The sequence below is a fragment of the Crinia signifera genome, chromosome 7 (assembly GCF_055691185.1).
Source record: "Crinia signifera chromosome 7, ASM5569118v1, whole genome shotgun sequence".
NCBI lineage: Eukaryota > Metazoa > Chordata > Amphibia > Anura > Myobatrachidae > Crinia > Crinia signifera.
Window position 1 is genome coordinate 88,316,293 of NC_139223.1, and position 72,089 is coordinate 88,388,381.

The window sequence follows — 72,089 nt, forward strand, 5'->3', positions numbered from 1 at the left end:
TGTGTGCTGCAAAATATGTATCAATACTGTTAAAGACTGTGACTTTTTGATCTTACACCTACTGCTACATGAGTGGGTATTGCTCTGCTCCCACCAGGCTCTTACACTGCCACCTGAAAACAATAATAAACAGAAAAGTCCTCACTAGTGAGTATTCTGGAACAAAAGATGGAAATGTTGGCGCAGAACTTGTTTGCCTCCGAATCCCAAATGTTGACAAGGGACGAATCAGATACATTTTCTCGTGATATTCAAGATATAAATGTGAAAAAGGAAAAAAATTGTGAGTGACACAATACAGAAAATTAATTTAAGGTGAATAAAAAAGGGGACCCAGGAGCTCGTACCAAATTCACAATAAGGTAAGAGTGAACGTGTGTATAAAGGTTTCTTTGGTATTTCTTTTATGGGGTCACAATTTGCTGCGCTATATTAGAAACTGAAATGAAATAAAATAATGTATAACAAGGGGCACGGAAATTAGGGAAGACGATGTCATTTAGCCACTCTACGAGGCACTGGTTAGCCCTCACCTGGAATTTGAAGTCTGGGCCACACATTACAAAAAGGACATTTTGGAACTGGAAAAAGTCCAGAGAAGGGCACCCAAGTTAATAAAAGGGTTGGATTCCTTAAGCTACAAAGACAGACTGGCAAAATTAGGAAAGTTTATCAAGCAACCTCTTTACTCTGAGGCCGGAAACTAGGACAAGTGGGCATGCGTTCAGACTAGAGGAGTGAAGATTCTGTACCCTTAGAAGGAAAGATTTTTTGTTTTTATGGTCAGGGCAATAAAGGTATGGAACACTCTTCTAGAAAAAAAAAGTGATGGGGTACGACTAATTACTATTCAGACCAACTTAGATAGTGACACCTTTTCTGTACATTAAGCATCCAGAGAACAACTTTGTTACATGCAGACATTAAAAATATTGTACAAAATTACATTCAGGTTATGTATATAAGGTGTATATGAAACACATACATGACCTGCCTAGATTTGGGTTCCAAAATCCGTAAAAAGGAAACAATCTATATTCCTATTCTTATTACAGTATAATTAATGAATGTTGTGTTTATTTTTCATACGCATATGACTCTGTATCAGTAACTTAAGTGGAAAACCAATATTTAATAATTCTACATTTTTATTTATTTCAGGTATCTATGGTCTTGCATATTTTTCATAAATAATGCAATTGACTGACAAGAACATTGTAGATTTTAATTTGTATCAATTTGCTCACATGATTAATAAACAATAGGTTTCAACTGTAGAATGAAATACACTGCACTTTACATAAATGGTTTTCATTGATGGATGGACCAGTAAAGATTCACAGCACAATTCTCAGTGTGGAGCTTCTGAGGTCTGTTTGTCTTTCTAGTACATAGCCCTCTTATTACATGATCCGCAGGCCTTGGATGTAAGACTCAAGGGTCTGGAAGTACAAAAAGGTGCAAACATGAGGTTCAACATCACAGTATTAACAATTTGCTACAAATTCCTTCGACTAGACCAGGGGTCCTCAAACTATTTTGCTCTGGGACCCCATTAGACAATAAAAATTATTACAGGACCCCAGCAACTGCAAGTTACTGCAGAATGGTCGCGAAACACGTGGTCTTAAACCACACATGCATTGGAGGCACACAATGCTGCGAGCATCTGAGGTAACAGCCAACTGAACAGATTTTTCAGACTCCTTGAATCACTGAGAGATCAGAGTAGTCATTAGCCTGATGGTCAGCAACATAAAGTCACAACCCCATGCCAAGATGGTTGGGACCCACAGTTTGAGAACCGCTGGACTAGACTAATATACTATGTAAACTTACTACCCCACTTTTAGAACATTCTTAAAGTACCATGGAATATAAATTGGTTTACATAAAAACTAATAGCAATCACAATTATATATGTACACATTGCAAGAGCCTGATCCTGAGGAAAGGTGTTTGCCAGCAAACTTCCAGTCATGAATCCAAATGCATTCAGCCTATATTTCTTTGTAAGGATATCAATATGCCTGTCCCAAGCATGTATATAAATACACACAAATAGACAGCGCAGACTGGACACTCAATAACCCAAGAAATTAAAATTTTAAATTTGTTTATTTGTGCAAATCTCTTAGAAATATAGACAAATTTTAAAAAAAGAGGTCACCGGCCTAAGAGATTTGCACAAATAAACAAATTTAAAATTTTAATTTCTTGGGTTATTGAGTGTCCAGTCTGCGCTGTCTATTTGTGTGTATTTTTGCTTTTTGAGTTTAAGAAGGGCTGAGTATCCCTTCTAGGACAGCAGCAAGGACAACCACTAGCCCTATTTGTTTTTCTGCGCTTGGTTTACTGTATAAGCACTTAATTTCGCGAGCTGTAATTTTCGCGATAATGCCGATATCACTGATTTCGCGGGCTGAAAATTTCGCGAATAACTACTGTGCCTAATGTAAATAACTCTGTTGCATACAGTAAGGCATTTTACTGTAAGAAACTTCCTTTTGTACGAAAAATATTCCCCCCTTCTCCCCATCGCTCTAAAAACAACCCGCGGTGCTTACATTACTACTGTACTGTATCAACTTTGACCTTGGCTCAATGCGCGCATTCCACCCCAAACAAGTGAGAGAGAACGTGCCATCAGTGCCTTAAAAATGTGGAAATACCTGTACAAGATGACGGATAAGGGAGAGAAAATTCCTATAGGAGCTCCGCCACCGGTAGGACTACCGGATGCAAGAAACGCTAAGTCCTTAGTTGAAGCAAAAGAAATAATATCCTCTAATACGGAGGTTTCTACTGCTTTGAAAGAAAAACGTGGAGCAAAACGTGGGCAGTATGCAGTTTATGACGAAGTGCTGAGGTCCAAAATAGGCCGATATGCTACTATGAACGGAAATTCTGCAGCAGTGAAACACTTCACCTCTGAACTGGGAAGGCCGGTGAGTGAATCAACCGTTCGCAGCATAAAGAAACAGTACATTCAAGCATCGGAAGAAGGTAAAGCCGATGTAACAACTTTACCACACGGTAATCGTGGTCGCCCCTTAAAACTTGGTGATCTCGACGCAAGTGTTCAGACATATATACGTAAATTGCGGATTGCTGGTGGAATAGTGAACCGCACTATTGTTATAGCAGCTGCAAAAGGAATTGTGAAATCACATGATCCCTCTCTTATAAACTCTTTTGATTTGAGCCCGAGTTGGGCCAGATGCCTGCTGATAAGAATGAACTTTGTCCGTAGAAAGGGAACCAAAGCTGCGCGAAAACTGCCCCCAGACTTCCCAGCTATTCGCGACGAATTTGTTAATCGTGTTCGTACAGTGATTGACAAAAATGTTGTTCCCCCTGAGATGTTCCTTAACTTCGATCAGACAAATGCAAAGTTTGTGCCTACATCTGAATACACATTGGAAGAACGTGGTTCAAAACAAGTGTCCATAATCGGCAAGGAAGATAAAAGAGAGATGACTGTTTTGCTAGCATGTTCCCTTTCTGGAAACCTACTTCCACCACAATTGTTGTATGCTGGAAAAACAACAAATTGTCATCCAAAGTTTACATTTCCCGTGGACTGGGATGTGTGGCACACCGATTCACACTGGAGCAATACTGACACAATGATTCGATACATCGAGAATATTCTTGTACCTTATTATGACAAGCAGAGAGAGCTTCTCGGGCTAGTTCCAGAACAACCTGGTGTAGCATTGTTTGACGTTTTTAAGGCACATCAAGATCCTCTTTTTCTGGCTGAACTAGAGAAGAGGAATATTATTCCACTTTTTGTGCCCGCTTCCTGCACAGGAGAGCTCCAGCCTTTGGACTTAACTGTAAACGGCGAGTTCAAGCGTTTGCTCAAGAATGAGTTTATTGAGTGGTATTCTAATGAGCTTAACTTTCTAGAGGAAAAGGAATGTGTGGACCTGCGAATATCACGACTAAAACCGATTCATGCTTCTTGGCTTGTGCGCACATTTAACGGTGTTGAAGCCAAACATGAGTTAATTTTGAATGGCTTCAAAAAAGCTGGTATAAATGTTGTCAGTGAATGAGCAGCATTCTACAATACTGTACAGTAGTACTGGTATTACAGTACAGTAGTTCTATTGTTTTTCTTCAAGTAATACTGTAGTTATATTCAAGAAATAGTTGTAAGTACTGTATTTAAGAAATGCTTGTTCTTATTTCTTACAGTACTGTATTTAAGTACAGTAACTCTAACCATTAAAATTTGGTTACTGTAAGTGAAAAGTGTCGGATTTTTTATTACCGCATTTATTGAGGAGGGGGAATATTTCGCGTGGCTTAAATTTTCGCGATCGCGGGAGGCTCGCGAAAATCGCGAAAATTAAAGCCTCGCGAAAATAAGTGCTTATACAGTATAGCTTTTTCTGTTTTTTTTTTTTTTTTTTTTTTTTTTTTTTTTATGTATATAAATAGACTGATTTATCAACGTTTACAAAAATGCTTGAACAAAATACTTGCATTGTAGGCTTAAGGCCCATACACATCTATTGATTTTGCGATCTGTACAGGTCGCTTAAGATGCACATACACTTTTCCGATTTGGGATGATTGGGCCGAGAAATCAGCCCAAATGGGGGGGGGGGGGGGGTGTGTGTGTGTGTGTGTGTGTGTGTGTGTGTGTGTGTGTGTGTGTGTGTGTGTGTGTGTGTGTGTATGTGTGTGTGTATATATATATATATATGTGTGTGTGTGTGTGTGTGTGTGTGTGTGTGTGTGTGTGTGTGTGTGTGTGTGTGTGTGTGTGTGTGTGTGTGTGTGTGTGTGTGTGTGTGTGTGTGTGTGTGTGTGTGTGTGTGTGTGTGTATGTGTGTGTGTATATATATATATATATATATATATATATATATATATATATATATATATATATATATATATATATATATATATATATATATATATATATATATATATATATATATATATATATATATATATATATATATAGGCGCCTATACAGACACAGAAGTCTGCTATGGCAACTACTCTGTAAATTGGTGCCAGTAACTGTATGTCCTGTGTGTGCGCTTATTTATTACTGTAGGTTTTGGTTTATCCCATAAAATACTATGAGAAGTCAATTAAGCAAAATGTTGTACTGGAATAAGTGTGCTAAAACGCTAGCGCTGATGCCCACCACAGGAGACCACCTTCTCATCATGCAGATTGTTTGTAGGAGGACATTGCCCAAGCCTGCTACATTTCCAATCTCATTATTGTAAAGTAATTGCAATAACAAATAGCTATAATATAGTGATGGATGCCAAAATAAATAAAACATAAGATTACCATTCAGCAGCCTCTGAAACAAGAATGTATTTAGCATGCTTTTTAAAGATTCATACATCCATTTAGCCAATCAGAGAAACTAACCTTAAAGTCCCAAATAGTCATTGCACCATCAATGCCTGTAGTACAGAACTTGCGGCAGTCAGCTTTATCCCCATCATATATAGACACTTGCCTGTTAGGTAGAAATGGAACAGGAATTACAAGGTAAGCACATGCTGAAAGATGCGCCTATTCTAAATAAATTCAAACTACAATGAACTACAATAATTTGTTTACTTTTAATAGAAGCTTTGTATTGTTCTTATTGTCAATTATGTGTCTTTTCTTTTTAAACAGCATTCTTGAGATTTGGTTTTCATTTATTGATTACCTTTATTTTACAGCAGTCTACAAAATTATTCCAGCTGCTAAAATTGCAAGTAAACTTGGCATTTTTTTTTAAACTACTCTGCTCCATAGAAAATGTTATATATTATGCAAGAAGCATTATGCAAGTGTGAAATTGTAGCTCCAACCCTCTTCAGTCATACCACCACTTCCTGAAGATTTACAGTCCTAGCTTTATTACAGGTAACAACACACTTAAGGAGGCTACTCTGTCAGAGTCATAATTGAGGTCTCGTTACCCATACAAACTGGTTTAAACCTACGTAATGCTGTTCTGGTGCAGAGTCTCCAATGCAGTGTTGCGGTCCTCTGTAGTTGCTCTCTTGTCCATGTTTCTAAAGCGCTCCATGGCAGAAATATTGCGCTGGGTGCTTTGCTTTGGAATGTCCAGTTTCGAAACAAACGTTAATGAACCATGGTCATCATAGGTAAAAAGCATAGGACAGCAATCATGCCCCTAAGGTAAGAAACGTTAAATTATATATTTTTTAAAAATACATAAAATTATATATATTCTTTTAGTTCACACCTCAGGAATAGTTGTAGGGAAAATTCCTTATTTTATATTTTGCAAATATAGGTTTCTTGGTTTTATAGGTTTATACAACAAGCAAAAACATAACAAAACAAAAAACTTGCAATGATCATGCAAATAATCAGATACTGTAAATAAATATAAAGAAAAATAAATATAAAGAAACAGACATGGTAAAAATGAGCATACCATACAAATAAGCAGTTAATATCTTGAGGAAGAAAATTCCTGATTTTATTGTGAAATGACACAAATTAATTCAGAATATGGGACACTTGTGACAATGAACAATAATGCATTTAACGTTTTTAAACAGGAAAATATAATTCAACTGCGCCCAACTCTGTGCTTATGGGTACTAGCAGACATCTGTACTGTTCTGCAATTCTATTTGTCACTATTTGGAGATCCACGTGCTCAGGTGCCAACAAAGACAAAAGAAACAAAACAGAACATGAAAATGCACATTGACCTTTTCATGTGTTGAGCTTTTGTCGCTATCGTGCCTTGTGCATGTCGATCTTTTTGTGTCGACCTAGACATTGCTGACCTAATATAACACACTCATAACATAGAAACATAGAATTTGACAGCAGATAAGAACCACTAGGCTCATCTGGTCTATAAGACTGCATGCACTTACACAAGCCCTAAACTAGGCTCAGCAGCTATATCTGAATATAGAAGTAAGTCTGTAAATGCACAACTATGCATAAACTTCAATTACGTCTACACATCTCCACTCAACTTACCCTACACATGTGATTACCCCATTACCCCCAATCCCCATTGTGATTACCCCATTACCACCATTCAACTGCAAGTGGTGAAATTCCAACTGGGAATTGCCTATAGATGTATACACGCTTGGTTACAGAGCATTGCAATTAGAAAAATCAGAAGATTTGTCTGAAAAACAGACTTGTGTGAATCAGCCCCTATATGGCTAAAGCGAATGGTTCATTCAATACTCTGGGAAGGTCTTATATGGTGGGAGGAATCAATTAACATTCATTAATTACAGGACCCTATAGTATTGTAATAAAGCAAAACAATTTCCATTAATTTCATTTATTTTTCTTTATATTCTATTATTTAAAAAACAAATAAACATAAAAATAGTGTTACTTCAATAGCTCATAACATATTGGGGGTCAACCCTATTCCATGCGGATGATTCGCGAGTCTGAATCACCATGGCACCGGGCGCACTTTACGGTGAGCTGAACTCACTTAAAGTGCTTGCTTCTCCATAGGGGTGCGAGCAATTTTAAGCTGATTCGGTCTAGCGAAGGGTGCCGTTTTCAGCGTTTAAACGTATGAAAACAGCACCCGAATGGCATCTCGCAACCTTCAGACCCCATTGTCTCAAGAAAAAAAAAAGTAACTATTATTTTCTGTTATGAAGGTACTTACAGCTGCGATCACACTGTTCTCAGACACAAAGATAACACTGAGAAGGGGCAGGAATTCAGTCTTCAGCTGTGATAAACTAGAAACAAAATTGGTATTATATATCTGGCATTTCTAGAACATTATGATGAAAAAAGGGCATTTATGCCAATTTAATCATTTCCTTCAACAGTAAACATAACATTTGCATTAAAAAAGTCATAATTACTTACAGAGAACCAATATATGCTAAAACATACCTTAAACAGAAAACAGACTGTATTTGCAAAACAGATTTCAGCAGCTTAAAAACAACAGGTGTGGATTGTACACTTATAACTTCTGCAGCCCACACCCTTACATACAGTCTACAAACTTTCATAACAAAAGACTATTCATTGCAACCTCTTCTCTACGTTACTTATTCACCAGAGCATGAGTCAGAACATGGTATATTATCCTTCCTCCTAAGTACACACAACTTAAGGAAGCACCCACAAACGAACAGTAAAGGAAAGTATAGCAAATTCTATTTATTAGCAAAACATTGCGGAAGGGGTAAATACATCAATAAAGAAAAAGGGAAATGGATACTCTGCCTAACTGTTTACTTTAAAGGGGCCTATTTATCATCATATTTCCTGAAAACAACAAGGGATATCAGCAAATATTTAGTATGAACACAATGGGGTGTATTCATTGCCGGGGGGCGAGATGTGACAGTGAGCAGTGCTGCCTGCTCGCTGTCACAGCTCGCCCGGTCAGTATTCAACTGACCCCCCTGCATATGCAGATTCCCCCTCGCCCCGTTTTTTAGAGCGAGGGGGAATAGGCATATACAGCCACAGAAACAGCGAGACTCGCGGCTAAATGCAGAGGGCTCCCCTCTGACAGCGAGGATTCCCCCAGAACATTAAATACATTGAGCGGTCAGTGCGAGGGTTAAACAGCGTGGAATGCTTGTTTTCTGCGATCCCTGCCGTTTAACCCATGGTTGCCTACCTGACCCTCTCCTTCAGGGAGAAAATGCTCTGGTTCTGGACTTCCCTGGTAATGTAGGATTGCCATCACCTGTGGGGAGCTAGGTAATTGACAACAGAAGGTGTTTCACCACAGGTGATGGCAATCCTACATTACCAGAGAAGTCCAGGAACAGAGCATTTTCTCCCTGGAAGAGAGGGTCAGGTAGGCAACCATGGGTTAACACTGGCCACATTGAATTCAGGCCAATGTATGAAGGAAAGACAGCAGCAGATATCTCCACAGCAGCCACAGCTATGGAATATGTAATCCTGTCAGATTTAGCAAGCTTTGGAACACTTCTCTCCTGCAGCTAACTGCTGTAGCCTATGGGTTACTTTGCAGAAATAACCAGGAGAGGGTTCCACTAGCAATGGTTCCTCCGGAACCCTCACTCGCAATGATCGCAACACTTGCATGGTAAGCAGACCGAACACGTGTGAAGAGACTGCCAATGTAGTCTCTTCACTCGGAGATTGCAGGGTATGCAATTTCACACATCACATTTTTATTTTATTATTGTGTCTTTGAATGTGTATATATCCTGTTATGGAACAACAATTAAAAGATTTATCTGCTATATCCAATTCCTGAGAGACCCTACTGAGCAAACAGTTGTGACAACATTGTTTAAATCAGGCATGTTCAAACTATGGCCCTCCAGCTGTTGTGAAACTACAAGTCCAATCATGTCATGCCACAGTTTTGCTATTAGGAAATGCTAAAACTATGGCAATGCATGCTGGGATGTGTAGTTTCACAACAGCTGGAGGGCCACAGTTTGGACATGCCTGGTTTAAAGTAGAACATATTATAGCAATAATGTGTGTATGAGTTCTCATCATTACCAATGCCCTCATTTGCTTACTAGCAACAAATCTCATTTGTGCAATATTTAAATGATTACATTCCCAAGGGCTCTCAAACCCCAACCTAAAGGTGACCACAGACGCATCAATTATCGAATGCGTTTTGTACTTTTTAAGCACCAATTGCATCTTATGTACAATTGTATGTCTAAAAAAGTACCTGCTGCACGTACTTTTTAGACTACATCTGAAATTTAACATTACAAACATGGGTTCATCACATGCATCCAAGTGCACATCTCATAGCAAGCTGGAAGAAAAATTGTATAGAACCATTGTACAGTCAAAAACGCATAGCACAGTACAACTGTAGCATCTGTGGGCACCTTAAGCAAACAATTAATGTAGCCCAAGAAAACATTATAAAAACAAGGAATGCACCATATACTTTCCCCATAATTCTTCACACACCAAAAACACGGGTACTGTAAATGCCCACAATTACACATATGCTCTCATGGCAAAGCACATCTTCTCTTGGTTGTTTAAGATTTAATGTTAAACAATATGATTAATACCATTAAGTCTCCTTGCAGCAAAATAAATATCAACACATTTCATAACCTCACAACTCGCACATTACATGGAACTTACCTCATGTTTTTGGATGCATCCACAACAGACACAATACTGTCATGACCGACCCAGGCCAAGCGGTTTCCACTAGCAGAAAAGCTGACACTATGAACCCAGCCACCACTGCCAGCTCCACCAAACTCAGACATCAGCTGCCCAAAAGGCATTTTGGAACCCCAGGGAGTACTCGCTGGCTTCTCATCAACTTCCTTAATGTATGCAGAAAATACCCTGGAAGTAGAAACAACATACTTTAAAAAAAAACAATATTCTTTCAAATGTACAAAAGTAAATAAAAGCATGTTAAAATGGATGTTACATCTAAATTAGATACAGGAATCTCCTTACATACGTCAAAAACCTTGTTAAAAATATGGTGCATTAGAGGACAGATATATACAATACAGTGGTCCGCTATGCATCCTGTGATGGTGTGGAAATACAGACTCACAATGGAATAATAAAAAAACCTTTACAGATAGGATTATATTCAGTTTTGATTGTTACAGTACAATGTAACATATGGCAAACGCATTTCCTTTAAAATGGGCTTTTCAGCAGTTGCTCAGTTTTGAATCTGGTTAACTATGGTCTTATAATAGATACCAAAGTCAAAGCATACTTGCTGAAGAACTAGGTCTTCTCAAATATGGAATACAAAAATAACTAATGGACTGTTCTTGATGTAATAACAGATCACATCTATACTTTACCTAGTTTTAAAGTCACAGGACCCTGCTGCTAGAAGAACATTATTGGGGTGCCAGTCCAGACTCAGGACAGTGGAACGAATCGGCTTCTTTATGTGTTTGCTCACCCACCTAGAGAGAACAGACAGGATTATGGCTCGGTAACATATAGAGAACTTGAAATGATTATTCAATTAGAAAATGCCACAGTTAAGTCCCCCATACACTGTGCGATTTGGGCCCGATTTTACCCGATTCGGATGGATAGGGCAGTGAAATCGGCCCAAATCGTATGTGCAGATATGCCATCCGACCGGACATGCGCATCGGGTCGGGCTGCACATAAGATTTGGGATGCGGCGTATGAGGAGCTGAGTGGGGCGGGCTGATGCAAGGAGCCGGGCAGGGGAGGCGCACTGACCTGGGCGGTGATCCCACCCGGGGAGTGGTCAGTAGATTAGGTCCGACTTGTCCTTCGGCCTTTAGTGTAACAAATTAACCAATTAGCATGCACATGTCACGCTGTAATTTTATGAGAAGAGCTGGTATGAAGCAGGGGGCTAATGGGGGAGGAACAAAGCAGTACTCAGTATTTTATTAGCATATGGAACATGCTTTCACATATGTGTCCACATATGTCTAGTCTCCTTGCATGTTAAACAGCCCTTGAAGTCACGCCATACTACAGCTGCGATCTCACACAGAATATAGGCATGCTGCATATAATTGTAATCAGTAGAAGCTGCTTATGTGTCCTATTTACATTGTTTTGCAAATAAGTCACATTTAAATGTAAGTTACCCGAAAACATGCTTGCGCTATTAAGTCACATGGTGCTCTTGCATTATTTGTCATGCGCCTTGTAGCACACAGAGGATAGATGTACCTGGACATATCTGTTCTTCTCCCAAGAAAACAAAAATGTGCTTAACTATTTTTCTATATATTTCTAAATAAAAATAAAAAGGACGCACTCACCAGTCATTTTCAGACTCAAAGTAACACACTGATATGAGTCTTGCTCCACTACCCACTGCAAACTTATTCTCCAAAGGAGACCACTTGACAAAGGTTGCTGCTCGATTTATACGTAGGATGACAAGTGTGGGCTTCCATAGCCCATCCTTCTGGCTCCACACGTACGCATTGCGATCAGCTCCACATGTCACTATGCGATCACTTTTTGGGGCCCAATCAATGCCTAGAAAAGTAAAACAAATTATGAATGTTAAAATATCCAAAAAAGTAGTACTGAAGTTTTACATAAAAAGGCTAACTTATTTATTGGTCATGAAGCTACAAACTGAACATTTAACATTCAGATAAATTAGACTGTCCTTTAAAGATAAATAATCTTTCCATAGCCAAGAGAGGAAAAAAAAATTATATACAAATACAAGTGGCTAGAGGCCCTCCCAGTCACTCCCATGTAATGAGTTATTGTCCAATCTGGCTGGTTGGAATTCAAATCTGTTAAATATGGGTACAAATGACAATTGAAAATTTCCTCCCAAACACAAAAATGATCAGACAAATTGGGTAAATCCATTTGAATTACCCAATTTGTCTGAACGCCTGTTTTTGTCAGTTTTCCAACATTTCAGAGTAAATAAGTCAATTGCCCCATACGACACCAGATTTTTGTTTCAAGCAGATTGGGCAATACATTTTTAGGTGTATGGTCAGTCTATGCTGACTGTCCGAGTTGTTAAATCTTTGAATGCAGATTCTTTTTCCCACATAAACCTCCTGCAGCAATAGTAGTATTACAAACCCCCCCCCTGCAGTTGTGAAACACCATTTAAATCGGAACCAAACATTATTATGATCTCAAACAGGAGTTTTCCCTGATACTTTCCCTTCATTCTATAGGACAGTTAGCTGAGCTACATACTGGTATCAGATCTATGACCTGTATAATGCTTGATTGTACTATTCCCCTATTCATTTACTTTTTCCTTCAAAAACCCAATGTCATATATTCTTGTTTAAAAAGTTCATGATTAAAATAATAATATTCTGAGTCCAACATAGGTTTGTACAAAAAGCCATTAGTCATTTTAAAAGGAATAATAGACAACTAAATAACAAAACAAGAGTAAAACCAACAATCACCAACTACAGAATTCTCGATTCACTCTGCTAACTTAAATCCAATGACTATAGGAAATGGAAAAAGGAGAAATATTGAATGTGGGAGATGAGGTGAATACGAACCTGTAATATGTCCATTGTGTTCCTTCAGTTCATGAACCTTCACCCACCCGTTACCGTTTTGTTTGTAGATATGCACCTCGTGGTTATTGGGGCTTATTGCAATTTCTGTGAAGTAGTATGAAAAGCAGCACATCAGAACTGAGAAATACACATTTCAGCACATTTCAATAGCTGAGCAAGTATTATTAAGGTACCCACACACGGAAAGATATTGGAACCAATGCCTATCCAATTTCCCTTTGCCCACATAGAACAACTGAGTAAACAATTAGAGGGTTAGGTGGCTGTTTAATGAACCATATACCACATTGTTCATTATGCACGCACACGGAACGACCTGGCCAAATCGTGCACGACGGGTCATTCATCTTTCTGCCTTCTGAGTAGGCTCGATAAACAACCCACAGGCACCCGCTTTGGATCATGATCATGACCACACACTGTAAATTTTTAAGCTATTGATCATACCAATCGGTCGGAAACGGCCATATCATTTAAGAATTGTCCTGTGTGTGGGTACCTTACCTCTCTGTAACTGCATAGAACAGGTGAAGAAGTAAAAAACGGTAGTTATATGTTAGTTGGGCGCCCAGTAAGCTATTTGCTTCATTTTACGCGTCCTCTCACCACACTATATAAAATCAACTCCATGCTGACATGGATAGTAGGGGTATGAGCGTACTAACTATAGAGGGCGCTCAATTAACATAAGTACCGTAAAAACAATTTTCACCAATAGGAAAAGAACCTTGCAATCTATTTAAGAAAAAAAAAATACTGTCTCAAACCATCACAAAGTATATTTTTAATGATGTGTAATAATATTTTAGATTGTAACAAGCAAGTTTAACAGCTTATTGACTTCTGTTATACCAGTCTTCAACTCCAGATGTCAGGAATTTACAGAATTGGTAGAGCCCGGTTACAACAGCCTTTTGTGCCAAGAGCACTTATGAAAAACACACACACAAATACTGACCTTGTCCAACAAAAGGTGTTAAGCTTTAGCAGCAGCCTTTTCCCTGCCCCTTCTTCCACTTATAGTAATGTCTTTGTGGTACTTATATGTTAGTCTGGCGCCCACTAAGCTATTTGCTCGCCATGCTTCGGGCTCGGTGGCTCGCCACACTATATAAAATCAACTCCATGCCGACATGGATAGTGGGGGTATGAGCGTATAGTGGGCGCACAACTAACATATAAGTATCATCTTTGTAAATACTAAAGGGGATATCCTAATAACGGCTAGGCTTCACCGCTGCTCATAAGTTCACCAAGGACTATTCTATTAGCCCTCATGCAGACATCCCTTAACCCCATACCCACTTTTATCAGATATTACGCTTTACTTGCCTTCATAATCCCCAAAAAGTGGCCGTCTGCACACACAATAACACACTGGATCGGAGACTTATCACTGAATGTCATGTGTTTTAACCAGATCATTTGTCCATTTTCATCCGTTAACAACTGATAATTGGATACCACAATAATGACCATTAGTAGTTAATCGTAATATCCGACTGATTTTATCATCCAAATTGGCATCAGGGCTAACACCTTAACTTTGTAAAGGTTCTCAGCTACAGATTTGTCCACAAATGTCCATTGCAAAATTGCTCCAAACTGACACATCTTTGTGGCTAGCAGTGCCAAAGTTTCCCACCAGTGCTCCAAAACAAGTGACTAGTGCCTTGCCTCATACAATGCATTATTTTGTATATTCTAGTGCTCAAAGTAGGCTATTTTAGCTGGGAGCTGTTTCGAGACTGATTTTAAAGTGTCAATAATCACGGGCCCTGTGGTCCCCAACCAAGCAATGAAGTATTCAGGTGGGAAAAGTTGCTACTTCCTATTGCCATCGTGTGAATATATGCAGTGTACAAGCTACAGGATCTATCCACACTTATGATACAGAGCTGGAAAGAGCTCAGTTAAGTGTTGGGCACACCCCCAAGAGTGATGCAGACAAAGCCATTCTCTCTCCCTGGTTTGCCATGCACCTTTTTGAGTGTGCCTCTAGCATGCACAATACTGTGCCCACACCTCAGCACACTGCCCAGCCCACATCCTAACGGGAACACTATAATCTGTGACTTTATACCAATTATTTTGTGACAAATATACTAATCCTCTGTACTTACTTAGGACACTATAAGAGACTTTGAGTATGGTTGCAACGCAAAATTAAAGAAAAATTACAGGAAATGCTACATAGGTCTTGCACCATATGGCACAAAACGGAGGAGGACACATTAAGTGAAGAAAAGTGTAGCAAGTCATAAGAGGTCCAGCTACCCTCCATTTACCTACTATAGTGTCACACTCCATGTGCCAGGCACTGCCAAACGGATTCAATAATTTGCTACAATGCAGTCTTCAGAAAATCTTTACAAATGGGCAGATTTATTAAGCCTGGTGAAGTGATAAAGTGGAATATGATAATACAAACAGCTTTTAACTGTCATTAACCCAACTGTCTGTAACATGACAGTTGGGAGCCGATTTGATGGTGCATTAACACCAGCCACTTTTCTGAGTTCAGCAGGCGTAATACCTCTGCCCCAGGGTTTGTGTGTAGAGGGGGTGGAAGTACAGTTTTTGCGGACTGCCTGCCTACTGGCGGAAAGAAATTATCTCCCAATAACAAATGCCTGTGTAGTAGTTTGCTTAATCAAAAGGTCTTTGATCTGAATAGTTTTTTAAACGGTAAGTGTGGTTTTAAAGAATGTTCACCCTCTCGTATCTGCCCCTTCATGTACAGTTCTGCTGAGCTTGGACAGTGTGATTGTCCTTATAGTCCACTGGAGGTTTTGGCGCTTCCCAAAATCACCTTTGGTGTACTTCCTCAATCAAACTCCCCTCCTGTCTCCTCTTCCCCTGTGCTGTGAGCACACAAAGTTACGGGCTGGTAGCAGCTAGTTGAACTTATTTGCTATATGTCGAGGTACATCAAAACAACAAAAGGAAAGGAAAGGAAACAAAAAGGAAAACTGTATAAACCCTGCAATACAAAGCTCAGCAACAGATTTTTTCAATGAAACAACTTATGTTTTAATTTGGTCACCAAAGCAACACAGATATATGATACTTACGAGTGCGATCTTTATTCCATGCATGGCAGCTGATGGGTTCAAGTAAGAACTGGTGTAGAGACATTCTGGATTTGCTTTTTGTGAAATCTAAATAAAATTTAAACATTAAACATTTTGGCAACTGAAAATCATTGAACAGCATTCTCTCATATATTACCCAATACTAATGCTGGGCATACATTATAAGATAACATGTTTGTCACACCTTTTTTTTTTTTTACACAAGATGACACCATCAGATATCATGGCTATATACTGAGACATTTCACAACGAATGGCCAGTATATCTGCATTCCTTACATGGGAGGAATTATTTCCCAGTGCCTCCCCTGTAAAAGCACTGGGGAAATGTTGGCAGCACATAACGGACATCAGGGACATGGTGGGCGATTGTGCACATCTGACAGACCGTTACATATAGGTCAAGGAAATACACTGTTTAATTATCGGGCCAATCAGATAATATTTAGTAATATATATTAAATAAAAAGACAGTGTATTTCCAGCATTAGTCATCATAAATTACCTTTCACCAAATATATTCGATTAACAGTTTTCTACACTATAAGTTTACTTTTATTTTGACCCTCAACAAAATAGTACAACCAATTTCTATTTTCATTTATATGTAATGGACAGCTTTTTCCTCCATTCCCTACTTAAAATACTGCTACTTATAATATAAGAATAATATACACACACTGAAGGTGCGTACACACGGGCATTTATCACTGGCACTATGGTAGCTGAGCGACCATATTGCCAGTGATTGGAGTGTGCACCGGCGATAAATTGCCGGGTGCGCGCTCCCGTTTTTTAGCCCCCTTATGATGGCTCCTGTGACCAGCTGAATCCCTCTGCGGCTCCCCCGACAGAAGTTCACTTTTATCAGCTGCGCTCGCCACGCTGCGGGCACCTATTCTATTCTACCTCTATGGGGGTCGTGGACCCCCGCGAGGGAGAATAGCCAGTGGCCATCGGGATCCCAACTGTCGGGACCCCGTCCGGCACCCGTGTATGCCCCATTGGTCCCACCTTCATTTACCAGCATTAAAAAAGGCAAAACTCAAACGTGGGAACACATCTTAAAGGCCACCATATATCAACTGCACAGTTTACAGAAACCTGACAGCAACAGCAAATTGTCAACCTGGCCATTTAAACATGGTAAAAAAAAGATTTGCCAAATCTGTGATTGAAGAAGTAGAAGTTTAATCTTTCCAATTCCCTGATCAAGCCATCGAGGGATTGGCAAATAGTGCGAATATGTTGCAAATCAACATTTGTTGTCCTCAACCCTTTGAGTGCCAACATTGCTGTGAGAGATGTGCAAAACATCAGTCGATTTTTTTTTTTTTACAAAGCTTCAGCGACGGTCTTTATGAAATTGGCGACATGTAACTAGAGCAGCACATGCCAGTATCATAAAAAGGAACGCACATCGTGAACAAGTTGCTGGCATGAGACACGTACAGGCTGCGATGTATGCAATGCAATAGTACATCATACCTCCCAACATGACCCTCTCCAGGAGGGACACAATGCTCTGCTGCTGGACTTTCCTCTTAATGTATGATTGCCATCACCTGTTTTTGAACAGGTTAACTAATAAGAAAGGTGTTTCTCCACAGGTGTTGGCAATCAAAATTAAGAGGGAAGTGCAGGAGCAGAGCAATGTGTCCCTCCTGGAGAGGGTCATGTTGGGAGGTATGGTACATGACAAGGGACAGATGTCACCAGTCACTACCCGGAAGCTACCTCGGGCACGGCCCTGCCTCCTGAGCCTTATAGTCCTGTATCGTTGGATTCAATGTTTGTCACCCCATACATCACAACACACCCGCTGGCAGGGCAGCTGTCGCATTATTCTGGCTGCAGTTTCCGAGATGGACACTTACCGTGGGGGAACTGATTCGCGGACTCTGGTCAGTCAACGCGAACCCGGCAGCTACGGAATGGAGGAAACTGCTAGTAGTAGTACAGAGAGAGGGAGAGAGGCTGAGCTCCAACAGCGCGCATGCGTAGAGCGGCGGGCGGGGCAGCGGCCGGGCTCAGCAGCAGTGTGCGCATGCGTGCTACGGGAAGCCACGCATGACGTAACATGTCAATCTATCTAATATATAATATTATTAATTCACCTGAACGTGCTTTGCTATAGCGCTACTCCCTATCATTCAGGTAGCAGCAGTAGTTCCCAGGCTACAATCTGCAGCATTGTGTGCCTTGTGCAAAGACTTTGCCGGTTATGCTGAAATATTTCCATATATGTTTTCAGTTCATTATTTTCAGTAGGGATTATTATGGAATTCAGAGCAATGGCGTGTTCTCCTGACATGGCCACCCCGTATTTGTTGGTGCTGATATAAATGGCGGGAGTTCATTCCCAATTAGCGTAGCAAGGTGAGATCAGTCCAGGTATTGCTGATTAGTAGGCAATGAGCACGCCCCTTCCACGTGTGTATAAAGGCGGGGCTGGTGCGGGCTGTGTTCTGCTGCTGCTGGTCAGGTAAGGGCAGCGCTGTGGATACTGAGCACTAGTACAGATACAGTGTAGGTTACTGGGACTGGCCATGTTCTGGGTCCATGTGGTTGGGCTCATCACACTTTATTTTTTATTTTTGTATTCTACTTATGGGATTAAGGGGGTATTTATCAAAGTATGGAGGGAAATAAAGTGACACACCATCCTTCTTTCATCTCTTACTGACTATGAGCGTAAGAATAACGTGTTTTTTGTTGTTGTTTTTTTTTAAAGGTGCTGCTAGGCCGAAACTCTCTTATTGATCCATTTAAATTAAGTAAATTGTGCTTGTGTCACACTTAAATTCAGTTATGTGTTGGTGGACATACAGTAGTTGTGATTCTGATTGGCAGCCACCAACACTAGTTTTTGCATAATACCTTGATCACAAACTTGAGGCAAGTGTCTTGTGGCACCCCAGGTCTCGGTCCACAGGATTGGAACAATGAAGGGTATGTGTCAAATGTCAGGCGCTCTTTAGTGTTTTTTTTTTGTTTTTCTCTCCTAGTATATAGACTATTTCCATAAAGGCTTTATTTTCTTTCTAGCTTGTGAGCAGGGCCCTCCTACCTCACTTTCTCTAATTACCCAGTCGGTTTCATCATGACTTCCAATTAAGATTGCAATGGATTTTACTCTGTTGTATAAGAAACTGGGTAATGAAAGCGGATGGTGGTTAACTTCAGCTTGTTATATCTGCAACGTTTCAGACAAACAAACCAGCATACAGCTGTGATGTTACGGAATTGCATCCAACCCGTATGTTATGGAATTGACCTGCTGATTAACCTTCTATTTAGAGTCCTGTACTGCAGTGGTGTCTATGAATCTCCTCCTGTACAATCCCAATGGTTGTCATACTTGGCTTTTTTTTTTTTTTTTTTTCAATATGTTTATTGAATTGGGGGGGAGGGGGGGGATACGATAAACATATTACACCCCCCCACCCCCCAGGGGTTTACTTAAGAAGTGTAGAGACCTTTTACTCTAAATATAGTAATAAGGCGAGAGAATAGGAGGAGAAATACCATGTATATGCTACATTGCCACACAATCTAAAGAAAGACAAATACAAACGGGTTCCTCTTCAGCCCCACAGCGCATCAATCACTCAGCATGGGGAGTTTAAGAAATTGATATCTACAGAAGTGCTATTCTTTGTTGTATGGCCCTTATCTTCTCTGTATGTAGTCCACCCCAACCATTATGTATATGCTACATTGCCACACAATCTAAAGAAAGACAAATACAAACAGGTTCCTCTTCAGCCCCACAGCGCATCAATCACTCAGCATGGGGAGTTTAAGAAATTGATATCTACAGAAGTGCTATTCTTTGTTGTATGGCCCTTATCTTCTCTGTATGTAGTCCACCCCAACCATTTCATGTGTATCGAGTTAGCATACTTGCCTACTTTTGAAAAATAGTTTCTGGTACATTTTTGAGGGGGTATGTCGTGGTTAGATATATATGTGCTTAAATGCTCGCTTTAAGGTATTTCTAGAATATAAACTTACTGTATATGTTTTGGGAAGCTTAGCAGATATTGATACAATTTCTCTTGCAATGTTGTGTTTATTTGCAACTATTTACTGTGATTTTATTTTTCTCGGCACAATCTACATGATAGATGTGGTGCCAATGCGATGTAACCTTGTATAAATCACTACTTTTAAAATCTGTTTTTACTATGAGATCAAACTGTTGTGTCTTAGTGTTTATCTGCTGTCAAATTCTGTTTCTATTACTAATAAAACATTCTCAGCCTGAGCTCACGCACAAAGATCATTAGCAGATTGTTCTCTTCTGTAGGGGAACTGAAGACCCTTGTACATCTGTGTGAGGTATCACATGCTTCCCTCACATGCGATACCAGGTGAGGGAGCCGCTAGGCTTTTGCGTGGCAGACGCCCAACTTTTTGCATATATCATATGCACTGCTAATGGCAGCCACCGGATCAGAAATTTTTTTGTGGCAGCACATAAAGTCAGAAGCTGGGCACATATTTGACTCCGCCCAATTTTTCAGCTAGATGCATCGATCAAATGAAAAGGGCCCAAATTGTTTGTATAGCCAGCTTAAGAGGGTGTTGCTGAGTCGACATTAGGGGCTGCTGTTTCCATATAGGAGTCATATATGCTGGGTACACACTTGAGCAATTTCTTCTTGATAATTAAATATATTGTCACTGCTGCAGGAAAGCCATATGGGGCATAAACACTAACCACTATCGGTCAGAGTTCACCCACCCCCCACTCCGTACATGCAGTCTCTCATATTGAGCTGCATGTACAGACTACGGGGGGAGGGTTTGTTAATGACCCGCGGCCCCACACATTGTTCATGATATTGACAGAACGCACTGATATTATTGTTGAACATAGCGTTAAGTAAAAGCAGTGTGTAGCATACCCAGCATTCGTGACTGCATCATCCCTGTCCTTAGTGATATCCTAGTTGGAGTAAACAATTTAGGAGATTTTATTAAAGATGCAGCACTAGATTTGAACAGTGGTGTGTGGGGGGGGGGGGGGGGGGGTTTCTTAAGGGTCCCGGATCCTTTCTGCTATTAGGGAATGCCAAAACTGTGGCAAGGCATGCTGGGAAGTGTAGTTCCACAACAGTTAGAGGGCCATAGTTTGGACATGCCTTTAGTAGACTATTGTTTGTATCTGTGTGACGATACAGGTCAGAGTGTGCTCTAGGCACCAAGTAGACAGTTAAACCCCAGTTAGTAAAAGTGAACTGCATAGGTTTTGAAAGATGAACAGTGCAATAAGGAACGCTAATACATATAGTCTCTGAAAACATTGCTGTTGACACATTCCTTGTGATATCTGCTGTGCAAATGGAGATGTAAGAATGGTTGTGGGGGGGGGGGTGTGTGTGTGGCCTAGCAACATATGGAGTAGGACGTGTCCCTGCTGAGCGCCTGACCTGATAATCCTGCTATACTCTCTTTTTTGGGGTCATAGGTAGCCATTACACCCCTGTCCCTGCTGAAGCTGATCCGGAGTGTCTGAACCGTCCGGGCTGCCCTGGACGTGTTTTCCCCTTTGTGGTGTGCTATCCAGCGCCATCTTGAAAAAGGCGATGGAGGTGGATGACCCGGCGCTGAACTGCCTTGCGCTGCTGTGGACGGAGTGACTGGGAGACCAGCTGTGCCCTGCTGCCTCCCGGACGGCGCTCTGTGTTTGCGCTGCCGGGGTGCGCTTTGAGGACACTACTCCGGCGGGTTCCTCCTAGCTGTCGGATGCCTTCCCGTCAAGCCCCCTGTGAGGACTGCTGTCGTGGAGCGGGTGGTCACGGCGGCTGCTTGCTGCGCAGCCTGGAAGCCCTTCTTTCCAGCTGCCGGTATTTGGAGGGCCCGAATCCCCGCTACCTCGTGGGTGCCCTCGCCATCTTAGGAGAGGCGTCCATGCTGCACTGAGCTGCCTGTTCCCTGTCTGGGCTACCCGGGAGTGTGTGGCCCTTCTGTGGGGAGCTACAGGATCAGTGGTGCAGGTGAGGTGCCCTGCCCTGGCCCCTGGAGTTGCTTGCCTCCAATTTTTTGTTATACTGCAGTAAATCGCTGCAATACTGAGGTGCTGCTGTGGCGCTGTACTGTGGAGGGCACATGCGGTGCCTTTTTGTAATATAGCGGGCCTCTGACACTGACTCTTCTCCAGGCCCCCTTCTGCTGTGCCTTTACTTGTAAGGCAGTCCCTTTCTCTGTCACCCCCTGTGTAAGCCTAAACACAAACACTTACTCCTACGCTGCTGCTATATATAGCTTCTAATATACTACCCGGAGACATAACTTCCCTTCCTGGGTTACGTCCTGTTACTCTATGGGCCGAAAAAACTGCTCCTCTGCTGCGGCGAAGTTAGACCATGCACAAAGACCCCCCCCCCCCCCCCGCCTACTCTTCGCCCCCTTCACCTAGCGTGCCGGCACCCTCTGGTGCCTCCCCTCCTGTACCCGAAATGGCGGAATCTCCTGAAGTGACCTTAGCACAATTGCTGCAAGCTATTACTGATTCGGAAAAGCGGCTGACCGATAAGGTGGCGGAGGTGAAGATTGATATATCCTTTGTCCGTCAGGACATGCAGAAATTGAGGGACCGAGGTTGGTGAAGCTGAGAATCGTATTTCTACATTAGGAGATACATGTGCCCCTATTCGTATTTCTTCGCTGGAGTCTCAAATGTCAACATACCAGCAGAAATTGACCAATATGGAGGGAATACTCCATACGAATAACTTTCACTTTGTGGGCCTTGCGGAGGGTGCGGAACCAGAATCCTTCCTTGAATCTTGGCTGGTGTCCCTGTTTGGAAAAGACGCCTTCACTCCCCAATTTGCAGTTGAACGGGTGCAGAGGGTGCCTACGCGCCCGTTGCCCCCTGGTGCACAGCCACATATGTTTATTGCAAAATTTCTCCATTACAAGGACCGGAATGCAGTTCTCAGACTTGCTAGAATAAAAGGCCCTCTTGAGAATGAAGGCCAAAGAGTGGCAGCTTTTCGGTGGCGGTCCAGAAATCCCGGTCACAATTCACCAATGTTAAACAGCGGTTGCGCTCCCTACAACTGAAGTATTCTATGCTTTATCCTGCACACTTGCATGTGGTCGCTGGCAACCGGACCCATTTCTTTGATTCACTGCAGGCAGCTTTGACGTGGATAGACACACAGCCGGCTCCCAGGGAACTTCCTCCTTGAGCTGCATCGGAGTTTAATCTTTGAGGTTATGTCCAGTTCTTGTAGGATAAATACCTGTTCCATATTACTCCTTTAGGAATGCTGTATATGGGGTATACTCCCCCATGACCAGATATATTCCGTTCAGGACTACCATGTTCTTTAGGTCATAGTAATAGTTGCCCCTTGGGGGTTTTGTTAATTTCTCTTAGAACGACTCCTTAGAGGGGTCAGACTTGTTTTACTGTTTGGGTACAAGTATATCTGTTTCGGTGGGTTGGGGTTCATTTTCAGTGCTATGTTTGTTTTTATTGTGTTATATTTGGTGGGGTTTATTTTTTTTTTTAATTTTTTGCGGTGATGAGGAGAAATTGTTAAATGGCTGTTTACTCCTGCTCTTTCCTCTCCACCTTATGTTATGGTGAATGTTATAGCGTGGCATGTTAGAGGTCTCAATGACGGGGTCAAACGCTCACTCCTAATGAACCAAATTGGGACCCGTTCCCCGGGTATTGCATGCCTTTTTGAGACTCACCTTGTAGGTAGTTGTGTACTCGCTTTGAAAACCCTGGGTGGGCTGGTCCTTTCACTCAGTTTTTCATCCTAACTCTAGGAGTGTATCAGTTTTTTTTTTTTTTATTCCATAAGAACACGGGCTTTAGTTGCCAGAAAGTCCAGATAGACCCAAGGGGCTGTTATGTATTTTTAGCGGGTACTCTACATGACTCCCCCTTTGTTATTAGCCATCTATAATCCTCCTTTTTCAGCCTACTGTAATCAATAAGGCCTGTTTTCATGCAAGATTTTTCCCTCCTTCCCAGTTATGTGTAGGGGACTTTAATGATGTTATGGATGATTCTTTGTGGAAAAATACCTAGAGTAACTGGATACCTTCCATAGTTTTCTTTCCTTCCTCTGACTGATTTTGTATGTGTTTACACCTACATTAACCCTTTGAGTGTTAACATCTGAGAGATGAGCAAAATTTCAGCTAAAAATACCAGCGTTGCTAACTTTGTTATACAACTTTAAATGTTGTTAACTTTAAATGTTGTTAAATTTGTAAGGTAGGTGTGGCCACCGTTAAAGTGGGAGTGGTCACATCCCATGACAAATGCATCAAAGTAGGTGCGACTCTAATGGCTTTTTACATTTTTGTATGCTTTGATTTCACTCAAGTACAGCAACTTAATTGAAATAAATTAAACAGGGCAGCACAACATAATGTCAATGCAGAGAGGGGAATTGTGCCATAGGTCAGTTTGCTCTGTTTTTTTGCATTTTAATGCTTACAGGTACCTGGCATTAGGACAAAGAAAATAGGCATAAAATCAGGTAAAAATGTCTATTTGCCGTGTATTGCCCAAATCTAGCAATGCTTCCGTACTGCTGATGGTTTTCACCTACCGTATTTTTTAGTAGGAAAGTAAATGCTTTTTAACACTTGTACAAAACCATTGGAATATACACATACCTCCCAACATGGCCCCCTCCAGGAGGGACACAATGCTCTATTCCTGGACTTTCCTCTTTATGATTGTCATCACCTGTGTCAAATCACCCTTCTTATCGCTTAACCTGATCAATACAGGTGAAACTTATACATTAAGAGGGAAGTCCAGAAACAGAGCATTGTGTCCCTCCTGGAGAGGGTCATGTTGGGAGGTATGTGTACAGGAGGTTTTCAAAACACAATTCCCTCACTGCTGAGGCGGCACCTGTAGTTCCCAGCACCTTAGCCCAATGTGTGAGCGCAGGGGGAGGCGGGCCCGCTGAGCCCCACTGCAGAGCACCTTGGGAGATGTAGTCTTGGCTAACCACTCCCCCACTCTGCTCACGCTGCCGGAAAAGCAGCCATCGTTGAAGGAATTGGAAGCTACAGCTCCCAGTCGGAGGAGCAGGATACAAAAAATCGGTACAGTTGGAGGGTATGGGGTGTATGTGGGTACCCCCCCCCCTCCTAAAACCGTTCGTTACTACATTTGAGAGCCTAATCAAAACTTGACTTACAGCATATTTGAAACAAGTTTTTGCTTTTCCCACTACCTTGTCTCACAGGCGTGTATAACAAAGAAAAGATGCCAACCACAAATGAAACTGATGATCGTATGAGAAAGTTTAAAAACAAGGGTAAAGATACAGCAGTAAGTACACTCGAATGTCCTATCCCTAGTACATCAATCTTTCATTTTATACACTCCTTAAAATGCCAATGAACTATTTGCTCTCAAACATTGGAAATGGGAGGAGGGGGGAGATGATCAGACAAATCTATCAAATGGATTTAACCAATTTGTCTGAATGACCGTTGTCCTAACTTTGCTACATCAACGCTACAGTTACACTGCTTCTGCCATATAGGTGTGTGTCCCCCCCCCCCCCCCCCCCCCCCCAGTGTTTGAGTGCAAATGTTCCTTTCTCATGCCCCCATATTAGCAAAGGCATTTCTGGTGTCTTGACTTGTTATGCTACTTATCACAGATCATCTGAAGTACCTAGACTTCTGGATCGTAAGAGTGACCCTATTTAAATGAATTATGGGGGTTCTGCAAAATTAACATTTAAATTAAGTCAATGCTCTTTGTCAAATTACATATTGGAGGGGGGTGGGGCTATATGGCAGAAGCAGCATAACAATAGGGTTGATTTAGATTGGTTGCCACGGGCAACTTTGCTACAACTATCATTTTTAAGACTATTTAATGCTTTCCTAAAGGGGTTGCTATGGGTGACTTCACTAGTCATCTACTCGCTTGCAAGATCAATCAACCTTGAAGTGTCATGCCTTTTTGTTAAAAAAAAAAAAAAAAAAAAAAACTTTACCTTGCTAGGCACACTCTTCAGGTCACATGCAGACACATGAATGGTAATCGCTTGGCCCAAAGAATGGCTAGTAAAGCGCTATACTAATAATTCACTGGCTGACTTGTCGATATTTGGTCTACATAGACATTGTCTGTGAGCTATATACCACACCAGCTTCAATAGATATGCTAGTGACAAATTATTCTGAGAAGATATCACAAGGCTATAGAATACAATATAATAAAGCTTTTTCACTTCGTACACACTTGTGTTTGAACAGACGTGTGTAATAAATGAAAGATGTTCCTTTCTGTCTGATGTTGATGGTGGATTTTCTCTTATGCTCTCTTGAACGTGGGTTGATATTCATGGTTTTGGAGATGGATATGTGAAGATAAAATGGGCAACAGAAAGTGTTTTTCCATCTAGAACTCCTTACAAAGGAAAAGTGTAACTGTCCGTCCCTTAAACTTTATCTGCTTTGTAGGAGCTAAGACGACGAAGAGTAGAAGTCAATGTTGAGATCAGGAAGGCCAAGAAAGATGAGCAGATCCTGAAGAGGAGGAATGTGTCATCTTTTTCTGAAGATCTGGCGCTCTCTCCTGAACAGAAAAATCACCAAGCGGTTAGATTTTTTTTTTTTTTTTTTTTAATTTTAATATACAGGCAAACCGCTGTATGTAAATATAGTCACGTGGATCTGAAATATGTGACCATGCATTGGGATTGAGTATCTTGCTTTCCATCTGCATGACTGCTCACCATTAATATTATAAAGACAAGGGTCCAAAATAAAAGCATATGTGACTAACTTTGGTTATAGGATTGAGACAAGAGAAAGTAGACTTTTCAAACTGGTAAGAACGAAGTAATGAATCGCTTGCCTCTATTACTGTACATGGATGCACTGTATGTATTACAGTACAAACACCTTTTCCTTGTATAAGGGTAATTACTATTTACAGTAAGCTAAATGTTTGAAGGGGCCCCTTCAAATCACGTCTCCTGGAGGCAGCCCCAACTCTCGATTTGGCGCACACAGCTCCTGCTCCATGACCCCAAATGCAGGTACTGGTCACCAAGGTGTAAATGATATTCATTTGGTGATTTGTCTGCATTTTTGTCCTAGCCCCACAGCCAGAAACCATAGTGGTGTGGGTGAAAGATGATCCTGACTCCTGGTCCCTCTGTCTTTCTTATATTTGCACACCACACCCTCGTTGGCCAAATTGGTGGTACTAGAATTGATGGAAAGCTTTTTGACCTTTAAAAACTCTTGTTAAGGATCCACCATTTCTTGGAATGTCAGGTTGGTTCTGCAGGCTTTTGGAAATTGTAGTTAAAACATTTTACTCTATGACTTAAAAATTAGGCTACGAAGCGGCACACAAACCAGCTGTACTAGAAGCCTGGTTGTCACGGCAGTATTAGTGATGAGCTATAACCATACAGAAAACAAGAGATGAAAAAAACAGATTTTTGGTGTTAAAATGCATAAGCTATTCAGCTATTCAATCACCAAAATAACCTTATCTTATATTTGTATTTTTAAGATTGAGTTGGTAGATTAAGGGCTCTCCAGCTTTAGCTTCAATAGTGTCATAGATCTGTCCCAGGAGTAGTTACTTTATTTATCAGGACATAAATAAAGACCAGGTTTGAACATCCTGGTGGTGGGGTAGGCTGGTTTTAACAATAGCAGCGCCAGAATCCTGTCTCCCGGGGTGCATAGGGCCTTATTTTACTTCACTCTTTGTGACAAAATCCTTCTTAGATGGACAAAGCCATGTGCACTGCAGGTGATGCAGATGCAACTTGTGCAGATAGAATTAGATTTGGGTGGAGTTTTACTTCAAAGTGAGATCTATATTGCTGTGTAAAAATAAAGCAGTCAGTATTTTCCCTGCACAAAAACAAAATAACGCACCCACATCTAATTCTCTACACATTTTACAGCTGCCCCCCTGCAGTGCACATGGTTTTGTCCATCTAAGAAGGAATTTGTCAGAGTGAACTAGAATAAGGCCCTTAGGGTAAGGGTGCAGGGGCTAAGCACTAGCAGTTGGGATATTTATCTGTGGGGAGGGTGAGTATACTTGATCCCTGTCCTGATTCTCTCCCATCGGGCGTCAGTGTTGGTGTTCTGACCGGCATTACCACCGCTGGTCATCCATGTGTAATGTTCTTTAACTTTTATAATGTTCCATAGGGTCCATTACTTTCCTTGGATGAAATGGTGCAAGGAATTAATTCTGGAGATCCAGACTTGGAGCTGAAGTGCACACAGGCTGCAAGGTGACCTAGTCTAGAAGTTTGGGAATGGTACTGTATCTAGAGCTTAAACTGCCTTCCTCCCCCCTCTCCTTCTCACTAATGTGGTAAAACCTTTTTGTTTTCTGAGGGTTCAGTGTGCACACATTTGTTCTCGGGCTTTTTGGATATGCGTTGCTCACCTGTTTGTAATTGTAATGTAAATCCTTGTTTCTACGGAATTGAGATGTTGTATAACATAAGAGACTTTATGACTTTTCATATACCTTCTTTTGCAGGAAAATGTTGTCTAGAGAGCGTAACCCTCCACTAAACGATATAATTGAGGCTGGGCTAATACCAAAGCTGGTTGATTTCTTGAGCTACCATGATAACAGTACTTTACAGTTTGAAGCGGCCTGGGCACTGACAAATATAGCATCTGGCACTTCTGAACAAACTAAATCTGTTGTTGATGGAGGTGCTATACCTGCTTTTATATCACTGGTAACCTCGCCACACCTGCAAATCAGTGAGCAGGCAGTGTGGGCTCTTGGAAACATTGCTGGTAAGACATTCGTGTGTGGTTTTTTTTTTTTTTTTTCCTAAATCTGGTATTTTGGGGTAGTGCCTTTAGAACTTCCCAAAAATCTTGGTGCATGTGTTTTTACAATGGGGATAGAAGTGTGTAGCATTTTGTCATGAAAAAATCGGTACTCTTTACCTAGCACGGCGCCCATCGCGGGCATTGAATGCACTAAAAAATCGGGTGCGATGCCCGTGATTTCCCATAGGGAACAATGTTAAATTTCTCAATTGACCCGATTTTACTGTTCAATGCCTCAATTGACACGATTTTTCCATAGGAAACAATTTTAAATGGCCCACAGAGGCCAAATAGCCACCCTGAAGTGTGAAATGGCCCCCACAATTGTTAACGCCACCCCACGATCAACGTGAACCCGAAGCGTGGCGAGCGCAGAGTGCCCACGAGGGGCGGCGGTACGTGTCCTACGACCTTTTCATACCCCCACTATCCACGTCGGCGTGGAGTTGAGAATAGAATAGTGTGGCGAGCGCAGCGAGCCACCGAGCCCGAAGCATGGCGAGCGGACGCGGATACCTGTAAAGCCCGCGAAGGGACGCGTTTATCTGTGAAGGTATCCGCGTCCCCTCGCGGGGCTCGCTGCGCTCGCCACACTATTCTATTCTCAACTCCACACCGACGTGGATAGTGGGGGGTATGAAAAGGTCGTAGGACGCGTACCGCCACGCTTCGGGTTGACGTTGATTGTGGGGGCCATTTCACACTTCAGGGTGGCTATTTGGCCTCTGTGGGCCATTTAACATTGTTTCCTATGGAAAAATCGTGTCAATTGAGGCATTGAACAGTAAAATATATGGGAAATCTCGGGCATCGCGTTGGTCGCACCCGATTTTTAGTGCATTCAATGCCCGCGATTTTTTTTACCTGCGATGCCGTGCTAGGTAAAGAGTACCAAAAAATCTAATTAACTGGGTAAACACCTTTCGTTATGTATTTGCAGGGCGCCCAATTTGCACATGTATGCAGGTGTAGTGAAATCGCATGGTGCGCTTGGTACTTGTGTATTGGTACGGCGCCCGTTACAGTTAGCGTAGCGGTGCTGTCAGAATCAGCGTAGTGTTCACACGGCCAGCGTAGATAGTGTAGTCAGTCAGAAGTAGCATAGTGTTCCTGTGGCCAGAAAGTCAGCGTCCCGGTCAGATTCGGCATAGTGTTCCCACGGCCAGCATAGTCTGTCAGAGGTGAAGTGACTACGTAATGGCTGCAGAACCTGTCACAATGTTCAACTTGCCGCAGACAGAGGTGTGTTTTTATTTTCCAGCAGCACCATTTGCTGCCACTGAAACAAAATTGTATCAATGGACACCCAATGCATTTAAATATGAAGGAGTGCATGTGGCGCTGCCATCTTAAAACGTGTCATAAGGTGAGCCTCCCTGCGGAACATTGGTTGCCGTTTACATTTTCATATTCATGGGCGGAGGAGCTCACAAGTATATCTTTCTGTGAGCAACAACTTAAGTTGTCAAAACACAGTGCTGTATAATAATCTGATGCGTGAGGCCTGCACCGTGGACTTAATTTTGCAGCCCCAACACTGGATTGGCAGTCCAGGGAAAATCGTTTAAGTCTACAAGAGCCTCTTTGTACAGAGGTGATGTGGGATGGATGCTGCCTCAACAATGGCTATTCGGAGGCATTTCCAGAGACACCGGTGAGTGCTTTGTGACGCCTGTACAAAGACGTGGCGCCAGTACCCTGATGGCCGCCATCAACCAATACATTGATCTGGGGACCACAATCTACTCAGATTGGTGGCGTGCCTAACACCGAGCAGCTGGAGCAGGCAGGGTACCACCATGCTCGGGCGAACCACCGGTTTAATTTCGTAGATCCGGAGACTGGGGTTCACACACAAAACATTGAACGTCTTTGGGGATCCTGTAAATGGTGCAGCAAATATCAGAGGCACCACACGCCAGAATCTGTACTCCTACCTTTAGGAATTTATCTGGCGAAACTGTTGGCTCAGAAAATGCTTTTGAGCGTATTCTTTATGCCCTTTATCTTCTCCCAAAGGCTGATGCAGAATCAGAAAAATTTCTATTTTCTTTGGTATTGATGATTATGTAATTTGTTAACTGGATTTTACTTAAGAAAAATCTAACACACGTCGTCATTACTGTCTCAGATGTATGATATGGCAGGTGTGAATGTGTTCCTGAAACATCCACGCTAGCCCGAAGTGTGGCGAGCAGACCTGAATTACTTTACAGGTGTTCCGTGTTCACGCTTCGGGCTTGGTGGCTCGCCACCCTTTATAAAATACACTCCACGCCGATGTGGATAGTGGGGGTATGAAAAGGTCAGGAGGACCCATTCCCCGTCACCTCGTGGGGGCTCGCTGTGCCTGCCACGCTTCGGGGTGACGTGGATAGCGGGGGTGTGCTAAATCCCATTGCAATGCATAGACTTGTATACTGGGGGAGGTGTGCTAAATCTCATGCGATCGCATGAGATTTTGCATACGATGCGGCCAGGGTGTAGTTAATAAATGAACTAGTGAGATCGCACAGCACGAAAACATGCCATGTGATTTCACTACACAGAATAGCCCACTAAGCAAATGGCTTAGTGGACGCCCTACAAATACACAAGTACCCACATTTCTATTGACCTAAACTACTGAAGCGTTTCACATGCTCTGATTTGAGTAGACCCTTTAATTGCACAGGTTTTTAAGCTCTATGCATGCCTGAGTTCAGATGAGTAGTCATAATGACTGAGGTACTAATAGTTAAAGACTAATTGGTGTGTTTTTTTTTTTGTGTTTTCCCTAAAAGAGGGGGTGCCCAACTCCACTGATACCCCTCACACTGCAGCTCTTAACCGGTATATTGCTTTTTTTGCCTTTTAAACCGGTTAGAGCTGCAATGTGAAAGCGCCAGTCTGCATTTACCGGTTACAAGTAACCGGTACTTGCAAACTGATAAGTCCTACACGGTTCAGACATTTTTTGATGCAGTGTGCATGACTCTGAACCGGTATATGGGACTCGGGCAGCAGTTAGTACTGAGCTGGTTATCAGCGCAGTGAGAATTTTATAATCGGGAGCCGCTCATTCATATGTAATGAGCGGGTCCTAGTGACCCGTGCACGCCCGCTACCCAGATCCACAGCCAGGTACCAGGAGAGGGAGGGGGTGTTACTAGGTGCTGGCTGTGTGGGGTGGGCCCTGCTGCTTTACCGACACCTGGGTCACCCCCTGAACCCACTCTGCCTACTGCATGGTATATTACTGGTTAATTACAGTGTACCTTTTCACAACTGGTTCAATGTGAAAGGTACAAAAAACAGTAATTAACCAATAAAATATATATATATTTATATTCTCTCATTCACAAAAATGAAAGCAGTATGAGAAGAACTTACCTGTGTTTACAAGTGTCTGTTAAATGTCTCCATCTACTCAAGAACTTTAGGCTGCTGGCTTTAATACAGTAAGGTTTGCACTTTATACCATAGTAATTTTAATAGCTAGATCAGCCAATGGAAACAACTAAACTACTTTAGTTAATCGAATAAGGAAGGTATCTCCTTAGGCAAGTGATCTAAGAAAGTTAGTGTATGGGCACATTCCTTACATGTCGGTCATACTTTATGTAATTTGGGGTTTTTGTTTTTAAGAAAAAATGTCTAAGGAATTAGTGAAGTTTAGGCTGATACCTATGTTTGTCTCACATTGTAGCTGCAATTGCATAAAGGGTAGCGAAGAACAATGATGACTTACAGCCAGGGGTGTTTTTAAGAGGTAGAGGCCAGTGTGCAGCACCTCTCTGCTGGGAGATGCGCAGTGCAGTTGAGTAGAAGTATTGGAGGCCTCAGACTCTACTCCGCATGCTCAGATCTCTGTATATGTGGTGTGGCGATGTCTGCATCGCTGCTGTGCTCCAGGTGATTATTAGAAAAATAAAGTGCAGCATATGCCATTATAAATACTACTTACCCATTACTTTTATCAGTGACTGACCTAATGTTCATTTTATATTTTATGCCTTAACTCAAACATATCCATTTGCAGTGTGGCCTCTGCATGGGAAGATATTAAGTGAGGGAAATATTGTTAGTGGCTTCCCTTTTTCAAAGGTGGTTTGTCTCTACAGGTGACGGTCCAATGTACAGAGATGCACTGATCAATTGCAACGTGATCCCTCCATTACTATCCTTGGTGACTCCACAGACTCCGGTATGTAACTGATCCATGCATAGGCACTTCTATTGCAGTGGTAACTGTTTTGTGTGTGGTTAGCATTCTGTACAGGTAAGAATTTTATCTTTTTGCATGTAAATTAAGGTTGACCTTGGTTCCAGTTTGCTTCTTACCTGTTACTGGCTGACTGCTCATTCTCTCCTTGCATCTGTGCGTAAAGGGTTACTGGGGCATGGCACTTGCCCTCCTCAAACTGTCCCTGCTGTGGGTACCTTCAAGCAGTGTGTAGGTCATACTTGTGTACTTTTGAAAACTAGTTTCAGGGATATTCCAGGTGGTTGTAAAATGAGGCGCGTGAAGCCTTTGAGGGGTGTGTCATGATCTGCCCAAATGTGTCTAGCTCCACCTACTGTCACTCGGTATGTGTCCTGCAATGGCAGGTAAAAATGATAGTACTAAAAGCAGCACGAAAGAAAGTTGTAATAAAAGCACACTAGAGTAATTATTTACATGCTGTATGTATGTATGCTCCTAATCGCATCCCCATACAGCATCATAGCACATTACATTATACACTGCATACTAAGCCCCCTCCCCATAATTATATATTACACCCAGTAAAGGGAACATTTCTAAATACACACTCAGTAGTTTGGAAATATAACTGATCTTCTGTGAGGTCTCTTTGTAACTTTTGTCAGCAATCTCTATGGAGATGGAGATTCTAAAATAGGTTAGCAACTCTGCCTAGGGTTCACTTCTATTTGTTAGTAAAGGTACATTGGGGCAGTCCCCTGAATGTGCAAAGATTGTGAAATAACTCTTCTACGTGCTTAATTTCCCAGTACCCTGACCGATCATAACTGATCTGGTCGGCGTTGCTGGAATAGTGGGAATTTAAGGTAATAGATTGGGCCTGCTCATGTATGGGCCCCTGTTACTTGAACCTAATTAATGGAATGACTGGTGGTTAACCATTTAAACCAAGGATGGAGAACCTTTGGCCCTCAGGCTTTTGTTGAACTACACATCCCAGCATGCCCTCCAACCGATAAGTGTGGTCAAATAGCAAAATTGTAGCAGGGCATGCTGGCATGTGTAGTTCAACAGCTGGGGGGCCAAAGGTTCCAACCCTGATAATACTATAATATAGGGATGCTAAAAGCTACAGACCTGGAATGCTAAAACTCTGCATAATCTAGCTCTAGTAAGGGTGATTTCTATCAAGACAAACTTGCCTACTTTATAAAACTAGTTTTCAGGGAGATTATAATTGATGGTAGAATTTTGCAAAGCGCCCCATTGAGGGGGGCGTCATGCTCCATCCAAAGGGCGTATCTAGTTCCATATATAAAGATAGTGAATGTGGTACCTAGAAGCGTGGGTGTGTACTGCTATATCGGAGAGGAATGTTTTTTTTTTTTAATTACTTATATCCAATTGTAGATGAGCCCAAAGCAGTTAGTAAGAGCTACTATACTTGGTAAAGTGCTGGAAATGGTGCTGATGATTCAATATAAATATATATCTTTCTTCTACGATCCCCATGGCAGCCAAGACCTTGGGATTTCATCCCTTTCCTCCTAGTTAGACAGGCTGTTTTTTTCCTAGGACCTCCCCCTTCCAGTATAAATCCCAGCTCCTCCCTATCCGCCTTGTCTTTTTTTCCTGTCTCCTTACTTAGTTAGAGATAGGCAGAGCAGGTTTTTTTTTTTTTTTTTTCGGGGAGCTTACCTTAGGATACAGGGAGCACTTTGGGGGATAAGGCGACATGGGAGTGTGGACCAAGAGGTTTTTCTGCCCATTTTTGGAAGCGTGGTCATGTATGAGTCCTGTCCAGGAGAGAGAAAGAAGTAAGGAGCTCCGTTATGGGTGAGTCTCAGCACACCAGCGGTAAGCAGCGTTCAGCGTGTCCGGGACTTCCGGATCGCGCTGAACGGACTACAGTTCCCGGAATGCATCGCGTTACAGCGCGACTTCCGGGATCAGGTTATATGGCTTATGTCGGGTAAACTACAAAACCCATAATTCCACACGCGTGACGCACTTCCAGTTTGGACGCCGCGGGGAAAATCAGCGTGCAAGCTATTTAAACCTTGGGAGTGCAAGCAGCAGCATGCAGGTAGCCGCTGAAGGAAAGACTGCTGCACTTAGAAGTTGGAGTCAGTAAGGTACCTTCTTTGATATTGGGGTTTTTTCTATGGCAAGATTACAAAGTCTGGACTTCTAGTTTTTTAATATGCTATATCCTTTTAGGATTGATTGCTATTCACTACATTATGGATACGCCCCCCCCCCCTTAGGACAGATAGTGTCCCTGTGAGGTAAGCTCCACTATTTGTTTCTGATTAGAAAAATAGGGTTTAGTGACAGGCTTTTATCTTATAGTGAGCCTGCCAATCCAGCGCCAAAGAAGAAAATTGCAAAAAAAAAAATAAGATAAGAACTGTCTTGTCTGATGCAGCCTTTTCTGGACCCCAGAATAAATCATTATGCAATGTCTGTGATGTTCAGCCAGTCTCCACTCCTGGACAATCAAAGATCTTATTAGATTTAATGGAATGGATGAGGAATTCATTTGTATCCAAAGAGGAATATATGGGAGCACAAAATAAAAGATCAAGGGATCAGGCTGACTTAAATGATGATGGTTCCTCAGAGGAGAATCCAGATCCGGATAATGTTTCCTCTGAAGAATCAGGTGAAATTAAAGAGGAAGTTAGTAGTTTCAGTTTTGAGAAAGTGGAGAGTATTCTCAAAGCTATATACAAAAGTATGAACTTTAAGGAACCTGTTACTGCTGATGCAGATGAGAACATTTTATTCGAAGATGGATCCAAAAAAGGTAGACCTTTTCCCATCCATAAGGTGATGAAGGATCTTATTACAAAAGAATGGTCCAATTTAGACAAAAGACAGGGAAAATTGTCTAGGATAGACCGAATGTATCCTATTAAGGATGATACCTTTCTTAATTGGTGTTCTCTGCCCAAGGTGGATGCGGCGGTGGCGGAGCTCACCTAAGACCACATTACCACTTGAAGATGGAGCGTCCTTCAAAGATCCTATGGATAGGAGGATGGAGGAAGCTTTCAGGAAACTTCATTTTTCGTCCGTCCGCAGTATCACTTAAAGCCGGAGTGTCAGTAGCATCCGTCTCTAGAGCCCTAAGACTGTGGGGAACAGAATTGCACTCCGATATTGAGGAAAGAATCTCCAAGCAATATTTATTAAAGCTAGAGACTATGCAGAAGGCAACGGAATTTATCTGTGAGGCTTCACTAGATGTGGTATCCTTTGCAGCTAGATCTATGGCTGCAGGGGTTACGGCTAGAAGGGCCCTTTGGCTAAGATCTTGGGCAGCAGATGCTAACTCAAAGAATAGATTAGTGGCTCTACCCTTTGAAGGTTCTCATTTGTTTGGATCTAAGTTGGATGCACTGATACAGACTTACCGGGGGTAAATCGCTGAAATTACCCCAAGATAAAAGAAATAAGTTCCCATATCCGGCTTCCTCCAGACAACAATATAGAGAAGCGAAATCATACAGACCAGGTAGACCTTATGGTCAGAGAGGTTAATTTCCCTTGTCGAGGCAGTCCACAAGAAGAGGTTCCCGTCAATGACAGCCACAGTGTCCTAGAGGTCGGGGCCCGTCTACTCCATTTTGCCAGCCTCTGGGAAGAGTTGATTCAAGACAGATGGGTGATGAACATTATCAGAGAAGGATACCAGATAGAATTTCTGAAGAGACCAACAAGAGATATCTTTTGGGAGTCAAGAAGACCCAAGCAGGTTATGGAGAGGTTAGAGCTAAAGAAACTGATAGTCCATCTGAAAGAAATCAAAGCAATAGAATCAGTTCCAGTCAGCCAAGAAAAGAAAGGATTCTATTCAAACATTTTCTTAGTAAGGAAGAGCACGGGGAGCTATCGCACCATTCTCGATAGAGGCTGAACGGTTTTATAAATGTAAAGAAATTCAGGATGGAAACTCTAAAGACCATCCTGGCAGGAATAGAGAGATCTCATGGTCTCATTGGACCTAAAAGACGCGTATTATCACGTACCAGTCAAGATGCAGGACAGAAAGTATCTGAGATTCTTTGTACTAAAAGAACATTTCCAATTTACATGTCTGCCCTTTGGGCTAGCCACATCTCCTCGAGTATTTACAAAAGTACTAGTCACGATCATTTCTGTTCTAAGAAGATCCGTATTTGGCCTTATTTAGACTATTTGCTGATAGCGGCTTCATCAAGAGACAAACTCCTAAGGGATCTAGAGATAGTGATGGACATGCTTCAGAATCTAGGTTGGGTAATAAACTTTCAGAAGAGCCAGCTAAACCCAACAAAAGCTATACAGTTTCTAGGTGTCCCGATAGACTCAAGGGAATTCGAAATCGGTCTGTCAGGAGAAAGATGCCAAAAAATCAAGTCTCTAGCAGCAGATATTATGGAGATGGAAGCCGTACAGTTAAGGGTGTGCCTTCAACTTCTGGGGATGATGTCCGCCATAGGTACCATGCCGTGGGCCCACTGGAGACTAAGAAAATTTCAGTGGGCGTTTCTTCCCTTCATCAAGAAATGTCCACTGACAAAAGTTATCAGACTAGAAGTATCAGTGAAGAATTCACTTTTATGGTGGATAGACCAAGATATGGAGAACAGAGCAGTATCCTTAGATCTCCCCAGGTTTCTTGTAGTTACAACAGACGCGAGTGCTCAAGGTTGGGGAGCCCACATGGAAGATCAAACTATCCAGGGGTTGTGGACAAAAGTGGAAGGTCGAAGATCTTCAAACTGGAGAGAAGCAGAGGCAGTTTGGAGAACTATGATGGGTCTGACACACAAACATCTAAGAGTCTTCTCAGACAACATGACGGTGGTATCACACATCAATCACCAAGGCGGCACAAGGAGCTAGGCATTGATGTCGGTGATGTCAAATATACTAGCGTGGGCAGAGGAGAATGTCCTATCTCTCACAGCAGTTCACGTGCCAGGGAAAGAAAACGTGCGTTCCAGCAGATAGTCGAACTGTTTGGGGAACCAGACGTAGATTTGATGGCGACAAACATCAACAAGAAGGTGAAGAAATACTTCTCAATGAATTATCTGCCTCAAACGTCAGCAGTGGACGCCTTTTCAATATGATGGACCTTTCAACTGGGTTACATCTTCCCACCCTTTCCTCTGATCCACAGAGTGTTAAAGAAAATAATACAGGAAGAGGTAACAGTCATAATGATAATTCCTTTCTGTCCGAGAAGGTCCTGGTTTGCGACGGTTCTGAAACTATCAATACAGGAGCTTTTAACTCTTCCAGCGATTCCAAACCTCCTTTTTCAAGGGCCAGTGAACCATCCAAATCCAGAGATATTATCGCTCAAGGCCTGGAAATTGAGAGGAGGCTGTTAAAAGGTCTTTCAGAGCAAGTTACATATTTGCTGCTACAGGCCAGGAAAGAGGTGTCATCATTGGCATACTATCGAGTGTGGCTGGCGTTTATTCGCTGGAGGGGCTCAGAGGAGAGAATTGATCAGTCTTCTATTCCTGAGATACTGCAGTTTCTATTCAAAGGCTATTCGTCAGGTCTGGCCCTGTCTACTTTAAAGGTGCAAATTTCGGCATTAAGCATCCTGCTTAACAAAAGGTTGGCAGAAGAAACTCTAAAAAATTCTGCAATGCAGTCAAGAGAATGAGACCCAGTGAGATCTCTGGTTGCTCAGTGGGATCTTAACTTAGTGCTGAACTCTCTCATGAGAGAACCATTTGAACCTCTAGCAGAGACTTCCCTAAAATTCCTTTCATGGAAAATCATTTTTCTTGTCGCAATTACCTCCGCTAGGAGAATAAGCGAGCTTCAAGCTCTTTACATAGAGGAACCTTATTTGAAAATCTTCGCCGACCGGGTGGTGTTGAGAACACACCCAGATTTCCTACCAAAGGTAATCAGTACGTTCCATCTCAATCAGGAGATTACACTGCCAGGAGAAAATATTAATAATTCTCATTATGTTTTTATTTGTGTATATATAAAAAAAATATATATTTTTTATATATACAAATAAAAACATGAGAATTACTAATATTTTCTTTGAAGGGATTTTCTTTATAATAAAAGTCTCTCATATTCTTTATACTCTCTATATTATACTCTCTATATGATTACCTACATAATCTCTGATATGTCTATCATAAAGTTGTAGAATTATAATTGTAGGGTATATTCCCTCCCCTTCCTCCTCACCCAAATGGTTAATATAGTCAATATATTAAATATTTTGATGATAGTGTTTCCCCGATAATAAGACACTGTCTTATTTTTTATTTTTTTTTTCAGTCCAAAAACACCAAAGGGCTTATTTTTGGGGTAGGGCTTATTTTAGCTCCTCAGTCCTTCTTTTAGCTACATCATGCCCCTCAATCACCTTGTACTTTAAGCACAACTGCCGCTTTCCTTTCCTTCTGCATTTTTCAGCCACTCAGCCTTTCCTCCGCCGCCGCTCTGTCATTCCGCTCCCATCTGTGAACAGACGCCACTCAGTCCTTGAGGTGCGCAGTGACTTCACATGCACAATGCATCCCTGGGACCGCTGATGCCAGCAGAGGCTTCAGCGGTACCAGGGCTGCTACCGTAGCAGCAGAATCCATTTCATGCGGGTGGGTGGGGCGGATTAGCGGAGCTGGGAGTTTAGCACAGGGACTGGGCAAAATGGGGATTAAGCTAGGGCTTATTTTTGGGGTAGGGCTTATTTTGTACCATTGTCCAGAAATAAGGGTAGGGATTATTATTGGGGTAGGTCTTATTATCAGGGAAACAGGGTAGTGATAAAATCTATATATAAATAAACCTCTCCTGTGGAATTGCTGATCCTTATAAACTTTAATTGCTATTGTTGCTTATATGGTTACTTTATAATCTCCTTAACAATACAATTGTGTGAAACTCTCTCTCTGTTGGGGATTGAATCTTATTGCTTTAAGATCTATATCTCTCTCTCCCTCTTTTTTGCTTTTTTGCAAATACTGACGCAGACACCTGTGCCAATGATTCACTTAATGGCTATTTCCTAAGCGCACAGAATTAAGTCTGCATATTTATACCTTCTAATTAAAAATGTTTCTGTGTATTATATATGTATTTTTAGTTACTACTGGACACACCTGTTTTTTACCTTTATTGTAAATAATTGATTGATTGAATAATGAGCATTGAGCCTTTAAAAAGCATCACAATATGGAAGTCCATATCCGTCTTGAGAGTCTCTTGTTACCATAGAGACGAAACGCGTTGACTTTAACTACTTCCACTTGACGTCATCACGCCAGCACTCTCCGCAGCCTCAGCCTAGCTCGCCCGGACTGATACGTCCCTGGATACGTGAAGACAATACCACCGGCTCCACAGACCCACCTGATTCGACAGGCACGGACGCCAGTACCGTATCCACGCTCCCCTCCTACCTCCAAGTAAGCGGGCGGAGACCAATCCCCCGCTATCCGGCAAAACATCTGAGCCGGTCACCTACTCACTCTAGCGGGTTGAGCCGCAGAAACATCAGGCTCCCCGCCGCCTTCCCTACAACCACGGAGGGTGAGATAACTTTTCTAATATAACTGTTATAAGCTACTGTGAAACCCCGTTGGACTGCCTTGTGCGTGCTATATACACGCTAACCATAAAAAAGGTGCTCATCACCTTTAGCTTTCCTGCTACTAACCTCCTGGCTTGGCTTGAGCATTTATATTACTAATTATACGGAGATACTAATTGCAAACGCGATGGACAGTTAAACTACGCTTTTCTGTTGCTATATCCAGTCTATTAATATCTGTGCAATATATTTAGCAACTTACTGCATGTTTTATTATATTCAAAAGCTCTATTGCTTATTTTATTGTCTTTTTTTACTAATTAAATAAATATTTTATGCTAAATTTAAGAGGTGTGTCCAGTTTTCATATTGTTCATAGGTATCCACCAGAGCAACACTTACACCTTTAGCGCAAAGTGTTAACCCCTTCCCTTGGTGAGAGGTATCACCATTTATCTGGATCGTATTAAAGAAATCAGAAAATCTAAGAACCTGTTTGTTATCCCAGAAGGGGTAAGGAAAGGATTACCTCCGTCTAAACAGACTATGGCTAGATGGATCAGGGAGCTGATCGAATTTGTCTAAGCAGGAACACAAAGAGATTCCAGGTATTATAAAGGCTCACTCCACCAGGGCAATGGCGACTTCATGGGCAAGGAAGGCTCAAGCATCAGTCAAAGATATCTGCAGTGCAGCAACCTGGTCATCCATTCATACATTTACAAGGCATTATGCTCTTAATGTTTCAAAATCTTGCTTTGGAGATAAAGTGCTTCAAAGTGTCCTTTAAGATTAAAATTATTCTTGCATACTATTGGTGTCCCTCCCTCTTCTTGCTTTGGTATTATCCCAAGGTCTTGGCTGCCATGGGGATCGTAGAAGAAAACTGCGGATTATACTCACCGATAATTCTGTTTCTTCCTAGAGATCCCATGGCAGCCATTAGTCCCCCCCCTTGTGGTTTTTTTCCAGGAATAGAGAAGGAGACACGTAAAAAGGACAAGGCGTATAGGGAGGAGCTGGGATTTATACTGGAAGGGGGAGGTCCTAGGAAAAAACAGCCTGTCTAACTAGGAGGAGAGGGATGAAATCCCAAGGTCTTGGCTGCCATGGGATCTCTAGGAAGAAACGGAATTATCGGTGAGTATAATCCGCAGTTATCTCAAGGTTACTGACTTTCTGGCTGTCCTCTCCGGGAAAGGGCAGTCAGCTCAGTAAGGCAGGGGGTGGGGCCATTGCTGAGAGCAAAAAGGGGTGGGGCGATGCCATGGCCGGGCTGACCTGTTTGGGGGCAGGGCAAGAATGAACACCATTTTAGCCCCCCACTGCAGCAAAAGACTCAAAGCTCCAACTGTGTTCAACTTCGTATCATGCCCTGTTCCTCAGCACACCCCACCTCAATTTAGGGCTGCTTACATAGATTTGCCAGGGTGCTTTTCTGTCAGCATCCGCCTGGATGCATACAGCTTGCCACCCTTATTGTATTGAGACTCTACCTCCCTACTACTGATTGTTCCACATGAGCTGTTGTGAGAAGTTATAGACTTTTAATTCTAGCTATTTCACTTATTTTGAGTTTTTTTATATGCAGTTTATTGCAACTAATACACTTTTTTTTTTATTTTTTTTTTTATATTTTTCGGTTCCCTCCTCAGGTTGGCTTTCTCAGGAATATCACATGGACCCTATCTAACTTGTGTCGTAATAAAAACCCATACCCGCCCATGACTGCTGTTCTTCAGGTCCTGCCAGTGCTGATACAACTCATGCACCAGGAGGACAAGGACATCTTATCCGATACGTGTTGGGCTATGTCTTACCTCACAGATGGCTCCAATGATAGAATCGACATAGTGGTGACAACTGGAGCTGTTGACCGACTAGTACATTTAATGTCAAGTGAGGAACTTGGAATTTTGGTGAGTAGCCTTTTTAAATATTTTATCTGTTGGAACAAAGTAATAGCTGGTGTGTTGTACAAAATAGCTGTGACATAAAGGGTGGTCAGGCATCTCATGGGTGTATTCAATGGCTATGGTGAGCTGTGATGGGGAACAGTGCCGATAGCTCACGGGTCAGTGTTCAACTGACCGCCCCCCCCCTTCATTCACCATTTGCACCTTGCTGGGTTTTTCCAGGCAGGTGGAAACGGTGAGTGCGGCTGTCAAAATGGCTGAGGGTTGCCGCTGCATTAGCAGTAAACCTTGCAGTTCGGGGGAGGAGGGGAGATCCTCTCTGTTATGTCGGCGACTATTCCCCCTGAACAAAGAATGGGGTTAGATGGCAGTCCTCCATGAAAACAACCACTCACCGTGAGATTTTGGCAGTCTCGAGCCCCACAATTTCTGACTGCAGCCCTGAGCACAATCCACAATCTTGGCTTGACTTGGATAGTAAAGTTTGTGTGATCTAATGCTGTTTTTCTACCCAGATAGCATCAGATAACTTGCATGAACATTGGCCATCTGACCATCTGAGTAACTCTTGAGTTAATGGGAAAACAAGAGGGAAGCAAATTATTATTTTTTTTTATTACTTTTGTATTCTTTTTCTCCCAATGCAATCAGACACCAGCCCTCCGTACTATTGGAAACATAGTAACAGGGACAGATAAACAGACCCAGGTAGCCATTGATGCTGGGGTCCTGTCGATCCTTCCACAACTCATGCGGCATCACAAGCCAAGTGTGCAGAGAGAAGCAGCGTGGGCTCTTAGCAACATTGCAGCAGGACCAGCGCCACAGATTCAACAGCTAATCACCTGTGGCCTCCTTCCTCCACTTGTGGATCTTCTTGAGAAAGTAAGTGAAATAGAGGTGTGGGAAGAAAAAAAAAATCTTCCTACTTTCCATGAAGGCTCTATGAATGTTTATAGATTTTGCCAGTTTAAGATCTCCTGTTGTATTCAGGGAGTGACACTTTTTTTTTTCTTTATATTTGCTGACGAATGGGTTTTAAGACTGTTTGCCATATAGTGATATGATGACTATTACTAGGCCTCTTTGTTGACCTGATACTTGTTTTACTATTTGATATTTTTATAGGGAGACTTTAAGGCTCAGAAGGAAGCTGTATGGGCAGTGACTAACTACACTAGCGGAGGCACTGTAGAGCAAGTAGTACAGTTGGTCCATTCTGGAGTGCTGGAACCACTACTCAACCTACTTATTGTTAAGGACAGTAAAACCATTTTGGTCATCCTAGATGCACTTACAAATATATTTCTGGTAAGTCTGGTTTCAATAAAATATGTTTTACTAATGTTTTGTAATTGTGATCAAGACTGAGTTCACTATTTTGTAGACTCCTGCCTTTTTTTATCTATTTATTTAATGGTGGTATTAATCTCCATCTAAATTGACCATAAACTGACGATTCAAATGAACTAAAGTAAACGCGTCCTGTCTAAGGGTTACAAGACCGACCTATTGAGATTTGCAGAAAGACTTTCTTGATGCCATTATCATTCTCTCCATATTCTGATCTATTACAGGCTGCTGAGAAGTTGGGTGAATTGGACAAACTCTGCCTAGTGATTGAGGAGTTGGGAGGCTTGGAGAAGATAGAGGCCCTCCAAACTCATGACAATCATATGGTTTATCATGCTGCTTTGGCTCTGATCGAGAAATACTTTGCTGGGGAGGTATGGAATTGTGTGATGCCTTTGTTAGATATCTAACAATAATACCCTTATTGCACTAACTTATATGTTTAACAAATATTCTTAATAGGCCGGCCTCAAACTATAAACCCTTGTAGGAGGTATTCCACAATAATTGATTGGTGCCTAGCTTACCCCCTTACTGTATTTTTTAAAGAATACTGTTTTGACTTCACAATTTTGTCCTGCTCGGCAGTGTGAATGTGTAATCCGGGTTGAGCGGCCAGGATCCTATTCACACTATAGGGTGGAGGCAGTGTCGCAATCGCTGCATGATGCCCTGCCCCCTTTCTGACTTCAGCAACCAGGCTTATTGCCGGGTTGCTGTGGTGGCTAATCATTGCAAATGGCAGGCCACTCCCAGAAAGGAGCAGTGTCCAAATCATGGGTGCGATCCGGCCTTTTCAATGTTAAAGGGGACCCAGCTCACAATCTCTAGTCTGAAATAGATCTCCAGACATGGGTGATCAAGGTCCTCAATCAGTCTTCTGGCCACAGGAAGTGGTCAGGGGGACAAAGCAGCCCAGAACATCTGATTCCGGTACTTGTGAGTTATCCGGGCTGCCGATTTTGTCGTTTAGTTAACTTAAGGACACGCGATGCCCGCGATTTCCCATAGACAGTAATGTTAAAAGACGCGATGGACCCAATTTCCCATAGACAGCAATGTTAAAATAAAATGACAATGTGAAATTGGCCAATATGGGCATTTCACATTGGATATGTTTTAAAAAAAAAAAAGTTTCATGGCCCCCCACCACCGTTAACGCCACCCCGCTATTGACGCCAACCCGAAGCGTGGCGAGCGCAGCGAGAGGCGGCGGTACGCGTCCTCCGACCTTTTTATACCCCTACTATCCACTAGGGCGTGGAGTGAGAATAGAATAGTGTGGCGAGCGCAGCGAGCCACCGAGCCCGAAGCGTGGCGAGCGGCCGCGGATACCTTCACAGGTATCCGCGTGCCCTTGCGGGCTTCACAGGTGTCTGCGTCCCCTCGCGGGGCTCGCTGCGCTCGCCACGCTTCGGGCTCGGTGGCTCGCTGCGCTCGCCACACTATTCTATTCTCACTCCACGCCCTAGTGGATAGTAGGGGTATGAAAAGGTCGGAGGACGCGTACCGCTGCGCTCGCCACGCTTCGGGTTGGCGTCAATAGCGGGGTGGCGTTAACGGTGGTGGGGGGGCCATGAAACCATTTTTTTTTTTAAAACCTATCCAATGTGAAATGCCCATATTGGCCAATTTCACATTGTCATTTTATTTTAACATTGTTGTCTATGGGAAATCGGGTCCATCGTGTCTTTTAACATTACTGTCTATGGGAAATCGCGGGCGTCGCGGCTCCTTATAACAGCCACGACCGATGCGATGCCCACGATTTCGGGCGCGATGAAAAAATCGGCAGCCCGGATAACTCACAAGTACCCTGATTCCTACTAGACCACAAGGGTAAAAGGAAAGTGCATTTCTATACTTTTAATATTCCTATTTATATGTTGAATATACTTGTACACTCACCAGCTCAGTGTTGAACATAAACTAAACTACATTTCATTAACTGTTTACTTTATTTTTTATTTTTTTGTATTTATAGAGATTGCAGGAGATGCAGCTGCTAATATCTATAGATAAAACACTGCTTGCAGGTGTGCCCTGGATTGATTGTCCTTGGCCAATGTAATAGGCAAATTAAAGAGGGTGCATGGTTAGTCCACACCCCCCAGTCTGCATAGTGCCTCCCTGACACACACATACAACCCAGCATAGAACCAGGGTGTGCTAGGTTGAAGAGCTGCTGCAACTCCTGCTTCCAAGTAATGGGGGAGATCCAGAGTCACCAATGGGCCTGGGTAACCAGTACCCCCTCTTGGCACCCCTGCCTTACACCATTTGGCTATTATGATGCTGCTGTTCTACATATACATCCATGGTAAAGGCCAATTTTCTGTTGTGATTGAATAGTGGGTGTCTATAAAGAGACATCAACTCATTGATAACATGCTTGTTGCTATTCTGGTCACAGCTGACTATCCCTGTGCAGTGATGTAGGTGGGGATGCACTTTTTCAGGGGAAACAAGATATAAGCAGAGCTACTGATAAATGGGACATCACTATCTTTACCGGAAAGGATAATAGATGACCTAGTTAGTTTCCATAAGCTGTCTGTCTTGATTTGATTGCAGGCTGACTAAACACCTAGGGGGGTATTCAATCACCGGCGACTCTCTCCTGAGGGTCTTCCCTGACAGCATTGAATAGGGAGCTCGGCAGAACGATCCCAACTTCACAAGCAGTCGAGCTCGCCTCTTCCCAGCTGCAACTTGTGGCCACGCCCTCTTGTCATCTCGCTGCAGGTGGGACATTGCATCCTGCCTGCGTGTTCTCGGTTGAGCAGACTGAGAATGGGACAGGGTCACGGCTGTCAAGCAAGCTTGACAGCCGTGACCCCCCAGATTGAATACCCCGCTAAAGCTAAAAAAAAATTCCACTGTAAACCAAGCCTGTCTAGCTTATAAAAAGGAACGATATGGCTCTGGCATTGGTGGTTGGTAAAGAGCCATAAGAGTCTGAGCATGCTTGCTCCTCAATATGGCATCAGTCTAGCCTGGGATGAGGTAGCTCTGATAATGGCTGTACTTTTCTGTGTCTTGGCCATGCCCCCTGTCCACAGCAAATCTAATTATAAATGTGGTAGCACTACAGAGTGATGGCATGATTACATTCATTCATTCATTCATTCATTCATTCATTCATTATCTGATGTGTTCATTTTATGTATATGTGGGATTTTATGTATATGTGGGGATTTAGCCTATCTACAGATGGGACTCCAGAAAACAGTGATAAAGCCACAGCCTCTTAGCCATTCTACATAGTAAATGTTTTACCACACAGACTCCATTGTTTTTGTACTAGAAACTCAATTTAGACCTATTTATATTTTGTAGTGTTTGACTATTGATTTATAATGCTTTTGCTAATGTGTTTTTTTTTTTTTTTTTTTTCTCTAAAGGAGCTGGATGAAATGGCTGAACTAGAGCCAGAAGCTACAAAAGAAGGTTACACATTTCAAGCTCCAACTATGCAGAAAGATTCATTCAATTTCTGATTGTTTACACCAAGGTTAAGAATAAAAAAAATAAAGCAACCTTTTGTAAGGAATTTGAATTTGTGCATTAATGGCGCAATAAAGCTACATGTCCTGGAACATAATTTTTTTCGTTTTGCCACAGTTTTACTATTTGGGCGTGCTGGGCAAAATCTTGATGACCAAAGGTTCCCCCTTCCCTGATCTAAAGTATTTAATGATGCAAAGTACTCTTGGTGGGACTGCCAGAGGGGGTTCTTAGAGGGGGTTGTGCTGTTGCCCTTACTGAGATTGCACTGCACTGATCCCATCAGTGGCGTAACCATGCCACAGTCAAAGTGTAGCTTGGGGGAGCTGGCGCTTGTGCATGGTGTCTGCATATACATGCATTCTTGCTGTCAGCATGGAATTTGCTGAAAATGGAACTCCATTGGACCTCTAACATCTATTGGAAAAGTGTGTGTGTTTGTGTGTATAGCAAACACTGACATTCCAGATTTGGGAATGCTTGCTTGCATGTAACCCATGGCAACGAGCATAGATAGATTGGGTTCCAGAAACTTTTCTGGCAGGGGGTGAAAAATTTCTGGTTATGCCACTGGAGCCTGTTTCTATTTAGGAAAGTAGAAGATGGCAACTCCTCCCCTACATGATGTCAGTGTGAGTTCCCTATATCTACGTGGGGTGACATCAGCCTAACTTCCACCTTTCTGGCCCTTTTGCCAACTCAAAATCCTCCTCCCAAAACAAGCATTCCTCCCCTGTTGGAGGGTTTTTTTTTTCCTTCTGTGCAGCAGCTTAACCCATCTATCTCCCTGCACCGCTGCTCAATCAGGACTATGGTAAGGTCAAATGTCCTTACCAACACCTGAGCCTTATTTGTATCGTGTCAATACAGTCTTAGTTGACTACCTTAAGACTTCCAGTACCAAAACCCCTCATTCTGATTAACAGAATAAATTGTATGATCCATTTTCCAATTGTTTGGTTGGTTCACCAATTACATTTTTCTTTCTTACTGTAAGATACCGCTGGTGCTTAATTTCTAGAAAGTATTTAGTTCAGATTAGGCTTCCTATTGTCCAAGCAATATCTGGCATATACAATTCAAACTCTCTGTGGCAGCCCCTAATAGAGCAAATTGTACATATGTATATACTGGGGAAGATTGAGACGGCTGGGTGTTTTATCAGCTCTTATGGGATGCTTATATGGGCTACATAGACTGTTTACACATACGTTAGGCACCAATGAAACATTACTGCTAAAACAACAGAGAGTGCTGTTTGTCAAGGATGGAAGGCTGCCAATAAAGTTTCCCGGCGTGAGAAGGGTACTGTGCGTGAGGCACGGGGAACTGATAAATTAACAGCCGTTAACGGCTGGAGGTCAGTTGCTGTCAGAACAGAAAAAAACAGCAGAGCTACGCAGCTGATGGAGGGGAAAGCGTTGCTGTGAGGTACTGAGCTACTCACCGGAGATCAGCCTAGTAAATATCCTCCGGCCCGGGTACCGGCAGTAACTGATGGCATTGACAGGGAGATCCTGACCGAGAACGGGGAGAGAGGAAGGAGCGCTGGACGGTGCGCACGGAGGTTGGCGACAGTGTGGTGTATTCCTGCACGGAGGCGGCAGGCAAGTAGGCCGGAAGAGACCTGTGACTTGGTAGTGATGCAGCATCTGAGGCGGGGTTCCGGCAGTGACGCAGACCTGATGGACTGGATGTGTGAGGCGCTGTGTCATTGCGAAGGCCGTATCAAGCAGAGCCGCCTGTATTTGAAGCGCCCGGGGAAGTGGTGAGTGCAAACCCCGCCCCAGCCAGCCTATATGTTGATACCGTTCCCTACCATTCCCGGTCACTCAGAGTGACTGTGCAAGGGGGAGGGCGAAACCCGGCCTATCTGGTCAGGGGAGGCCTTAAAGGAGGGTATCTTCAAGCCGCAGCTTAAGCACTGTCACAGAGGCTTGTGGAGTCAGAGAACTCAGCCAGAAGCACAGGGCTAAATCCGATGTAAAATGTCAGGGGACACCCACTAGTTATCAGCGCCAATTTAGAAGAGACGCTAGATTCATAACCATACAGTGCAGAAGTGTCACTATTAACCCTGTCACCACTGATAGAAGAAGAAGAAGAATGACTAAACCCGGCTCAGAGCCAGGGGACGTCCACAGAGAAAGTACTAATCCAATATCACCAGCTACAGGGTCATTGGCAGAGGTGTAAAGGAAAGAACAGAGACTGCTATAGATCCATCTGCAGCATCAGGGAGTTCAGAGTTAACCGTAGACTGTGTATAAAAGGAGATAGATTTGGGTGACATTGGAATCAACTGGGAGGATTTTATATCGGTGTCATCAAGGAAGGATTATATTAACAGAGACAGAAAGTTGTTAACTGATAACCCTAAGCAGAAGTACAGTACATTAGACGGCGATGCTGAAATTTATACAGTGATAGACTATGCTGATACATTGTGTACACTTACCAAGAAATGTATTGTAGTTAAATGAAGAGTAGATAAGGAATCTATAGTAACCAAAGTAGAGTTTATGTGTTAGTAGATAATCTGCTCATTATTGCGCAATAATAATTGTTACATTTTAGAGTGATAACAGTGAAAGGCCTATCACTTCTTAAGGAAATTAGTTAAGTAAACGTGTTGTTTATTTTTTGTTTGTGAGCAACTAAAGTAAGGTTGATTGCTGGTGAATCCCGAAGTTAGAGAGGAAGCGGAGGCCTGGAGTAGCAGATCACATTCCGGCATAATAAAAACCTTGTCGCCTTTGTTGTGAAAATCTAATATTGGCTTGAAGGCCAGCTTATTGTTTATGGTTCTCTGATATTCATTATCCTGCTAACAAACGTTAATAAACCAAAAGTTATTTATTCCGCATTCACGTGATGGTACCTGCAAGAAAACCTAAACTCACCTATTATACTCACCTGCGTAGAGGAGGGTGACATCTCTTTGAGGTAATTAAAAATACACCTCCACTACCAGATGCTAATTTTAAAACGCAATCATACTTGTGGGTTTTTTGTTTTTCCCCAAGGAAAGACTAACATAATGGTTTTTGCACATAAATGGGTTGAACTACTATTGTAAGGGATGTCTACACATTCATATCCGAACGTAGCGGTCAAAAATATTGAGTGTTTTACAACTTTCTAGATAACTAGGTTTAAAACCAAATGGTATATGGTCTGCAGCTCGCACTCTGTCATGTAGTTGTGCGCAATGACATCAGGGGTGAAATGTAGTAGGGTGAGAGAATCACAAAGTGAGGGATTTTGTAAAATCTCCAAGCCCTTTTTTTTTATTTATTTTTTTTTAAGCTGTAATTTACACTGCAAAATCAAACAAAAAAACAAAACTAGAGACTTGGTAAAAAATCTCTTGCTTTCTTAAGCTGGGTACACATCTATACAATTGTCGGGCCGTTCTTCCGTTCTGGGTCGGACAGCCGTTCAATTGTATATGTGTGTACACTGTCCCTACCGACCGATAAACGGCAAAAAACTGTCTTGACCGACTTTCTCGGCTCCTGATTGGCCAGAAATCATTCTGAGGAGAGACGCCGAGGGAGAAGGACCTCTGCATCTCTAGTATACAGCGGAGGCAGAGTGGGTACCACAGAAGCCGGGAGCAACGCGTCTTGAACAGCAGATGCCGGGGTGGACGCCACAGGACAGGTGAGTAGGATTTCCTTCCCCAGGTTTCCATTTGGATTACTACGGATCCAGGACCCCGGACTCTTCAGCCCTGGAGCCCCGGACCAGCCCCGGAACCAAGCCACCGGACCGGACGGGACCCAGGGACCTACCTACGGGATCAAGATAGGTAAGTATCAGTGTGTTTGTGTAATGTATGTATGTAACTTTTATTTTTCATATGTGTCAGTGTGTATTTATTTAACTATTTTTTTTTTTCTGTGGAACTACAAGTGCCAGCGGGCCCTTTAGTGCCCCGCATGCTGGGACTTGTGGTTCTCCAAGTCCCAGCATGCGGGGGAGGCTTGCTGGGACTCATAGTTCCAATAGTTTTTATTCTATTTTTTTTTACACCATTCCATCAGCCCGATGCCCACCGCCCAGGGGCATCGGGGACAGTACCAGGCTTCAGCCTGGTCAGGTAAGTCCTGGAAGGGGGGGACCCCTTCATTGGGGGGGTCCCCACTCCCCCAGGGCCCCTGGCCAGGCTGACTGGTCAGTAGGGATGAATGCTTTGGCCGTGGGAACTTATATCATAAGTGTCCCCCGGCTGTGGCATTACCCTGCTGGCTGGTTTGGCCTGGGGCTGGTTCTTAAAATACGGGGGACCTCTAGTCATTTTGTCCCCCGTATTTTGGGAACCAGCCCTGGGGCTGGTTTTAAAAAATCAGCGAAGCCCTATTTGTCGGGTTTCCTGATTTTTTTTTTTTTTTTTTTTTTTACCAGCCCCGGCTCCTTCAGCCTGGTGCTGGTTACGGCTGTGGGGGGGACCCCATGCCGGTTTTTTTTTAATAGGTAAAAGGGTGACTGCTGCCCTAACCCAGCCCATTATTATAATTTTGGTCACATGTGAAGTGTGAATAGCCCAAATCGCGAGAGTGTGTACGGTGGTACAATCCTTTTCTTGTGACTGTTTGGACGGGAGTACATCAGACGTCGCAAGTAAAATTGTACAGGTGTGTACACGCGTGTCGGCTGTTGTTTGTGGACGGTCCGACGGGAGTACGGTCGGCCGAACGCTTGCAAAAAAAAAAAAAAAAGGATTGTATAGATGTGTACCCAGCTTTATTCTCTCACCCAATTTACATATCACCCCAGGTGTATGCCTGGTAGTCACCCAGAACCATTTTGTCAACTCTGCTATGGGCGGGTACTTCAATGGAAGCACAATTTTAAGTAAATTATCTCTCTAATTGTTTGAAACCACTGACAAGGAATTCAAATGGGATTACTCCACTTCAATAAATCACAACACCGCTTTTTACTTGTATCCCTCATTGAAGAAAAAATACAAATATGGCGGTGTACCAGATAAATAACTTTCATATAAGGTCCTCACTGGTGGTGGTATCTGAGCATTAAAAATGTTTCTTTTTATATCGGGTAATTAAATATCATTACTTAATGTTCTAAAATCTTCTAACCAAGCTAACTCCTGCTAGACTTTCTACCAGAAAGTCTGTTCTTTCGTACTGCTGTGGTTGGCCTTTCAGTTGCAGCTTCTCTTTGTTGGAATTGCTTTTTCATTTCTAAAGTGTTCTATGTTACATTGATTGTGGTAAACTGCATTTACAGCTGTAAGGTCCTGAGCATACATTTACTATGGTAGCATGCAATGAATGAGTTCGTATTGGGAAAACATCACACCCTCTCTTTCTCCTACGATCCCCATGGTAGCCATGACAATGGGATATTCCCCCTCCTCCCACTAGTTAAGATGGGACTTTTTTCTAGGGACTGCCCACCTTGGGTATTATAGCCAGCGCCTCCCTTCTACCTGTGTCTTTTTCTCCTGTCTCAGTCTAGGTAGGACAGGCAGGGCTTTTATGTTTATTTTCAATCAGGGCTACCTCGGTATATTCAGTGTATCTGATTTGGGGTGGCACCCTAGGGAGAGGAAGAGTGTGGCCTTTCAGATTCCTGCCTCCTACACTGTAAGCGTCTGAGTTACATGGCTGTGCTTAGCGCTAGCAGTAATTAGTAAACCAGCAGCTTACTGTGTCCCAGGCACCTGTCATTGGTACATGTGAATACACCTGCTGCTGAGCTGTTACCTTAATGGCGCCATTGATCCTTGCTGAGTAAGGCAAGTGCGGAGGGTCTGGTGGATGGCGTCTCTGCTGGCTGGACAGTGTTTGTGTCTCCTGCCGCAGAACAGCTTAGAACAGGGCTGGGCAACACCGGCCCTCCAGATGTTGATGAACTACACATCCCAGCATGCCTTGCATCAGTTTCAGCATGGCCACATAGCAAAACTAATGCAAAGCATCCTGGGATGTGTAGTTCACTAACATCTGGAGGGCCGGCCCTGGCTTAGAAGCTTCCGAGTGCATGGGCTTCACTTCTGCCGGAGGTGTACAGATGGTGCATCGCAGAATAAGGTACACCGGAAACCGGGATGATCATTTTGGTTCCACTTGCCGAATTTTCTATATGATTTAATTTGGCTGGCGTATGAAGGGTCAATTGACCGGGTTTAAAAGCAGGAAACATGCTGGTTGGTTTGCTCTGGCTTCTGGATTGAAGCATCATGGATGTTCCTTCTCCCCAACAGCCTGATAATGCCCCTTTTGAGGTAAGCCCTTTGGTTTTTTGGGCATTAGATGTTTTTATTTATATACTAGCTAGGCTTTTCTGTCTTTATAGTGTGCCTCAATCTCCTGTTCAGAAGAGGACTGCTAAAAATAAATATTTAACATGTACCTGCATGGCTTGTGATAAGACTTTTTCTGGGTCTGCCAAGAAAAACTTTTGAGGATTGTGAAAAGTCTCTGCATAAAATAGCGGATAAACCTGACCAAGCTGATATGTTGAAAAAATTGATGGGATGGATTGGATAAATCAATCTTTTGTTTCCAAAGATTAATTTATTGTGTCCCAAAATCCTAAGAGATCTAGGGAACAAGCAGAAATGAGTTATGAAGCAGGTGGTTCATCTGAGGATTTAGATCTGTTAGATCAGGGGTTCCCAATCTTTTTCGAATCACGGCACCCTAGAGTATCAGAATTTTTCCACGGCACCCCCTAGACCCAAATAAATATATATAAAATTAAGTAGATTGTGTTTATATGTGCTTCTTAAGTTCAGTAATGTGGTACTACTACTACTAAAGGGCAGGATTTGCTTCTGATTGTACATATTTTATGATTGGAAGCCACCAGCACTGGTTTTGTCCAGAAATAAATGATCATAAATAATTTGAATTGGTCCTGGTCCACCAACCCGTGGCACCCCTGCAAGTGTCCCGAGGAACCCCAGGGAGCCACGGCACACAGTTTGGGAACCACTGCGTTAGATGATGATACAGCTGAATCGGGCGAATGGGAAGAAGAGGTCAGATCATTCAATCTTGACACAGTGGAGAGTATGCTAAAATATATATATATATATATATATATATATATATATATATATATATATATATATATATATATATATAAATCTATGAATATATATATATATATAAATCTATGAACTATCAAGAAGTTTCTGCTACAGCGGAAGATCCGTTGTTTGAGGAGAGATCAAAAATAGGCAGAACCTTTCCAGTGAAAGTGGTCCGTGAAATGATTAATAAAGAATGGACTAACATTGACAAGAGATTGGGAGGTTGGCCCAGAATGGATAAAATGTTTCCATTCAAAGATGAAGACTTTTTAAAATGGTGCCAGGTTCCAAAGGTGGATACGGCAGTGGCGGAATGAACTTCTAGAACATGGGTCTTTAAACTGTGGCCCTCCAGATGTTGTGAAACTACAAATCCCAGCATGCCTTGCCACAGATTTAACACTCCATTATAGCAAAACTGTGGCAAGGTATGCTGGGATTTGTAGTTTCACAACATCTGGAGGGCCACAGTTTGAAGACCCATGGTCTAGAACAGTGGTAGCCAACCCTAGCCCTCGAGAGCTACCAACAGTTCACATTTTCCAGACAACCTAGCTGCTGCACTCATTAATCACTGACACATTTTAAAAGATACACAGATGGAGCTAATTAGCTGACTTGTGATTCTGTGAGGAGACCTGCAAAACATGCACTGGTGGTAGCTCTCGAGGACTAGGGTTGGCTACCCCAGGTCTAGAACAACAACTCCATTAGAGGATGGTGCAGCGTTTAAGGACGCCATGGAAGCAAAATTTAAAATTCCCTAAGGAAATTACATCAGACATCGGCATTATCTCAAGTCTAGCGTAGCTATTGCCTCCGTGTCTAGGGCACTAAGATTGTGGTCCTCAGAATTGAACACGGATATAAATGATAACATTTCTAAACAATATTTGTTAAGAAGTGTACAAATAATGCAAAAGGCCATAGAGTATCTATGTGAGTCTTTGCTTGATGCTGTGTTCTTTTCAGCTAAAACCATGGCAGCTGGAGTCACGGTCAGAAGGGAACTATGGGTGAGATTTAATAGAGATGGTTTTGCAGTGTAAATGATTGCCGCTTTAAAAAAACTGGAGATTTCCCACAAAATCTCTCACTTTCTGAATCTCTCATCCTATTAAATCTCACCCTATGGCTCAAACCGTGGAGTGCAGATGCCAGTTCCAAGAACAGATTGACAGCTTTACCCTTTGAAGGAAGTTTCCTGTTCGGTTCTAAATTGGACTCTATGATCCAGAGAATTTCAGGAGGCAATTCCGTTAGATTACCTCAAGATAAAAGGAATAGGTTTCCCATACCAACGTCAAATAGGCAGTCTTATAAGGAGGCTAGATGATATCATCCAGGACGCCCGTACTTCTGAAGAGGCAATACAAATGTCACTCGTCAGTCCTTTCAACAATCATATAGAAGAGGTTTGAGATTATGACGGTGGGGGTGACAGTGGAGGTAGGAGCCCAACTACTTCAGTTTGCAGAAAATTGGAAAGAATAGGTACTTGTGTAGTTTCATGGCGTCATGGGTCTCAGTCCCCTTGCGGGGCTCGCTTTGCTCGCCCACGCTGCGGGCTCGGTGGCTCGCTACGCTCGCCACGCTATCTAAAATCAACTCCATGCCAACGTGGATAGTGGGGGTATGAACTATCCACGTTGGCATGGAGTTAAGTTACTTTATTTTAGATAGTTTGGCGAGCGTACCCAACCTGGAAGTAGCAAAGAACCAAAAAATCTATCACAGACAAATGGGCTCTCGAAGTGGTGGAAAATGGTTACCAGATCAAGTTTTTAAGAAGACCATGGAAAACCAGATTTGTCAAGTCCAGTGTTCCAGAGAGAATAGAAGAAAAGAAAACCCTGTTTTATGAAGATCCAACAGTTACTAGAGATAGGAGCAGTAGAACGTGTTCCAGAAGATCAAATAGGTCGAGGCTTTTATTCAAACCTATTTCTCATGAAAAAAAGCACAGGAGGTTACAGAACAATTCTGGACTTGAGAGTTCTGAATCTGTATGTCAAAAGAAAGAAGTTCAGGATGGAAACTATCACGTCTATTCTCACAGGGATAAAACAAGGAGAATTCATAGCTTCCATCGATTTTAAAAGATGCTTACTACCATATTTCAATAAGTCAGAGACATGAAGTTTCTGAGATTCTCTCTTCAAGGTCTCCACTGTCAGTTCACCTGTCTCCCATTTGGCCTAAAAACATCTCCATGAGTATTTACAAAGGTCTTGGTGACACTTATAGCAGAGCTAAGAAAGCAAGGTGTGCAAATTTGGCCCTATTTGGACGACCTGTTAATATCGGGAGGATCGATAGAAGAAGTTCAAAGCAGTGTGAAATTCACCATAAGTTTTCTGCAGAATCATGGTTGGGTTGTCAACCAGGAAGAGAGTCAACTGACACCTTCACAGACCATCAAATTTCTGGGAGTCTTCATAGATACAAGAAGCTTTTCAGTGAGATTATCACGAGACCGGTGTGTGAAGATTCAGAACTTAGCTCATACGTTGTTGCTGAAAGAAATATGTTGCCTGAAAGCAGGCCTTCAACTTCTGGGAATGATGGCATCATGTATACATATCGTCCCATGGGCCCAATGGTACATGAGAAATCTACAGTGGCAACTGATACCACATGTAAGGAACAAAAGCAATGATAGTATTCAGTTGAACAGCAAGACAAAAGAATCCCTGGTATGGTGGTCAAGGGGATTAGAGACAAGATTTTCCAGTCTAACAAATCCATAATTCTTAATACTCACTACAGATGCAAGTTTGCAAGGTTGGGGTGCGCATCTAGGAAACCACTCAATACAAGGAGTCTGGTCTCGAGAAGAAAGAGCTGTTACCATATAGGCATATAGATATTGTTTTATACCATCATTAATGTAATATGATTTTAACCATAGTATATATTATGTATGTGTATATAAAAATAGGAATAGCTTAATAATTAGGACATCAGAGTTTAATGTTTAGACATCGTAGTATAGCTTTTGGGTTTACTAAATAATATGAATGACCACTTTGTAACATATCAAATGCAACTGAATTCATTTAGGAGACAAAATGTCTAAGGCATACTATTAAGCAGATACAGTAGAGTGTTGTTACCCTCCCCAGATATATCTATATTTATTAATTAAGCAATGTATACACTATGGGCCAGACCCCAGCCATCTGGAGAATGTAGACTGCTAGTACATCATCCAAGTTTTACATTGCAGGACAGACAGGACACTATTGTGTATTTTGACAACAGGAGTGTAAAATAGATTGATGCACAGGGAGAGACCAGAAACAGGAAATCTCGCAATGGAGATTACCACTAGCGTCCAGACAAGCAGGAGACCCTGTCACCATTAGCATCCATAAATTCAATAACGTCATGAGAACAGGGAACTTCAACCCATGTATTTGTGATATAAGGAGAGAGATAGAGTAGACATTCACTCACATTCACTCACAGACACACGGACAGTCAGCAAGAAACCTATTCAGTGAGTCAGGAGGAGAGATGTGAGATACGAGCAGGAAAGAGAACGGAACCAAAAGCAATGGGCTGGAGTGAGAGACTAACAGTAAATATGGTAGTTATGAATGTTCGTTTATGGGTATGGGTATAAGTTATGTCAGTATTGTAGCAGTCTGTCTGTCAATTGTTTAATGTAATTTTATGTAATATAAGCAAGGAGGCGTATATAAATATATATATAATAGCATATACATCAATTACTGTGTTAAAATTATTCTGTATGGTTTGTTTTGCCTATAAATAAAATCCTCCAATTGGAGCTAAAATTACAAGTCTTGAACTCTCATATTTGGGGAATCAAATTATGACAAGTACTCTGCATATTGTATTGTAAAGTCTATTAGAATATAATTGCAGATGTCAAATATATATGTTATTATATCAATACCAGATATAATAAATATATTTTATATAATATTTCAATCTCAATAACCATTATTGGGATAAGACAGATATATGATCCCTAAAAAGAAAACTCTACAATGGCGACCGCAGCAGGACTTGTACATTTTGGTATCTGATTGTATGATTATAATATTTATAAGGAGTAGCAGATGCGTGAAGCTGGCTACCTAACCTACAGAATCACAGTGAGGATGTATCTAGGAAAACGTAATTCTATTGTGTATTTTTATCTTGCATTGTTTGTAGACCTAGAATAACGTATTGGTGAAACAGAACTGATATTCCATTGTTACCATTATCTGGGAGTGCACGCTTAGATATTGATAATATGGCATTATTCAGAAACATTTTTAACTAATACTATATTTACTAGGCTCAGCACAAGGGCTGGTTAGCCTGCTGACACATTGCAAGATCACAGTGGGGTATGTTACTAAATAGGCACTTGATAATTGTAAAGGCCTAGAATAAATAAACAGTGGAAATGAGCATTTCCAAATAAATTAAAATTAGTACCAGATATTAGAGTTAACTTTGAGAATCCGGACACTCTCATTGGGAGGATATCTTGTGTACAAAAGTATAAATACAGCATTGTAAAATAAGTGCAATGTTGAAAATGCAAAGAGTTGCTGTAACATTTAGGAAAATGCACAGAGCAGCGACTTTAGAAGTTAAGCAGGAATGTAAAGAGAAATCAGGTTCACGTCTTAAGAGGGCATGCCTGAAAATGAATGCAAAGGTGCATTCCTTCTTAAAATCCCTAAAGGTTAAGAAGTGTACTCAGAAGAATTCTGAGACAAAAGTAAATTTTCTGGCAGATTGTGAACAAACTGCCCAGATCTCTCATGAAGGGATCACAGAAGCACCCAGCAAAGGTGTTAGGATCAGGGATGAGACCACAGAGGGGCTCATTCACAAACAGACTACAAAGTCTGAAATGGTCACAGATGCTAATCAGGGCTCTGTAATAGAGAGAGAACGTAATACTGTGTACGATGTACCTATCCTCAAAGCACACATTACTGCAAATAAGGCAGGAGCAATGAGATATATCCCCTGCACTGTTTTGATTAAGGGGGGAGATCAGTACAATGAGAAGGAGAGTGATTCTGCAGAATCCACTCTCACAGCCCCCATTGTGACAAAGAAACTTGTGTTGCCCTCAGGGAAAGGGGAACAGACAATAGCCTTGTATACACACACTCCAATTGTAGGTAAAGTTGTCACAGAATTAAATGAGCAAATGTATTCAGCCACAAATATGTCTGAGCTGAGCAATGGCATGAATTTGAGCATGCAGGATCACACAAAAGGTTCCACCATCTCTGTAACCCCCACACAGCAGTTAGAGACATCTAGTGGTGGAGCAAATGTCCACAGTCTCTTAGAGAAACCACATGCAGAGTGTCAATCTGTGAACACCACACAGAAGTACAGGAATGCTAAAAAGCATCACCAGGATGAGAATGTTTATATGTCCTGGAGTCCTAACCATTTTATTTTAGGTTTGGTCAAACATGAAGTCCCGAGTCATACCAAGCATATTTGGCACAGCCTAATCAGTTTTTCGCCCCAAAAGTATAGTTTTCAGAAGCTCCAAGTTTCCAGACTGAAGAAACTCGCAGGACCACCAAAAGCAAATCGAGAAAAGATGCATCCTGGCAATGACAACAGGGAGTATTGTTCATTTACTTTATAGATTAAATCTAGTTATTGGGTGGTGTAAGGAACTGCCACATGTTTAAATGGATACAAGATCCAGATTAAATGTAACCTGCATCCAAGGGCGTAACTACCATAGGTGCAAGGGGTGCAGCTGCTATGGGGCCCAGTGCTGAAGGGGGCCCATCTTTACTGTGTAAGTAATATGTTTTACATACATTTATCACCACCAGTTGCTAAATAGGGGGCCCTTACAAACTTTTGCTATGGGGCCTACGAATATCTAGGTACGCCTCTGCCTGCATCATACCTGCAGCAAAGTTTATGTTGTCAGTGACATATACTATTACATAGAGGAGAGAAATGGTACAAACCAGAAAACATGGCCAGCAATGTTGGACCAGCAGATAGCACAAAAGATATAGCTAGCAATGTCACACCACTAGCAATGATAGTAATTGTATTTCTTTTTGATTCAATTTTAGGTTACAAGTTCTGCTCAGCAGCCTTATTACTGATGGACGCAAAGTTTTAAAGAAAGCCCCAAGTCGCAATAACAACCTCTACTAAACCTTTTATTGCTGCAATTATGCAAAGAGCCAGTACCTCGCACAGCTTGTATTTGTCACCTAAGGAGAATCCAAAAACTGTCACATGGACAAAATCAAAGGACTTTTTTTTTTAATTATTTTATTTTTCTTTCTTCAGTCCTTCAGAGAAGGAAAAGGTTTAAATACAGCAACTACTATTTGTTTTCTGGACACATGGACAAAATCCCCTTTTCTCTTCTTCAGGAGAAGTTCATTAACCCCCTCACTACAGCAATCATTGTTTGTTTGTCTGTCAGGACACTGTGACACATGCACATTCCATTTACAGTGTGCATCATTCTAACCACCAAGTATGCAGAATCCTTTTGTACATACATTTTTTTAATCGCCGATCAATTCACAAATATGATCTTCATTCTTATGTCATTGTATACACATTGTAAATATTTGTTTTCTTTTTCTTATTATTCTTCTTCTTATTATATGCTGATTATATATATACGCTTCCTTCTTAAAAAGCTTCAAACTAATTTAAATATCAGACAAAGAATGGTATGCCTTACATCAAATTGGAAAAGAAACGTTTTGTTAGTTGTTGAGATGGACCAATCTCTTAATACAGACTTAACCAAGTCTAAGAGAATGAATAATAGCATAGATGGAATATTGTAGTTATTGTATATGCACATGGCTGCATAGCACACACACTGGATGGAATCAGATATAGCCAAACCCATTCTTAATAGATATCTGATATTTGTTTGAAGCAAAATCATAGTCATTTGTTGTATTGATAGGATGTTGTCATAGATACGTTAAATCAAAATATGTATTGATAGGATGTGGTCATAGATATGTCAAATCAAAATATCATTGTTAGTTATAGGATTTAGCTGGTGTATGGTTATTTTAGTTTAAGATAACATAGCATATAGGAAGGTAGGTGAGAGATCAGAGACTGAATGGTAAATTGTTATTCAGTGAGGAAATTTAGTATAAATGGAGTGGATCCGGGGGCGTGGCCTGACCGAGATAGGGAGCAGACGCACCTTTCTGGAGCTCCGCGATCAAGCTTCTTCAAACAAGCTCTTTGGGGAGTCTTACACCCCATATCCCCACACCAGCAGACTCTCCCCACCCCACGGACACAGCAGACACCCGGCGGGCAGCGCAGCGGAGCCGGGGGACGTTATATAACGTCTTTGCGGGTTGCGGCCTACCCGCCGGAGAAGCCGGGGCCTCGATTTCAACACACAGCCGGGGCGCGGACGCCGCAGCTACGTTCGCGGGCCTGAATACCCGCTGGAGGCACATAGCTCGCTTCCCATACCCCTCACCATCTCTCCTACCTACGTGGACGCTCCCAGGGGACCTCCAGCGCAGTTTACTTGGGCTGGAAAGGCAGAAGACACCATCTAAAAGCTCTCATCCCCACAGACCGGCGGCCATTTTCTTTGGTGCAGCAGCACACAGAAAAGCTCCCTCACACAACAGTGAGTATAATCCTAACCCTGCTGAACTGCCTCAGAGTCTCTGCACGCTAATCATACTTAGCAGCAACTCCTCAGCTACCAGACAATCGCTGTATATAAGCTTTATTAGCAGCTAGGTGCCACACTCCAGCTTACTATTGCTTACTGAGACTCAGTCTCTCCCCTATTCGGTCTGCAGCCACAAGTGGACACTGCCATCCTTCACTACCCCCTTAAAGGATCTTTGTGACCTTCACATTTGACTGTATGTTATACATCTGTAGACAAAACCTCTCCTCAGTGATTGCAGACATGCTGGTCAGTCTGCTACTCACATTCTACAGATAGCCAATTCTAATTGAATCTCATTCACAACTGATCCTGTCTATTTAATTCTCTATGCTAATTAACGTGGTCATGCACTGAACATATCTTATATGAACCTCACCTAGACCACTACCTCCAATACGCTCTGATACGGATATCATTCAGACATACTCTCCTGTCCTGTCCCGTATACTTTTAGAACACCTTTCATAAATAAACCCTCCTTGCTACTCTCTACCATGCAGTCCCATCAGCAACGTCAGGAAAAGAGACGTGCTGACCCGAATACGACAACCGACTCTGAGAACCAAGATCTATCACCTGCTCATAAAAAAGCGGTGGCAGCTCAAGACTCTTATGTCACATATAATGTTGTAGTAGATGCAATTACAGCAACTATGGGCCCATTACTATCAAAGGCGGTAGCAGATATCACTGCTCAACTACACCACCTCACCCACAGAGTCGAGGAGACTGAACATAGAGTCGGCGAAATTTTTCAAGATGTCTCCCGCCTTAAAAGAGATGTACCACGGCTAGACAAAAGCAACTATCAGCTCTGGAACAAGGTGGATGATCTCGAAAATAGGTCTCGACGGAACAATATCCGTCTGGTAGGCCTCCCAGAAGCAGTCAAGGGGCCAGCACTAGCCCACTTCGTCCGGAACACCCTGCCCTCCCTTTTGGGCATAGAATCGGACTGTCGAGACATGGTGATCGAAAGAGTCCACAGAGTGGGCCAGAATTCCTCATCCACATCCAACCGCCCCCGAGTGGTATTGTTTCGTTGCCTTAACTATCTCCACAAACAAGCCATCTGGTCAGCCTCCCGGAGCAAAAAAGAAATTATCTGGGAGTCCTCCAGACTATACCTATTCCAAGACTTTTCTGTGGAACTGTCTCGTGCGCGAAAAGCCTTCTCCCCGATTTGCTCTCGTCTGGTGACAGAGCAGAAAAAATTTGCAATGATATATCCCGCCAAATTGAGAATCTTTGACGGGACCTCTTTCAAAGACTTCAACACCCCACAAGATGCCGAGTCGTTCCTCAGGGAGGACAGACAACATAGTGACCATACTTCGGATATATCTGACCCTCCCTCAGGTCACGGATGATCTCCACAGAATTACAGCCTAACAACTGTCAGGTTTTCTTCATAAAAAAATGTTCATAGTTAGTTTCAACGGCTTTCATAGCTCTTTAAATGTTTTGAATATAATAATATTGCTCCTAATAACATATAGAGCATTAGAGAGAAATTAATGTCAGAGCGTATTTAATATACATTCTATACACGTAGGTTGTTCAAAGTGTTCAGGTTTGAGGTTCATTGTTTCTACCTCCTATCACCATAGTGATAAAGTTCGGTTTCACAACAATGATATATTATATGTTCATGCTTAGTTGCTTATTTCAGATTATTAGAATTGGGCCAATGTACCTTTTATCAGCCCTATTTTTTCATGAGTCGTACTGTCCCCCCCTGTCCGTATGTTGCTTTCCTTGTGTTCTTTCCCTTCCCCCCTCCTATAACTCAGCTTCTGTTGGATTCAGTATTTATGTCTTACACTGGTGCAGATACAATTCTCCTATTACTTAAATGTCATTAAAAATTGGAACTTGGAACGTGGGAGGCATTAACTCCCCGGCCAAGAGAAGGAAAATTCTCACCTATCTAACCAAGTTGAAATTGGATGTGGCATGTCTCCAGGAGACACATCTAACTGCAGCCGAACATCTCAAATTACAGATGATGGGCTGGAAATTACTGGCAGCTGCCCCATTCAATTCCAAATCTCGTGGTGTGGCTATTCTTGTTAGACGCTGTTTAAATATCTCTATTACAAAGACCGACATTGACCCCGACGGTCGATATCTTATAGCTGAAACTACTATCGACAATGTGCCTTATGTTTTCTGTACGATATATGCCCCAAATGTATACAAGAAATCTTTCTTCACCTCCCTGATTACTAGGCTACTCCCGTATAACCCCTCTTCCCTAATCTTATTGGGTGACCTCAACTTAATATCCTCACCCATTCTGGACAGATCCTCCTCACAGAGAACCCCCACTGTACTGCCAAAACTGGGTGTGCCGGCCCTAGCCAAACAACTTCAACTAATAGATGCATGGAGGGCGATTAATCCAATAGAAAGAGATTATACCTGCCTTTCTTCTGCTCACCAAACGCTATCCAGAATAGATTATATCTTACTAGCCTCCTCACTATTTCCTAATATTCAAGAAGCCGTAATTGAACCAATATGTTTATCCGATCATGCTCTTATGTGGATAACACTCCAAACCAACACTAATAGAGGCTCCTTCAGACTATGGAAATTCCCAAACTACCTCTCCCAATCTATCTCTTTCCGAAATAAACTAGATGCAGCCTGGATGGATTTTCAATTTAATAACGCAGAGAGTGCAGAGTCAGATCCGGCTTTGTTTTGGCAATCGGGTAAGGCTGTTATGCGTGGAGTAGTTATCTCCTATGTCGCAGCTGAAAATAAAAAGATGGCAACAGCCTACCTCGATTTACAAACAAACCTAACAAACTCGTTCCAGGCATTTAAATCAACTCCATCCCCTAACAATAAAGCAGCCTATAACACAGCTAAAATTCACTATGATGAATATCTAAAATCAAAAAGCGATAGATATATGTTTTCATCTAATTTCAAATTCCACCGTTATGGAAACAAAACGGGCAAACTCCTATCCAACATTCTACGTGGCTCACAGCCAACCACACTAGTACACCCCCTGCGTAGCGCAGATGGAACTATGGTGTCGTCAAGCAGCCAGATAACTGAGGTAATGAGGACTTTTTATTCGCAGATTTACACTGAACCCCCCCAACACACAAACAACCCCCTAACAGAGTCATCTCCCCCTCCTTGGGCACTTCCCACCCTCCCCCAATATCCAGAGGAATATGCCGATAGACTAGAAGCCCCAATTACACTAGATGAGGTCACGAGAGTGATCCAACAATCTAAACCTTCAAAAGCCCCTGGACCGGATGGCATGTCCGCGGAATTTTACAAAATTCTCCTCCCCCGGCTTGGTGATAATTTAGTCAAATTTTATAACCATATCATTACTACCCAATCCATCCCGCTATACTTCAATTCTGCGGTTATTAGATTGCTCCCCAAGCCGGGCAGAGACCCAACTCAGCCGGGATCTTACAGACCCATTTCTTTACTTAACTTTGATTATAAGGTATTTACGAAGATCTTGGCAGATAGATTAAAATTCCATTTACCGCGGATCATCCATCCGGACCAGACAGGGTTCATAGTAGGCAGACACTCCGTAATAAATGTTAGGAAGATGCTAGGAATTATTCATCATATGTCATACACGCCCCCTTCGACCCCTAAACTAATTGTTTCCTTCGACGCCGAGAAGGCATTTGATTTAGTTAATTGGGAATATCTCTTTACAACAATGCACCATTTTGGGTTTACTCCTGGCTTCATCAATATCCTACGTACTTTATACAATTCCCCAGTATCTCAAATATCATGCAATGGCTCTATCTCCTCATCATTTACAGTTTCAAGGGGCACCAGACAGGGATGCCCATTATCCCCCCTCTTATTTGCCATTGCCATAGAGCCCTTAGCGATCGCGATACGTAACTCTTCCCTAATTGAGGGGATCCCTATCCAAAACCATGTACTAAAAGTGTCCTTATATGCGGATGACATGATCTTGTTCCTTTCCAATCCCTCTACATCCCTTCCCGCAGTGCTTGATTTGATAGCTGCCTTTGGCCGGGTCTCAGGGTATAAAGTAAACTTGAGCAAATCTGAGATCCTCCCAATTCAAGGTGCACCATTATACTTCCAAACATTGCCGATACTCCAACCTTTCCACATCTCCTTCACTTCCATTAAATATTTAGGCATCAATATTCCCTCAGACCTCGCTGACTTATACAAAATAAATTTTACCCCAATAATTGACAAAATCAAGAGATACTTGGATAGTTGGATGTCTCTGCCCATCTCCCTGCTAGGACGGATAGCGGCGATAAAAAGCATTCTGTTCCCCAAAATTTTTTATATAATGCAGATGTTACCCATAACACTTCAACCCAAAGATATAAAAGTCCTCAATTCCCTTTTTTCTCGCTTCCTGTGGCAAGGAAAAAGACCCCGAATAGCCTTCGCCAAACTGCGTCTACCCCGTAACAAAGGAGGACTGGGCTTTCCAGACCTGTCACAATACTCCAATGCCATATTCTTCAGGTATATTGGTGACTGGCTGCTTGACAATAGTTCCTACACAGATACCCAACTAGATTCCGCTTTGTTTGCCCCGTTCTCGCCAAACGGGCTGCTCCACACTAAATGGCCAGACCTCCCAGCTTTTATTAAAGAACATCCTTTATTTACAGATACATACAAAGCCTGGATAACTATTTCGAAGAAATTTCATTGTAGCCCCTTATACTCCCCATACATTTCTCTGTGGGGCAATCCAGCCTTTCCTCCGTCACTAACTAACTCTACTTTTTCCCAATGGAAAATGAAGGGCCTAGCCTCCATCAATAAAGTATTTGACCCTGGAGGCGAATTGCTCTCCTTTGCTGACCTCCAATTGCGATACCAACTTCCCTCTCAAAACTTCTACATGTACCTTCAAGCCAGACACTACATCCAATCGCTTCCTAAGCCGAATAATTCGGATAACACGGCATGCCTTTTCCAATCCCTCCTCAAACTCATTCCCTCTGTTCCATACAGAATCAGTTCCCTATATATACCATTAATATCCCTAACAGCGTCCTCCAGTTGGTCTACAACTTTACAGAAATGGTCCACAGATACCCCCAGCATCTCATTGCTACCTGACCTTCTGTCCCAATACGACACTACCCTTAAATACCTACACTCCTCTTATTTACAAGAAGTCCATATCAGAACGATCCACAGGGCATATATCTCCCCTGCTCAGAGGAAACACATGACAAATGCAGAGACAGGTGCCTGTGTCAAATGCATGCTTTCGCACGCAGATTTCTTTCACTGCATCTGGGGTTGTGGGAAGATACGGAAATTCTGGAACAAAGTCACTCAATTTATTAATTCCATGCTCTCCCTTCACCTGACCCCAGATCCACTAGCATGCATCTGTGGGAACTTCAAAAATTGGAACTTAGGCCCTGACAAACAGAATAAACAATATAAAATTCGACTTCTGGCCACGATAATCACAGTTGCCAAGAAAACCATCCTTATACATTGGACTACCCGGTCGGCCCCCTCCCTTACAGAGGTCAAACAGAAATTAATCCAAATCCTATATTGCGATAGACGCTCTACGATCCCAGATGTGGAGGCAGGTGTAGAGAAATTCTATAAAAAATGGGAGCACTTTATTAATACCCTTGACACCCAATCTCAAGATCACATCATGAGACTGTTTGAAAATACCTCCTGGAGCTTGCTGCGTCGGATAGCGACTGGTAATTGACATTCCTGACAGATTAATCATGATATGTTTCATTTGTACTTTACTCCGATTACACCAGAATTACTGACCTGGATCTCTCAATATATATCCCCCCTATACTGCCTCCCGTATGTTTGTTCCCCCCTCTCCCTTGTCTGTCCGTCTTCCCCTTATTCAGCTCTTATATTTTCAGATAGTAGTTTTATTTATGTTATCTCTATTTTTTTTTTTTTCTGTATTAGATATAATTATATCTTGCAGGATCTCCACTTTGATAGTCCTATTGAGCTACAGTAAAGCTATTTGTATATGACACTGTCAAATAGGACTGTTGTGTATACTGTATTGATACCATGATTCTGTCATGTTCCGCTTAATTTTCATCGGTCATCTGTTTGACATTTATTTCTTTATTCTGTATTGAAAACCCAATAAAATATGTTTACAAAAAAAAAAAAAAATGGAGTGGATCCTTTAGAATCTACCCCAGACATTTACCTGCCAATGCCTGAAGATAAATGTTCTTATCAACAAGTAAAGCAAAAATACTTGGTTAAAGTTTCAACTGCTGTATTCAACATCACAAACTGTTTTGTTAACACAACGAGGTTGGGGTTAAAGAGAGACATGGACACTTATGATTGCAGCGCGATAATCTTAAAGGACGCACAAGGACACTTGTCACGATCACAGCGATAATCGTAAAGGACATACAAAGCAAACTCGCTAAGGACTGCATTAATGAGGCTTATCAAAGGCCCTGTGTTTTTCAAAACTGTGGTGAAGAAATTTATCAAGACCACAGCACTCCAAGGGCCACACACATTCCCTCTATACATGTAAAGCAACATGTCAAGCAAGTCAACAGCCTCGAAGAAGAATTCTACTTCTACGTCCACCATACTGCAAATGTAAAGTGTCTCCAAGAACTGCAACCCACACAAGTGACAGCCCTCAGCCAGGAAATCACTGTGAGCAACAGTACAAGGAAAGTGTCCTCACTCATCGACCAAACAAGATCGACAAGGCAAGCTGTGGCGTGGCATATAACTGTCTGTAGCAATGAAAATATTTTCCTCATGAATGCTGAATATAAATAACCTCTGTCCCTGGTCAAATTTAGTTATTATAGGGTAAAATAGGTAAATTAAATGAAGGATATTTCATACCAATGGTTAATTTATGTTCAGGATAGTTTGAAAAAAGAAAGTTTGGAAATATATATGAAGCAAGTATGGTAATTTACTGTGTGACCAATCAAAATAATTTCTCATGGTCACAAGCGGGGGACTGTTACCATATAGGCATATAGATATTGTTTTATACCATCATTAATGTAATATGATTTTAACCATAGTATATATTATGTATGTGTATATAAAAATAGGAATAGCTTAATAATTAGGACATCAGAGTTTAATGTTTAGACATCGTAGTATAGCTTTTGGGTTTACTAAATAATATGAATGACCACTTTGTAACATATCAAATGCAACTGAATTCATTTAGGAGACAAAATGTCTAAGGCATACTATTAAGCAGATACAGTAGAGTGTTGTTACCCTCCCCAGATATATCTATATTTATTAATTAAGCAATGTATACACTATGGGCCAGACCCCAGCCATCTGGAGAATGTAGACTGCTAGTACATCATCCAAGTTTTACATTGCAGGACAGACAGGACACTATTGTGTATTTTGACAACAGGAGTGTAAAATAGATTGATGCACAGGGAGAGACCAGAAACAGGAAATCTCGCAATGGAGATTACCACTAGCGTCCAGACAAGCAGGAGACCCTGTCACCATTAGCATCCATAAATTCAATAACGTCATGAGAACAGGGAACTTCAACCCATGTATTTGTGATATAAGGAGAGAGATAGAGTAGACATTCACTCACATTCACTCAGACACACGGACAGTCAGCAAGAAACCTATTCAGTGAGTCAGGAGGAGAGATGTGAGATACGAGCAGGAAAGAGAACGGAACCAAAAGCAATGGGCTGGAGTGAGAGACTAACAGTAAATATGGTAGTTATGAATGTTCGTTTATGGGTATGGGTATAAGTTATGTCAGTATTGTAGCAGTCTGTCTGTCAATTGTTTAATGTAATTTTATGTAATATAAGCAAGGAGGCGTATATAAATATATATATACTGTATAAGCACTTAATTTCGCGAGCTGTAATTTTCGCGATAATGCCGATATCACTGATTTCGCGGGCTGAAAATTTCGCGAATAACTACTGTGCCTAATGTAAATAACTCTGTTGCATACAGTAAGGCATTTTACTGTAAGAAACTTCCTTTTGTACGAAAAATATTCCCCCCTTCTCCCCATCGCTCTAAAAACAACCCGCGGTGCTTACATTACTACTGTACTGTATCAACTTTGACCTTGGCTCAATGCGCGCATTCCACCCCAAACAAGTGAGAGAGAACGTGCCATCAGTGCCTTAAAAATGTGGAAATACCTGTACAAGATGACGGATAAGGGAGAGAAAATTCCTATAGGAGCTCCGCCACCGGTAGGACTACCGGATGCAAGAAACGCTAAGTCCTTAGTTGAAGCAAAAGAAATAATATCCTCTAATACGGAGGTTTCTACTGCTTTGAAAGAAAAACGTGGAGCAAAACGTGGGCAGTATGCAGTTTATGACGAAGTGCTGAGGTCCAAAATAGGCCGATATGCTACTATGAACGGAAATTCTGCAGCAGTGAAACACTTCACCTCTGAACTGGGAAGGCCGGTGAGTGAATCAACCGTTCGCAGCATAAAGAAACAGTACATTCAAGCATCGGAAGAAGGTAAAGCCGATGTAACAACTTTACCACACGGTAATCGTGGTCGCCCCTTAAAACTTGGTGATCTCGACGCAAGTGTTCAGACATATATACGTAAATTGCGGATTGCTGGTGGAATAGTGAACCGCACTATTGTTATAGCAGCTGCAAAAGGAATTGTGAAATCACATGATCCCTCTCTTATAAACTCTTTTGATTTGAGCCCGAGTTGGGCCAGATGCCTGCTGATAAGAATGAACTTTGTCCGTAGAAAGGGAACCAAAGCTGCGCGAAAACTGCCCCCAGACTTCCCAGCTATTCGCGACGAATTTGTTAATCGTGTTCGTACAGTGATTGACAAAAATGTTGTTCCCCCTGAGATGTTCCTTAACTTCGATCAGACAAATGCAAAGTTTGTGCCTACATCTGAATACACATTGGAAGAACGTGGTTCAAAACAAGTGTCCATAATCGGCAAGGAAGATAAAAGAGAGATGACTGTTTTGCTAGCATGTTCCCTTTCTGGAAACCTACTTCCACCACAATTGTTGTATGCTGGAAAAACAACAAATTGTCATCCAAAGTTTACATTTCCCGTGGACTGGGATGTGTGGCACACCGATTCACACTGGAGCAATACTGACACAATGATTCGATACATCGAGAATATTCTTGTACCTTATTATGACAAGCAGAGAGAGCTTCTCGGGCTAGTTCCAGAACAACCTGGTGTAGCATTGTTTGACGTTTTTAAGGCACATCAAGATCCTCTTTTTCTGGCTGAACTAGAGAAGAGGAATATTATTCCACTTTTTGTGCCCGCTTCCTGCACAGGAGAGCTCCAGCCTTTGGACTTAACTGTAAACGGCGAGTTCAAGCGTTTGCTCAAGAATGAGTTTATTGAGTGGTATTCTAATGAGCTTAACTTTCTAGAGGAAAAGGAATGTGTGGACCTGCGAATATCACGACTAAAACCGATTCATGCTTCTTGGCTTGTGCGCACATTTAACGGTGTTGAAGCCAAACATGAGTTAATTTTGAATGGCTTCAAAAAAGCTGGTATAAATGTTGTCAGTGAATGAGCAGCATTCTACAATACTGTACAGTAGTACTGGTATTACAGTACAGTAGTTCTATTGTTTTTCTTCAAGTAATACTGTAGTTATATTCAAGAAATAGTTGTAAGTACTGTATTTAAGAAATGCTTGTTCTTATTTCTTACAGTACTGTATTTAAGTACAGTAACTCTAACCATTAAAATTTGGTTACTGTAAGTGAAAAGTGTCGGATTTTT

The 72,089-nt window shown here is 42.1% G+C and overlaps 2 protein-coding genes across 3 annotated transcripts; one reads left to right on the forward strand and one right to left on the reverse strand.

Moving 5' to 3' along the window:
* Window positions 1-1,204: 1,204 nt before the first annotated feature.
* Window positions 1,205-18,164, reverse strand: ARPC1A (actin related protein 2/3 complex subunit 1A). The gene is made up of 10 exons (XM_083153473.1): window positions 18,007-18,164; window positions 16,109-16,195; window positions 13,014-13,118; window positions 11,775-11,997; window positions 10,821-10,928; window positions 10,126-10,338; window positions 7,667-7,742; window positions 5,979-6,172; window positions 5,410-5,500; window positions 1,205-1,442 (listed from the first exon to the last, which is right to left on the reverse strand). Exons 2-10 carry the CDS (start codon window positions 16,170-16,172, stop codon window positions 1,404-1,406), a joined length of 1,113 nt encoding a protein of 370 aa, XP_083009599.1. The 5' UTR covers window positions 16,173-16,195; window positions 18,007-18,164; the 3' UTR covers window positions 1,205-1,403.
* A 99-nt stretch (window positions 18,165-18,263) lies between these two features.
* On the forward strand, window positions 18,264-47,550 carry KPNA7 (karyopherin subunit alpha 7). Of its 2 annotated transcripts, none has more exons than XM_083153472.1 (11): window positions 18,264-18,286; window positions 25,372-25,457; window positions 26,606-26,743; window positions 28,328-28,413; window positions 28,668-28,936; window positions 33,079-33,161; window positions 42,384-42,647; window positions 43,296-43,529; window positions 43,773-43,955; window positions 44,222-44,371; window positions 47,402-47,550. In XM_083153472.1, the coding sequence occupies exons 2-11, from the start codon at window positions 25,392-25,394 to the stop codon at window positions 47,495-47,497; spliced, it is 1,569 nt and encodes a 522-aa protein (XP_083009598.1). In that variant the 5' UTR covers window positions 18,264-18,286; window positions 25,372-25,391; the 3' UTR covers window positions 47,498-47,550. The 2 variants fall into 2 exon arrangements, with proteins under 2 accessions (XP_083009598.1, XP_083009597.1); XM_083153471.1 differs by lacking the exon at window positions 18,264-18,286 and adding an exon at window positions 18,574-18,614.
* Window positions 47,551-72,089: the final 24,539 nt, after the last annotated feature.

Excerpts from the sequence above, each read along its gene's own strand:
- KPNA7 (XM_083153472.1), top strand. The coding sequence starts at position 25,392 with ATGCCAACCACAAATGAAACTGATGATCGTATGAGAAAGTTTAAAAAC. Across the intron at positions 43,530-43,772 it reads TTGTGGATCTTCTTGAGAAA|GGAGACTTTAAGGCTCAGAA; the intron begins GTAAGTGAAATA and ends ATATTTTTATAG. Across the intron at positions 43,956-44,221 it reads CACTTACAAATATATTTCTG|GCTGCTGAGAAGTTGGGTGA; the intron begins GTAAGTCTGGTT and ends GATCTATTACAG.
- ARPC1A (XM_083153473.1), bottom strand. The coding sequence starts at position 16,172 with ATGTCTCTACACCAGTTCTTACTTGAACCCATCAGCTGCCATGCATGG. Across the intron at positions 10,929-11,774 it reads TTTGAGTCTGAAAATGACTG|GTGGGTGAGCAAACACATAA; the intron begins GTGAGTGCGTCC and ends TGTTCTCTCTAG. Across the intron at positions 5,501-5,978 it reads CTGCACCAGAACAGCATTAC|GCAAGTGTCTATATATGATG; the intron begins GTAGGTTTAAAC and ends TCTACCTAACAG.